Source organism: Lepus europaeus, chromosome 19 (assembly GCF_033115175.1).
Source record: "Lepus europaeus isolate LE1 chromosome 19, mLepTim1.pri, whole genome shotgun sequence".
NCBI classification, from domain to species: Eukaryota; Metazoa; Chordata; class Mammalia; order Lagomorpha; family Leporidae; genus Lepus; species Lepus europaeus.
The window spans coordinates 50160966-50233054 of record NC_084845.1 but is presented as its reverse complement, the minus strand read 5'-3'; positions in this window follow the sequence as shown (position 1 = coordinate 50233054).

Genomic DNA, 72089 nt, shown 5'->3' with positions numbered 1-72089 from the left:
TTTTCACACAATCCTGGTGAAGAACTCATAGATACAGGGACACCACCCACTGAGTAGAGTTAGCCTGATGAGAATTGTTCACTCTCCTGATGTTCTGGAAACTGCAGTGTCAATAAGAAGGAGGATGAAGTTCCTGCTTTATTTTGGAGAGGAGGAATAAAATATGAGCAACTAAAGTCACGATTGTGCAGTCAACATGCAGTAGTAAAAGCAGCAGTGACCTTGGAGTCAGGTGCATTTGGTTTAAACTGTGGAATCACGCCTTACTAACTAAACTAGCCAGACGTAGGGATGCATTCATTCACAGCCTCAAGAATAAAATGAAAAAGAAGCCCTTTTTGCTTTATCATTCTAGAGCAGTAGTTACTGACATCATCTAAAAACCATAAAATTCACATGCAAGATATTATATAACTTTTCTTGATGTTGCCAATATTGTAATTTTTATAATATTTATTTATTTATTTGAAAGGCAAAGTTACAGATAGGCAGAGGGAGAGAGAGAGAAAAAGAGAGAGAGAGAGTCTTTCATCAGCTGGTTCACTCCCCAGATGGCAGTATTGGCTGGAGCTATGCTGATCCAAAGCCAGGAGCCAGGAGACTCTTCTGGGTCTCCCACATGGGTGCAGGGACCCAATATTTGGGTCATCTTCCACTGCTTTCCCAGGCCATAGCAGTGAGCAGCTGGGACACAAACTGGCTCTCACATGGGATGCTGGCGCTACAGGCAGCGGCTTTATCCACCATGCTTCAGTGCCAGCCTCATGTCATTATTTTGAGACCATTGATTACTTAACAGAGAATTAATTAACCGATAACTGAGTCAACAAAACCTTTTGAGGTAGTAAAGAGTGACCATGAAATACCAAAAGGGACACTGAAAAGTAATATAAATATAGGATGTAGTGAATGAATTGAAAACGCATATTCTTTCCTTGGTGATTTTCCAAAATCAAGAACACTCTGTTCATGGTCTCACAGTCCCTTCATGGCTATAAAGTACCTTACCATTTTGTATTCTGTTATTTTCCTACTCTGTGAATAGTATGGGGCAAAATATAAATACTTGTATCCCAAGATATGAACAAGAATAATATTTTCATAGTTTTATATGGAGAAATAGATGTAATGGAATCAAAAGATAAATCTAAAGCCACATACTTTGTTTTGAAGAGTAGCTAGAATTCAATCCAAGAGTTAGGACAATTTATTTTTACACCTGAGCCAAATCTATTCCCTCTACAGAATGTGGCCTCTTGCCAAACGTAGGTCATTTGATGCTCCATTGAATCCCAAAGGTTTTTTAATATGACAGTTTCTCTTACTCCAAAACAGATAGGAACTCATGTGTGAGCCTTCTATGTGCTACTGACACATTAAAATTCCCCCAGGCTTCAGTAACCTTTATATCATTAAAAGGGGAAAATAATGCAGGCATCACAGTTAAGCAGGGGACTCATCAGCTCCAACTGGAGCAAAACAGTGATTTCTAGTTTAAATGTTCACTGCATATTTTGAACGTTCGGAAATACTCTAGTCGGGGTATATCATAGCTCTCTAATAGGCTATCATTCTCTGGTTTCAGAGAAATAATGAAAAGAGCAAACCAGAACGTCACCTATAGCCCAAAGTGCTTAGAGACTATAGAAATTATAAGGTAGTTTATAATTTATTAGGTAGTGACAATTTATTAGATACTCAGGGGATATAGGTACAACAGTGTCAGTAACATCATCAATGTTTAAAGGTCTCACTGTTTTGAAGTCGAGATTTCTTCCTTGTGAGCGCAAGGCCTACATTTCAATAATACAAAGATATTCCAATGTGAGATGCATTTTTTTTTATTTTCAAGAGTAGGAAGAATGATTGTGTGTGATTCTCTGTCAATTGGTGACCATTTCATGAGCTGGAAGGCACTGAAGGGCCACAGAATTTAGCATAGGAAAAGCCTGCACGGATACTTATCAGTCCCATAAAGGACACCCATTAGTCTGAAGGGGAATATGCAACACTCCGTTTTTATCCAGCAGTGTATTTTTTTTAATATTTGTTTTCTTTTTTTATGTTTATGTTTTTATTTATTTACTTTTTATTTTTGACAGGCAGAGTGGACAGTGAGAGAAAGAGAGACAGAGAGAAAGGTCTTCCTTTGCCGTTGGTTCACCCTCCAATGGCCACCGCGGTAGGCGCACCGCGCTGATCCAATGGCAGGAGCCAGGTGCTTATCCTGGTCTCCCATGTGGTGCAGGGCCCAAGCACTTGGGCCATCCTCCACTGCACTCCTGGGCCACAGCAGAGAGCTGGCCTGGAAGGGGGCAACTGGGACAGAGTCCGGTGCCCTGACCGGGACTAGAACCTGGTGTGCTGGCGCCGCTAGGTGGAGGATTAGCCTATTGAGCCATGGCGCCGGCCTCCAGCAGTGTATTTTTTAAATGCTTACGCTTTTGCTTTGATAGCAGTGTGGGATAGAGTCAGATCTATTTGGCCTTTTCCTCCTAGATATGTGAGTTTTGTAGACAAGTACTTAGTCTCACAACACCAAAAATCATACCAAACCTTACTGCATTTTATAGTTGTATGTATCACTCCTAAAACTCTTGGCTAACCCAGCACTTCTGTCACAAGTAGTTTCAAGGAGGCCTTGGCTCACATCCTGTTGAAGCAACATGAACTGCACATTGCCTTGGCTAGTGTTGTAGATATTTCTGTTTCATGCGCTAGGGCTTCTTTGATGTACACAGTTGATACTGCCATAGAAAAATGCCCTGCCATCATTCATGTGCAACCTGGAAGTGCAGGCTCATGGAGCCACCTTCGACAAATGGGCAAAAAGATCTGATGGATAAAAATTTCCCTCTGGGGGCCGGAGCTGCGGCATAATGGTTAAAGTGACTGCCTGTGGTGCTGGCATCCCATATGGGTTCCCATTCAAGTCCCAGCTGCCCCTCTTCCCATCCAGCTCTCTGTTATGGCCTGGGAATGCAGTGGAAGATGGCCCAAGCCCTTGAACCTGTGTGGGAGACCTGAAGAATGTTCCTAGCTCCTGGCTTTGGATGGGCACAGATCCTGCCGTCGCGGCCAACTGGGGAGTGAACCAGTGGATGGAAGACCTCTCTCTCTCTCTCTCTCTCTCTCTCTCTCTCTCTCTGTCTCTGCCTCTCATTCCCTCTCTGTGTAACTATGACTTTCAAATAAATACATAAATCTTTAATAAAAAAATTTTCCTCTGATATGCCTCAGGCAATACATTTTGACATCTAATTAAAAATTTCCCAGTGACATCATTGACCAATTTCATCATCTATACCTTTGTCAGCTTTTACTTTTTTCTCTGTACTATATTTCTATTTCCTGTAATTGTGTTACCAAATAAACTGTCTTCATGTAAACTCTTTTTGCAGGCCCCAGAGGAAATCACTTGCTTCAAATTCTTTTCTAAAAAGTTGTTTGCTTGTTTGTATTGAAAGGCAGAGTTAGAGAGAGATAGATGTTCTATCCAAATATTCACTCCCCAAATTGTCCCAATAGTGCCAACAACTAGGGCTGGGCCCAGTTGAAGCCAGGAGCCTGGAACTCCATCCACATCTCCCATGTGACAGATAGGGGTCCAAGCACTTGGGACAACTTCTACTGCTTTCTCAGGCACATTAGCAGGAAGTTGGATCAGAAGCAGGGTAACTGGGAATTAAGCTGGCTCACATATGGGATGCTGACATCACAGGCAATGGCTTTAACCCTGACATCACACTGTTGGCTCCTACTTTAAACTCTGTTCCTTAAATTTTTGTTGTTGTTGTTATCTAGGAGTTTGTTAGAACTGCTAAACTGCAGGGAACATTCCAGACCTACAGAATCTCAGTCTGAAACTGAACAAAACCAAAGTTTCCTGCTAAACCTTGTAGAACACTTCCTAAAAATTGAAATGTCACAACAATTTAGAAGAGTTGGAAGATGCAAATATGTTGAAGGCCAAGCAAATTACTGGACAATGTGAAGTGTATTTAGTGTGGAACAATAGAGACTGCTGGAGACTTTGACTTGGAAAACATGCTTACTGTGTTATTTGAAGGCTAAGGGAGCCACATGAGCATTGAAAATTGGTGCCATTCAGCAATCCAGGTCCTGTTTCTTGTAAAATTTTCTGTAGATACTGGACCTAGAGGCTAAAAGAGAATTTTTATAACTTTAGAAGCAATTTACAGACACAGTAAAGACATCTAAACATTGAACATATCCTTTAAACTCCTACTTCACCTCCTCTTCTCCAGACATTTAAAATATCGTGCTTATGAAGCATGAACTAGTGTATAATCTCCAGCAATAAGCAATCTGGTGATTTTGTGTAGATACCCTGCCAAATCTCAATCTCCTTCTATTCTATATTTACCCATCTGTCTACTCCCACATGCTTTCAGTTGTCAGTTCTCTTTCCATGTTGTCTCATTATTCTTAATGGTCATGAAGGTACAATTCAGTTTCCCACTGTTGACCTGCTCCTATGATCTTTACTCTGTAAAATAATCTACCGTTTACTTCTTTCAACTTCCTTTGAGTAGATTCACCACCATAAAATCTACTGACACCAATGATGGCAATCACCCTCAGACATTCTAGATGTAGGTTTCCTTAAAGCTCCAGGGTTATTACTATGGCTGTTTTTAATGTTCATAACTCTACATTTTCTTATAAAAAAAAACTGACCTAATTCAGGGGTGAGTGTTTGTTGCCATAGGTAAACTACATTTTAATTTATTCACATTTCATTTCAGAATTCCTGGGTTTGAGTCCTGGTCATGCTTGCCTTTCTAGCTTCTTCTAATGTACACCTTGGGAGGCAGCAGGTGGTGTCCAAAGTACTTGGGTCCCTACAAACCACAGAGGAGACCTAAATTAAGCTTCTGGCTCCTGACTTTGGTCCAGCCAGACCTGGATGTTGCTGGCATTTGGAGAGTGAATCAGCAAATGGGAGATCTCTCTTTCTTTCCCCTACCCTGTCTCTCTGCCTTTCATATAATAAATGAATAATAAATATTAAAATTCTGCAATTCAAAATGTAAAATATTGAGTTATAAAAATTCTAATGTAAAAACTCTAATAAGTAAATACACCATTATACTATAAAATATACTAAAAATGGTGTCCATGTGGAAAAGGTACAATAAAAATGCTTTTCTTAAATTTTTTTTTTTCCTTTAGGAGGGGAAAACAAACCCTGAATCAGGTTATCATCAAAGATCCTTTTATTTTGACTCCTTATGACTGTGTGATTCACAACACTTTATTCTTTTCAGCAATTTTCTTGGTTCCCTTTGATAGAAAAATGACATGCACCATGGTGGGATTAGTTTCCCTCTTCCTTTCTATTATGAATTTTGTTGCTTAAATGTAAGCAGATTCTGCACTGAGCTATGTGATTTGAAGATGGCTAATATGAATCAGGAAGTCAATACTTAGTGAAATAATTTAGAAAAACAATAAATTTTTGCATTTGAAGATTAACTTGGTTGTTTGTCTCTTCTTATAAAATTACTTTTGTTCAAGGCCTACTGTGCAGAGGAGTCCTTAGGGAAATAAAGTGGTGCATTTTTCATTGTCTTCAAATCTATTTTCTGCTTGAATGGAGTCAGCATTAAATTTAAAGCAAGAAAATCACTCATTGATGGGAATCTCAGTGGAAGAATCATTGTAGAAAAGTCTACTTTCTTCCAGGTGTTGATTTTTTAAGTCATTCAAGTGCACCTATTCCTGACTGCGTAAACTCCTGGAACTTTATTTCACAGCCTTGATCACCCAACCTATACTCCATCAGGAAATACATTCTTTAAAGAATCCAAATATTCCTTTTGAGAGGCATGATAGTCATAAAATATAAAAACAAGTCCCGATCTTTTAGATCCAATAGAACTAAACTTAAATCTTTGTCTTTGTACTTATTAGCCTTGTGAACTTGGATAAGATACCAAGCCTCACTGAAAATTTTCTGACACCTATATCCTGTGCTTTTTCTATTAGCATTTCCCAACATGTCTACAGCTATATTTTCATTGATACAGAATTTTTTTTAATATAATTTTTCCTTTTTTAGAAACAAAGTTTATTTATTTATTTATTTGAAGGGCAGAGCTACAGATGGAGACAGAAAGAGAGAGAGAGAAAGAGAGAGAGAGAGAGAGAGAGAGATCCTCCATCCACTTGTTCAGAGCTTAAATAGCTGCAAGAACCAGGTTCCAGTGAAATTGGAAACATGAGCCAGGAAATCCATCCGGGTCTCCTAGGTGAGTGTCATGGGCCCATGGCAAGAAACTAGGTTGGAAGTGCAGCTGCTAGAATTCGAACTGGCATTCTGATATGGGACGCCAGTGTTGCAAAAAGCAGCTTAACCTACTGTGCCTCAATGATGGCCCTAAATAAAATATTGCCTTCAATTCCCAGTACTATAGGATGCATGCTCAGAGTTCATGACCTGTGTCCTCTCATTGCATTCTTTGCCCATCAAGTTCTAAAACTCATAGTCTTTGTTATTAATTAGTTGGTGATCTACATAAATTCAAAGTGTTTTCTATGTCTCCTTTCCTGTAAATAAAAAAAAATCAATCATAATCCTTGCAAACTAGTAACTGTTTAATAATTATGAATATCTCTCCCTTTCAGTCAATATAATCATGCTATATATTTCATAAATGTAGGATGGTTGAAAAAAGAATGATCTCTAGATTAATTCTAGCTTTGGAGTGTTCTGCTTAGAAGACAGATGAGAGTAATCATTCAAAAAGTCTAACAAATTCATGTTAAAGAAAGAGCTGTAAATAATCTAATTGTCACCAAATAGTGTCCCAGGTTGATTTTCAGTTTTTTCCTACATTTCAATGTGTTCATTTTTCAGAGTAATATGTGTTACTATGGCATATGGCACTTCCATGTCATTAATAGCAGCGTTTAGTTGGCCTTGTTCACTTCTCAAAAATCTGCAATTTTTTTTTTTTTTGCTTCAATTCAAAACAAACTTGTTTCAAGACTACAATACAGGGAGCATGCTACAGGAAGAATGGAGAAAACATGTATGGTGTGCAAACAATTTTGCGCCTGAAATAGTTTTCCATGGACAAGTATTCAAGTTAGCATTCTGCTTTTGAATGCTTTCCAGCCAACTGGGTGATTCAATTGCAAAAAAAAAAAAAAAAGAAAGTCCCAGGGAAATATAATTTGTCTTCTTGATTAACTCAATACTCTGATTAACAAAGTTCCTTGGGAGACAATGAATGTTAAATTTTAAAAAATAAGAAAGGCAAATTCAAGGAGAGGGATAACATGATTGAGATATATTCAATTATTCAAGCAAGATTTAATAAGCAATTAGTGTGTGCATGGTATGGGATTGTAGAGGTCTGTGCTATGATAAATGAAATTTTGTAAACAAGAGAAGAAAACAGGAAAAGCCTACAAATAATGAACAGTTATTCATGAGTTGAGAAATCTACATGAAGTAAATATATGCTTTGCAATGCCTGATGGCAAGGGGAAGAGTAGGAGAAAAGAACATTCACAGCAGGTCCCTTTCAGAAGTGAAATTTGAGGTTAAAACTGAAGGATGACACTTCTGCTTTCACAAAGATGAAATAACGGGGACCAAATTTATCTTTGACTTGAAATAATGGAAGATACTAATAAAACAGCTTTTTAAGACGTTTTCAAGATTTTAGTTGGTCCAGCATTGTGGCATAGTAGGCTAAGCCTCTGCCTGCAGTGCCAGCATCCCACATGGGTGCAGGTTTGTGTCCTGGCTGCTCCACATCTGATCCAGCTCTCTGCTATGGCCTGGGAGAGCAGTGGAAGATGACCAAAGTCCCTGGGACCCTGCATCTACATGGAACACCTAGAAGAACATCCTGGTTTCTGGCTTCGGATCTACCCAGCTCCAGCCATTAAGGCCATTTGGGGAGTGAACCACAGGATGGAAGCTCTGTCTTTTTCTCTCCCTCTGTCTGTAAATCTACTTCTCAAGTAAACAAAAGAAAAAATCTTAAAAAAAGAAGACTTTAGTCATCAGTCAGAAAGGCATCAGGCCTAAGAGATGTCAAGCAGACAAGGTAAGCCATTCTATAGTCCTAATTTATTGTCTTAGGAACGTTTCTAGGATGCAAAGTAAGCAGCAAAACTCCAGCTGTTCACAGTTGTCTCCCAAATTGCAGAGATAGGACTGAGAATGTGGGGTACATGGGTGGATGGAGTTCACAGAACAGAAGGAGGTAAGGAGAAGAGAACTGCCGCAGAGAAGACTATACCTGTTTGGCTCTGTGTGTATTCATGAAAGGAAGACCAGAGAAAGATTTATGCCCCAGAAAAATGAAAAGTAACAATGCAGGCACTTACACAGCTCTGGAAAATAACTGACAACTCCATGATTCATGAGGCATTGGGTATAATACACTGGGGGAATGACTCCAGCATGAGCACTAATTTAATCCCTCATAAGAAATCATACATGTAAGACTTGTAAGGCCCAAACTTGTTCCAAACCATATCAAAGAGAATGCTCTCTTTTTTTTTTTTTTTTTTGAAATGCCTTCATATATTATTGTATGTTTCTTACGCATTATGTGATACTATTTCACTTTAGGGTAGATTTTGAGAGATTATGATGGATACTATAAATTTTAAAGTAATATTAAAATAACAAGGCAAAAGTTTGAATCTAGTAAGTAAAAAATGCAGGTAAAATGGAATCACAGAAAATTATTAAGTCAAAACGTGGCAAACAATGAGGATCAAAGTAATAAGAAACTGATGGGACAAATATGAAACATGTAATGAGATGATGTATATGAAACTAATCATGTAACTACCCAAATTAAGTGCAAACAGTAAATATACCATTAGGTTACAAAATGCAATATCAAACCACCTGCTAGCTGAAAATAATGCTATTTATAAAGACAGTTTAAAATTAAAAGAATGGAAAAAATCTAATGCCAACATTTATCTAAAATTGGGTATTAGTAGAAATTAATACTGCATAATAATAATATTTGATAGTAGATTTCAGAACAAAGATATTATCATTGACAAGGAAGACACTTTTATCCTTAAAAGAAACAAATTCTTAAGAGTACATAAGAACCTGAAACACTTATGTACTTAATAATAGAGCCTTTAAATGTAGATATCCTTGTGTGGGCATTTGTCACAGCAGTTAAATTAACACTTAGGAAGTACACATCCCATATGAGAATGCCTCTGTTTAAATTTTTTTAAAGATCTATTTATGCCGGCGCCGCGGCTCAGTAGGCTAATCCTCCGCCTTGCAGCGCCGGCACACCGGGTTCTAGTCCCGGTTGGGGCGCCGGATTCTGTCCCGGATGCCCCTCTTCCAGGCCAGCTCTCTGCTGTGGCCAGGGAGTGCAGTGGAGGATGGCCCGAGTCCGTGGGCCCTGCACCCCATGGGAGACCAGGAGAAGCACCTGGCTCCTGCCATCGGAATGGCGCGGTGCGCCGGCTGCAGCGCGCCTACCGCGGTGGCCATTGGAGGGTGAACCAATGGCAAAAAGGAAGACCTTTCTCTCTGTCTCTCTCTACTGTCCACTCTGCCTGTCAAAAATTAAAAAAAAAAAAAGATCTATTTATTTATCTACTTATTTATTTGAAAAGCAGAGTAAAATAGAGAAGAGACACAGGCAAAGAGACAAAGACAGAGATAGGGACAGAGAGAGATCTTCCATCCACTGGTTCATCCCCCAAATGACCACAGCATCAAGGTCTGGAACATGCTGAAATCAGGTGTCAGGCCCTCCATCCAGGTCACCCACATAGATGTCAAGGACTCAAGTACTTGAGCCATCTTCCACCACCTTCCTGGGTATATTAGCTGCTAGCTGGACTGGAAGAAGACTCTGACATTACAATATGAGACCAGTCTGGCACTGGTGGCTTAATCTGCTTCATTGTGACACTCTCAATTTGTGTGCATTTGATTCCCTTCTCTGCTTCTGATTCCATCTTTCTACTAATGTGTACCCTGGAGTACAGCAGATGGTTCAAGGACTTGTGCCCCTGTGACTCATATGGGAGACCAGACTGAGTTCCCCACTTGGTTTCAGCTGGATCCAGCCCCAGCTGCTGTGTTCATTCAGAAAGTGAACAAGCACAGAGAGGATCTGTTTCTGTCTCTCTCTACTTTTGCCTCCTTGCCTTTCGAATAACATGAAAATAAATAAATATAAATATTTTTTAAAAAATACAGATATTTCTTGACTTATGCTAAGGTTATGTTTCAATAATACATTATAAACTGCAAACATTTTAAATCAATAACACATTAATATACCTAACCTATAAGACACCATAACTTAGCAAAAATATTCTATAAACTATCACTTATTTACCCTCAATATCTTGTGGCTGATTGGGAGCTAGGGTTTCCTTAGTCCAGCATTTTGAGAGTGTACCATACACATATCACTAGTCTGGGAAAAGATCAAAATTCAAAATGTGAAGCACAGATTCTACTAAACATGTTCTACTAAACATATATTGCTGTTGCACCATGCCAAGTAAAAAATTATTTTGAGATACTGTAAGTCAAGACACTTGTAAATAAATTTAAAACTAAAGAAAATTGCATAGAGAAATAAAGAAAGTCACAGTTACAATCAAAGATTCCTATACCAATCTCAATGGTTGATTGTGCAGAAAGAAAATCAGGCAAGAAGTCTTGAAGACTACCAACAATTACCTTGACCTGACTGAAATTTACAAGACAGTCCCCACTAATATACGAGGAGGCTGTGCCTGTCAAACTCCATGATAAACTGATGCATGTGAAAGCAAGTCAGGCCTAAGAGTAGAATTTTGGATTGTTCTAGTCTCTCCCATCCTTTGTTATCACATGCTTGTACTCCACGGTAGTCTCCAAGTTGGCCTCCCTGGACTTTTCCTCTTTGAATTCTACTGCTTATCTCTCTTTGAACTATCTCTCACCCTCCTTGGTTTCTGAATTCTCCCTGGCCCACATTCCCCAATAGAATTTTTCTAGAGCCACACAATGGAAATTCCATTTATCTATTCCACTCATGAGTCAGACTATATACCCCATACACAATCAAAAGTAAATTTCCAGTCCTACCAAATACTTACATCCTTGGTAAAGTTATATTCATCATTGATCCCAAGATCTTCCTTTTACAGGTTGACACTATTCATTACCACTAGAAATTACCACTTATCAAGAAATCTGCATTCTAGATAAGAGTGTGTGTGTTTAAGGCATTTAGTGGAATAGTTAAGAAATCATTTGAGATGCCCACATCTCATATTGGAGTGCCAGGGTCTAAATTCTGGCTCTATCCCCAATTCCAGCTTCTTCATAATGCATACCCTGGGAGGCAGCAGATCAAGTTGCTGGGCCCCTCATACCCTGTTATCCTGGTTTCTAGCTTCAGTCTAGACTTCAGCTGGCTGTTGGAGACATTCAGGCATGGGGGGAATCTCTCTGTCTCTCTGTGTCTTTTGGATAAATAAAATACATTTAACATTTTAAATTCAAAATTCTGAAAATTAAGGAAAAAAGAATACTTGTGAGAATTAATTGAGATACTATAAGGATCACACCTGCAGGATATATGTGTACAAAATTTCATGCGTTCTATATGCACATATGGACAAAGGCATAAAGAGCATGAGGAGCTAAAATACATGAGACCTTTCATTGATTTTGTGGTACAGTTATTCTCGCTATTGTCCTAAAGATTTTGACAACACAGCAAGATGTGATTTTGTGCCATTCAGGTGACAGCAGAGTACTAGTGGCCTGTAGTAGGAAGAGGTTAGAGATGTTGCTACAGTGAAGGGTCAGACCCCCACAGCAAATTATCCACTCAAAAGATCATCATGCAGCTACGGAGCAATCCTGCTTCAGTGAGTACGTAAAGCAAAGACATGAAAGATTTTATCTCATATTTGTACAGCTTCTCTCAAATGATGGAAAGTTTTGAGAGAGAGAGAGAAAGAGAGAGGGAGAGAAAGCAGAAGCACATATTCTGATACTTTTTTTTCTGCTAATATTTTTCTGTGGACATTTCTCTATTTTTGTCAGAGTTAGTGGTCAGCAGGGTCCAATAAAGCAGCCACATCTTATACAGAAACTCTGACTACTGTTGTAATAAAACTAGAACACTGTGGCTAGCATGCTGACATTATTCCTGATTAATTTCCAGCCTGTTTTTAAATTATCTTTTTCTTGGAAGATACTTAAATTATGTCTTGGAGTTTTTTCTGCATGTCTGCTTCCTTTAGTAATTAAAAAATGGTCTGATTTGGTATAGAAACAGGCAGCTGTCTCAATCTTCACTTCCATTCTTAAAGACACCTGCAGGATCATAACTTATAATTCTGATTGAAAGGATCATCCATTTTCTGTGTAGCCCAATTTTATCCAAATTAAAAAAGAAAATGAAGTATCACCTTGAAAATGCACCACAAAGTCTCATATCCCACATCTAGACAAGCAACAATTTCTAGTTGGGCAAGACAGATATCAGATTGTCATTGATAACTCTGGATCATAAATCCTGTACACAGTAGCCTTCAAGAGGTGCCTGATCTTTTGTCATGAGCCAAGGCACTGTCCTCCTATCAAGAATTCAGTCATGTGTGACAGCACAAATGCATCGCAGTTCAAAGGCTCAAAGACAACTGACAGTGTTAGTATCGCATTTTTAGGACCACAAATGCCATATGAATAGCATATAGGACATCAATATGAATCATGGTTGAAGAGGATCCTGAAAAAATAAACACGTATTTTGTTCAGGGAAGACACTTTGAACTGCTATTTTTAAATATGTTATAGCAGAAGTAGGGATTAGGTACAAAACTAATTAGCCCTATGGTAGCCACCAAAATTATTTTCTGAGCCAAGCTAATTAATATTTGGGTGATTCTTTAGGATGCTGTATTTGACTACCCATTGCTCTTGGGGTAAAAATCCAAAATCCTTTATATGGTCAGCAAAGCTAGGTCTCTTTCATTGGATCTCATCCTCCACAGATGAGCCATAATGTAAGCTCCTCTTATCAGCAAAATTTTTCATGTAATAAACTTCCATTCATTCTTCACATTCTAGTCTATAATCTACCTCCTCAGGGACCCCTGAATGCAGAAGACACCACTTTCTTCTTCGTGACCTACCGCACTTTCCTTTATCAATTAATTATTGTAGCTCTTTGCTAAGTCTCCTACAATATTGTGGATTCTATTCTACAGAAACTTAGGGGAATACAACAATTATTGCTCATCAGTTTATCCCCAGTGTGTGTATGCAGTACCTGTTTTATACTGAGTTCTTAGCAAACAAATATGGAATAAATGAAGGCAAAAAATGTATGAGCCAGCACATCCTATGTGTTATCTCAGGCCATTATAGGCACAGGGAAATATGGTAAAATTTATAAGCTGTACTTTTGTTGAAGTAGCTTACAATCTAGTACGGACTCTGATATTTGAGCATGCATAGAAAAATAAACAAAAATGATTTAGTGATGCTATTTAAGTACCTATGTTTAAAGATATTTGTCTATACCTAGGGCAAGGTGTGCAGTATTTTCTGCAGGGTTCCATTTACTTAGCACATTCTAGTGAAGCCATTTTCCTTCTGCGGTGCTTGTCTTCCAAACAGAAAATAAATTGTTTTCATGTGTATCTTTTGTATTTCTCTCCCATATGTTTGACACTTCTCTCTCTGCCCCTTCTCATTCCCATATTCCATTGGATTTCTCCCTTATGGAAAACTTCTTGAAAATCATCTCCCTAACAACCAAAACTCTGATACACTTCGCTCTTCCCTGGAATGCTTAGGCTCTTGTTCTGCTTTTATTTTTTCATAGCAGTGATTATTGTTTTTCAATATTGCATGCTTATTTGTTCATTTCCATTTCCATCCTCTAGGGCAATTGTCGTTGGGAGAGAAGGGGTTTTGTGTTTTTTTAGCTTGTTCTCCCTGTTATTTCAAGAAGGGATAGGCACCTAGAAAATATACACTCATATCTTCTGAATGAGCATATTAATTGAGAAGGAATGACTGCATAGGTACAGAAGAATATTGACATTCTGAAATTTAAATTTGATCTCACAAGATCAGAAGAGTCTCCTATTCAACAAGAGGGAAACACATCTGAGGCAGAAGGTATGGTCTGTGTGTTGAGTCCCGAGGTGACAAGAATTACAGGGTATTGGGAATTCTACTTTCCTGAAACATTGTATGTGTCTTAGTCAGGCACCAGAGATAAGTCTATGAAAATGGAAAAATGAGGGTAAGACGGATTTTGGAATGACCCCACAGGCAGTGAATATGTCTTCTCTTCTCTGAATGTCAGGAAGTCATAGAAGACATTAAAACTGCTAAATAAAATGATGCATTTTTCACATTAGAAAGATTGATTCAGCAGTGGGAATGAAATGAAATGGAAGAGAAAGTGGCTGCTGATGAAGAAAGCACCTAGAAGACTATTGCCCAAATCTAGGAAGTATTTCTAAGCTATCTCCTATAAAAATCCAGTTTTATTTTCCATAAAATGTGGAACTAACAATATTTGGTGCTATAATTAACCTTAAGTTATCTACTCCTGACTAGTCTATTCTAAAAATTTTAATGTATGCAAGAGTTTTATGTTGCTTTTCTCATTTGCATTGTTTTCCTTTTTATTGTAAATCAAAAATTTATAATTACAAAATATATGGGGTATCAAGTGATGTGATGTTGTGTGCCAAGTTTATAAATGTAGGGCAATGCAAAGAAATGAAGGAATAAAAAAAAATCAGAGAAATTCTTTTAAGCCTGTTCCTTTTAATATGAATGTTATCAAAGGTTAAGCTATATGCATGCATTCATAAATAGAGGATAAAGAGAGGCCAAAGTTATACACATAGAGAAGCTAAGTCAGAAGGTAAACAGGCCAACAGAAGGTCAGTATTATCATATGAGACTCAGGGATTATAGGATGGTCTATATGGAAGAAAAATTGTTATTAATGTTAGGAGTACTGGTAGGTATCAGAGTGACAAAGACAGTCACAAGGGTAAAGATGTTGATATAAATACTTCAACATGAATGGACCTCGAGGACTTTATGCCAAGTGGAATTAACTAAACACAGAAAGATAAATACTGCATGATCTCACATATACAAGTATGCAGAATCTAAAAAAATACTAAACTCATGGTAACATAAATGGTGTTACAGAAAATGGTGGTTTTCTCTTTTTTAAGCTTTTATTTAATGATTACAAATTTCATAGGTACAACTTTAGGAATATAGTGGTTCTTCCCCTCATACCCACCTTCCCACCCCCATTCCCATCCCACCTCCTACTCCTTCTCCCACCCCATTCTTCATTAAGATTCTCTTTAAATTAACTTTATATACAGAAGACAAGCTCTGTACTAAGTAAAGATTTCAACAGTTTGCACCCACACACACACACACACAACATAGAAAGTTCTGTTTGAGAACAAGTTTTGCAGTTAATTCTCATAGTATAACTCATTAAGAACAGAGTTCCTACATGGGGAGTAAGTGCACAGTGACTTCTGTTGTTAATTTAACAATTAACACTCTTATTTATGATGTCAGTGATCACCCGAGGGTCCTGTATTGAGTTGCCAAAGCTATGGAAGTCTTCTGTGCCCACAAACTCGGTCAGTGAAAATGGTGATTTTCTAAGGGTTGGTAAATAGGACAAAAAGGGAAGAACTACTTGTCAAAGGGTACAATTTGCAGTTTACATGACATGCAAGATCCGTAGAATTAATATACAGCACAGTAAATACAGCTAAGAGAAATGTATACCTGAAATATGCTAAGAGAGTAGCTCTCAAGGGCTCTCACTGCACATACACGGGAGTGCACACACACACACACACACTGGTGATACCTTGGTCAGTTGTTGGATATGTGAGCTTGACTCTCCTTGATCGTGGTAATAATTTCTCAGTGAACACAAATATCCAACCATCATATTATACACATCAAATATCTGCAGCTCACAATGAATGTGAAGTAGGCAGGCATACAGGTTAAAATTGATCAGATTTGTGAACTGGAAGACCACGCCTTCACCACGCCCCTGTGTGGCCTCATTCCCCTACCTGATGCCTTTGCCATGCCCCTGTGTGGCCTCATTCCCCTACCTGGCCACACCGGGGTACCCACCAACCAATCAGGTTAATTAACCACTCCCCTTTGGAGTGGGTTAAAAGCCTAGGGCACAGTGTGCCTGGCCTGCTCTTTTTCCTGGCCTAGATGCTCATCCACATGGCTGGTTCCTGGTGCTTGGTATGAACCCCCATTCACCTTCCCCCACTAAACAAAACTCACTCTCTTATGCACCTTCCTTACTAAATAAAAGCTTAAAACGTACCATGCTGCCTCGTTTATCTGTGCCGGTAGTTAGAATTCTTCTCTAAATATTAGGCAAGAACCCTCTCGGGCTTATTAATAGCGAGGATTTAGTAATAAGCCCGTGTTGAAATCGTAAGGCACCCCAAATTCCGGTAGTGCATGTGGCACCCCGGGTAGCATCTCTAGGGAACTTTAAGGGGTCACATTTCAGTGTGAATTTTAGGGGGTCTTGTCTGATTTCAAATGCATATAACAAAACAACACATTTCATGACTTAAAGGTGTTTTTTATTTGTTAATTATACCTCAATAAAGCTGAGTACATAATGCATTGAGCCAAATTCAGCTCTGTCCAGGCATAGTTCCAATACTGACCCTTAGTAGCAGCATAACACTGCAGCTTTTCTTTTATCTTCGTAGAATTTATTTCCATTGCTCCTTTTAAAAGGTTTTCAGGTCTGCATTATAGCACAGAAAGTTAAGCCATTACTTGTGAAATTTGCATCTGATAGGAGTTCCAGAATCCTGGCTTCAGCCTTATAGTGGCAGTACCAGGCATTTGGGGAGTGAACCAGCAGATGGAATCTCTCTCTCTCTCTCTCTCTCTCTCTCTCTCTCTATCTCTCTCTCTCTCTCTCCCTCGCCTTTCTCTCTCTGTCCCCGCTCTCTTTCAAATTCTTCCTTTCAAATACATTAAAAAATTAAAAAAAAAAAAACAAAGAAATAAATGAAAGCCATTGGTTTCAATGTGCTAGTGCTATTAAAAGCAGGGGCCCTCTAGTTCCTATGATACTTTGAAGTAGCAATAAAGATGTGGAATCCACATTCAGTATTTCAAAACTGGAAATGAATTTCACATTTTTGATGAAAATCCACAGCATCAGGATTCTTTTCTGATGTCTGAACATATGATTCACTGTATTTTCTGCAGTGTTGAGGTCTATGATTAGTGATTACATATTTTGTGCTTATTAATATGGAGACATTACGGCTGTTTGGAGATGATTGCATATATAAACAAATATTTGACAAACACAGCCCAAGACAGAAACACACATAACAAAGAGATGACTCAGAAAAAGGCTCAGAGTTTGGGGGCCAAATGATGAATAGGCATCATTCAGCTCTTTTACTGGTTCCCTTGTTAAATCTTTTTAGAGAAGAAAAACAAGAGATTTCACTTGACAACATCAAAAAAGCACCTGCTATAATAAGATTTTCGTAGCTTATCTGTAGGGACTTTTTTGTTATGAAATGTTAATTTGTGATATGGAAAATGACAACTGACAATCTTTGGACTGCTTGGTCATCGTATTGTTTTCTCTGAAGATTTTCAGGCTCTATTCTGGGATTATAGAAACTCTGCATGGATTTTAATTTGTCTATTATACATAAGATCAAATATGCTTTTTCTGAAACTTCTCATTTTTCCCTAGTGGTGAAGAATACATGCTTTCTCATTCTAGTTATTTGGGAAGAAAGTCCAAGAAATGTAGAGCATGAAGATATGCTGGTGTAAGGGAAAGTAAGTTTTTAATGTTTTTTTTTTTTTAAGATTTATTTATTTGAAAGACGGAGTTACTGAGAGGCAAAGACAGAGGGAGAGAGAGAGAGGTCTTCCATCAGCTAGTTCACTCCTCAGATGGCCGCAATGGCCGGAGCTGAACGATCCAAAACCAGGAGCCAGGAACCTCTTCCAGGTCTCCCATTCGAGTTCAGGGGCTGAAGGACTTGGGCCTTCAACAGCTTTCCCAGGCCAACGCAGAGAGCTGGATCAGTTAGAGCTGCTGGGACTCTAACCAGCACACATATGGGATGCCAGCATTGCAGGTGGTGGCTTTACCCATTATGCTACAGCACCGGCCTCATAAATTTTTAATATTTACCTAAGGTATTGGATGATACTCTTTTAGGAACAAGCACAAGCTGAGAAACTGGAAAATATAGAGAATCATTAATTAGGAACAGAACATGTTCTGATGCCTTCTTGAAGGGGGTGGCATGTTGTTGAAGATTCAAGATCAGTGCATATTAGACTTTGCTGGGATGCTTTGGCTAATGCCTTTTCTTCACACCTCATTTGTTGCTAGGAAACTCTTTCAGTGTCAGCAGAGTCCCACTGAATGATGTGCTATGCATTTATTCTATTAAAATGGAACTAGCTCCAGGACCTTGTGATTTCAGAAGTTTCCTACAGCGTTTGCTCCATGACTTGGGCGTATCTAACCAGTTACCTTTGCTCATTTTGTAGCTTTTTGCATGATCCCTAACTCTACATCCTTTATGCATGTGAGTCCAGTTTCTCATATTTGTGAACTTGGTTTGATTGACTCTGCTTGGATTTATGAGTGTCTTCTTCTTACCCTCTCCTGCAAAAAAGAAGGAAGGAGAATATTTACTTTCCCTTTCAAAAATTTGAAGTTTACCCTCTGTTCTCCATTTTGTTCCAGTTGAATCAGTTTTGATCAGATAATATGGAACTTGTCTGAGTTTTGAATAATAATCTCAAACTATTTTAGGGCTATACACTTCTTGTTAACATGTTCTGGTGGAGAGAGAGTTAGATATCAGATCTTGATTCTGAAACTGATTTACTCCATCAGTTTTTTTTTTTCATTAATTATCCACATGACACTGAAGCATCATTGGTTTTTACTTACTTATTTATAATTTAACCTCTTTTATAATATACAGTGCAGAGGAAGTAAGAAAAGGAACATACTTTTGAATAAAAGAGCTGATCATGGTATTTTTTATATTTCACAATACAAATGAAAACTGCACTTCTTTCATTTCTTGTGCACATCTGTCCTCTTAATCGATTGTGTTTTTGGTGGGACAGAGGAGAGTCTTCGTTGCAATTTCCTAGCCTCACATGAAGAGGCTTCCCTCTAGGGGCCAGTGTTATAGCGTAGCAGGTTAAGCCGCCGCCTGCAATGCCAGTATCCTACATATGGGGAGTGAACCAGCATATGGAAGATTCTCTCTCTCTCTCCTCCCACACTTCTCCTTCTCTCTCTGTAACCCTGCCTTTCAAATAAATACATAGATTTAAAAAAAAAATGCTTCCCTTGATCCTTCGCTGGTTGGTCAAGTCATTTCTGGATAAAGGGGCACCATCATGGATCAAGTGGGAGATTTCAACACTACAGCCCAGACTTCAGTGTCACAGGCAGCCTCACACCAGGAGCAGTCCCACTGGTTTCATCCCATATAGGATGCTGGCATCATACCAGGGCAACAACGGCTCAAGAGGTGGAGGGAAGTGGGACCATCACTTCTGCAGGAGGAAAGACAGAGAATGGAGTAGGAGTTATCGTTCCTTTTTAAAACATTGGAAATTGCATAAAAATTAATCAACTCTTAAAAAAATATCATGTAGGATCTCGGTCCTTAATGTGCTGTACATTGTGATTTAATGCTGTAACTAGTACTCCATCAGTATTTTTCACTTGGTGTTGCTATGTGAGGGTAAACTGTTGAAATTTTACTTAATATATACTAAACTGATCTTCTGTATATAAAGAAAATTGAAGATGAATCTTGATGTGAATGGAAGGGGAGAGGGAGCAGGAAAGGGGAGGGTTGTGGGTGGGAGGGAAGTTATGGGGGGGGGGGGTAGCCATTGTAATCCATAAGCTGTACTTCGGAAATTTATATTCATTAAATAAAAGTTTAAAAAAAAGAATTATAAACTTAGAACAGCGATAATGACCAAAAAAAAGAAAATCGCCCTCATTTTGTCAAGCAACCTTTGTCTTTGTGGTTTCTAACATTGCAGTGTGTCTTTCTCACTAGTGGAGAATCAAGGGTGGGATTTCTGTTGCAGTTGTCACAATAAAACGTGGGTGTGTTGCAGTGTGGGCCATCAGACACTTCAGTCAACACCAGCTAGAAAGGACACCAGAATATCAATATTAAGCAAATTTCTATCACTTTGACACTGCAAAAGAGACAATGAGACATGGTTTTGTTGGGAAAAGTCAATAAAAATGTGAACCAATTGCTTATTATAGTCCATGACATATAGTAGATATTGATTAAATGTTTGTTCTCACTTTTCCTAATTCAGAAATGCCAAATAAGGGAAAAAATACCAGAAAATCGACGTGACTACTCAGAGCTTTTGGCATTCTTCATTTAAAATATCAGAGTAAATGAAAACTACCTAAGATAACAAACTATCTTGTTGGAGTCTGACTTTTGTGTCTTAAGATGGCATGTCCAGAATATTATATATTTGAGACCATTGGACTACCTCTAAAGTTAACATGGCTTGAATGATTGGCTAAGGGAAGCATACATGTACTATCAAGCATACAGCACTTGCATGTTATTTCCCTCATTTCAAAGGATTCATTTGACTAGAAGTAATCAGTTCAATGTCTTGTAAAGCAGAACCCAGAATATGGAAGGTACTTACATTTGGTGCACACAGATTCAATTCAATAAGTTGTCATCAGTTCACAATGAATGTCTTCAGTACCTTAAGAAAAGAGTATTGTCAATTGCATTAGGGGTTGCCTTCAGAAGATGGCTGCAGTTTCATACTAAGGGCAAAGACCTACAATGAACAAGCAGGGGAAATCAGTGATGATGACTGACAGAGAACACAAAGTATTTCACAGGAATTTCAGTATTTATCTAGAGTCTAATATAGAGAGTACAAAAAATAATGCATATGAGAGAAATTGATGTTTTGAGATTTGATTGTAGTTCTTAGCCCTTGCCTATATGCCTGAGGAACGGTGGTTTTTCTGCTTACTGCTAATTGAATTCTTTATTTAGTAGAGAATTAAGCGTGTGCTTATAAAGTAAATTGAAAGTGTGCCATTACAAAAATTTAAAAAAAAAAGACAGGAAGGAGGAGGGGGGTGGGATAGGGGAAGGGTAGAGTGGGAAGTATCAAAACTGTTCTTAAAACTGTTTCTATGAAAGGCATGAAATGTGTTCCCCTTATATAAATAAAAATCAACTAATTTTAAAAAATAAATATTAATGTGCAAATAAATATAATAAAAATCAATGAATAAAAGTTGAAAAATGGAAAACATAAAAAGAAGAAAAAAGTGTCTGCCCTTTATCTGGAAATGGAATCTCATTGTTCATCCCCCACAGTGTTGTGTGTGTTGTTTCCTACTTACTCGAAATAGAAATCAGGTGTTCTCATTTCTTATCCTCCCACATGTCATTAACCTGCAGTCACAAATGGACAGATAAAAAATTCAAAATCACAAAGGCCGTTTATATCTCTGCTTAAAGTCCTAGAAACCAATGACACAAATGTATTGAAGACATGTGTTAGCAGGATGATAGAAAATTTACAAACTTTGCAGAATTGAGCCAGCAAATTTTATTAGAATTGGGCAATAGAAACACGACTTGTTTCTAAAGCTATAAATTTGCTGAGATTCTCATTCTTAGCATTGTATAGATCATTTGTTAAAATACAGCTGGCTGTCATGTACCCTATTCTTATTGACCCAATTGATAGGGACAGGGCCGAAGCATCTCACCCAGTCCCAAGGAAGCAAATAGTCATTTATCAACTCTGCAGTGAACATTAATTCACATTCCACCCTCCTTCTGAATTGTCTTGCGCAGAGTAAGGAATTAAATCAAAAGAAGAGAGTCAATACGAGTATTTAGTTTATATAAAGTACTAATGACTACACTAGATGCCGTAATGTTAAGCCAGTATTATTTGTAAGATATTATTTGGCTTGTGTTATAAATATCCTCTCCATGGTTGGATATTGAGAGAAAGGCTGAAGTAGTGACACTCTTAGGGGTAGTTTTGTTGTTTAATTCCCAGAACTTCAACAGCAAGTACACATACAAATGTGCGCATGCGCGCGCACACACACACACACACACAAATATGTTTTTGCTTTCCATCCACATTTTAGCCCTTCAGTATCTTAGCCTTAATACTTGATTTGCTGTGGAATTGTTATGTGCATTTCTCCCTTGAGGCTCTAAAAACAACATCTCATTGGATCAAATTGACTAATGCCCCAGGATAGCTGAAGTGTCAATGCCATTACAGCACTCTGATTTTTAGTTTCTACTGAACATTGGGACCCTGGAGATTTTCCTAAATTTCTTGTAACTTCAACTACACAATATGATGTGTTAGGCATTTTTGTTGTGCTTATTGGGAGCTTATAATTATTTTTCAGAAATATATTCTGCCATACTGCTGAAAATGAAATAAAATTGTTTTACTAGTACTGACAAACATAATCCTATTATTTAATCATCCCAAATTTGGTATTTTGTATTACCAAATAGAGACATTTTCATGAATCAAATTTCCTGGAAAATATATTACTCTTTTTTAAAAATGATTTATTTATTTATTTGAAAGTCAGAGTTGTAGAAAGAGAGAAGAGAGACAGGGGAGAGCTCTTCCATCTGCTGTTTCACTCCCTTAATGGTCACAATGGTTAGGGCTGGTCTAGACTGAAGCCAGAAGACAGAATCTTCTTCCAGATCTGCCATGAGGGAGCAGGGGCCCAAGGACTTGGATCATCTTCCATTGGTTTTCTAGGCACATTAGCAGGGAGCTGGATTGGAAGTGGAGCAGCCAGGACTTGAACCACTACCCATATAGATGCCAGCGCTGCAGGCTGGGGCTTAACCAAATGTACCACAGTGCCTACTCGTTCATTATTGTTTTAAATCAATGAACTTCTATCACAAAGGATATTACCTGTTCCTGGGCAAATGATTTTTAATTTCACAGTAAAAAATCACATAACAGATCACCAAATGATTTTCCAATGCCACTCTGGTCCTAGCTTCTTTGTTGTTTTCACTGGGACTTGCTCCATGCACTGGTGATACAAATAGCTATTATTTCCCATTCTGATATGTCTGCCCTTTATTTTGAAAACATTGCCACTCTTCCTCATGATGTGGGAAAGCTTAAGAAGGTAATTTTAAATTCATGAAGTGGAAACCACATCTACTTTGCCCTGTGTTGCCATGTTCACCTGTCAATCAAGGGACCCATTACCTGGAAACACTTCCTCTTACCTGGGACATGGGGGTGGTACCATATAAACAATTACATTTTTCTAAGCTCATAAAAAGCCAGGTAGGACAGAAGTTCTCACTATCCTCCTGGTGGACTCAGGATGAGCAGAGAAAGGTATGATAATTGCCATTCTTTGGCTCACTCTCCCTAAATAAAGCCCACGAGTGCTTGTGCATTTTTCTCACTTTGTAGATAAAAATTATCACATTGTATGTCATGTTCATGCCTGTACACAGTATTTAGCTCTAAGTAAAATGCAAAAGTCTGGAATTTTAATTCTGACCCAATCTAACCCACAACACTCATACATGAAAAATCAAATCTGTTAGGTGATATGTTTTATAAACAGGCTTTTAGATCCCTAAGCCTAACCTAACTATCCCTCTTTCATCTTTGGAAGATACTGCATGTTGTTAATTGACATAATATCATAATATTTCACACTATGAATTGCTCATCAGCCAATATTCTACAAGCAATCTCTTAATAACTTGAGAGAAAGGGGGGAGGGGGAGAGAGAGAGAGGGAGAGAGAGAGAGAGAGAGAGAGATCTTCCATCCACTGGTTCACTCCTCAAATGCCTGCAATGGTCAAAGCTAGGAGCTCGAAACTCCATCCTGGTCTCCCATGTAGGTGGTGGGGCACAGCTACTTGGACCATCTTCTGCTGCCTTCCCAGGCATATCACCAGGGAGCTGGGTCAAAAGCAGCAAATTCAGAACTCTAGCTAGTGCTCTGATCCAGTACCAAAGGCAATGACTTAACCTACCATGCTATAACACAGGCCCACGAGATAAATAATTTAAGCTGATGCATATAAATGACTACCTTTTACTTTTTTGGAAGGTTTATTTTACTAAGTTGAAAGGCAGAGTTACAGAGAGAAATGGAGAGACAGAGAGAGAGGAAAAGTAAGAAATCTTTCATCTGCTGATTCACTACCCAATCAGCCTGGTAGCAATGCTTGGGCCCGGCCAGACCAAATCTAGGAGCCTGGAACTACATCCTGGTCTCCAATGTGGGTGGCAGGAGCCCAAGCACTGTTTATGCTACCACAGCTGCTTTAGCAAGGGACTGGATTAGAAACAGAGCAGCCGAAACTCATATGGGATGCATCACTGACAGTGGCTTAATGTGCCATTCTACAGTGCCGTTCCCTATCATTAAATTTTTAAACTATGTGTTTCTTTACATTTTAAACTTTATTTTCTTTTTAAAATTTGTTTGAGAGACAGAGGAAGAGAGAGAGAGGAGAGAGAGAGAGAGAGAGAGAGAGAGAGAGAGAGATAATAAGCTTCCCTCTAGTGCTGCACACTTCAAATGCCTGCAACAGCTGGAGCTGGAAATCCCACTGACTATTATGCTCATTGTTCAGCTTTCTAGGTATGGTACTCTTTAGCTAAAGTTGTAAAATAGACTTTATTGTACTCAGTGTGTCTTAAAAAGGCACAGATTAGGAGTTTGAACACTGTTCCATTTAAGGAGAGAAAAGATTCACAAAGTCATCCATCTCTCATATTCTTTTGCACAGGCCTTGGATGCCTGAAATCAGCCTCGCTCTTTAGAACATTTCTATCTGAACTTTAAAGGAAGCTGCACATTGGGGGCTAAATTACTATTCTTCACAATTTTTAACAAAGGAAAACTCATCAAACAATTTAAAAGATGGCTTTGATTAATTAAGAACTATTATTTTTAAGTATATGATTACAAGTTGGCTTTTAAATACATGAATTATTGAAATGTAGTTATTTTGTGCACGTGTATGTGTGTGTGCGTCCATCTTTTAGTCTCAATCTGCCACGTACTAGTTATAACTAGTAACTAGATTGGTTTCTGCAGCTCTTTTTCCCCATTTCCTCATCTGTAGAATGACCATGGTCACAGTGAATGAGAGACACAGCACATTATCATAGTAAGGATTGAAGAGTTAATGAAATAAAAAGGATACCAAGCACATACCCTACCAGACGATGCAGCTCACAGGGAAGAGACAGCCTGATTATCTGGGGACAAATGTTCTAGTTTTGAATGTGCTGCTAACTTCCTTTTTATCTGTCCCGCCTTGGATATCAACTGACAAGTGTGCCCTGGATGTCCATGGAAGATTTGTTCCCTTCTCCTCATTCCTGGAGCTCTCAGCTGTGAGGCACCATGGTTTGTGCATTAGCTCTAGCCTCCAAGGGATATAACTTCTCACTGAACTCCATTACACATATTCAAAGCACGTTTCTTTTACATGCCATGCACAATTTTCAAGAGCTTATTGAAAAATCTACTCATCTAAAATTGGGAAATATGTTAAAAAAATAAAACCATAGGGAGAATGTCTGATGAGAAAAATAACATCAAAAAAAAGTGAGGAGAATTCAAAGAAGGAGGCTGATTTAGAGGCCGGTGAGGCAACCAATATAGGGCAGGACATAGCATGGTGGGGGTACAGATGGAGGTCTTCAGGGTTACAAAGAAGTGCTAGGATTTGTTCTGTCCCCTTGGAATGCATAGTAAATCATATTAGGATAATTGTTAAAGAGGCACCAGTCTTAGTCCACTTTCTGTTGCTGTCAGAGGATGCTGGAAACTGGGTAACTTATAAAGAAACATGTTTATCATGGCTCATGGTTCTAGAAGCTGGGAAGTCCAGTAGCATTGAACTGACCTCTGCTGGGCTTTCCACTGCTTTGACTCATGGTGGAAAGTGGGAATGTGTGAAAGAGACAAAATATGAGGTGGATTTGTCTTCTAACAACTGCTCCAGGGGCTGGCATTGTGGTGCAGCGGCTAAAGCTGCTGCTTGCAATGCCAGCATCTCATATGTGTGTGTTCAAGTACCAGCTGCTCCACTTGCAAACCACCTTCCTGCTAATGTGCCTGGGAAATCAGCAGAATATGGCCCAAGTGCTTGAGCTCCTGTACCCATGTGGGAGACCCAAAAGAAACTCCTGGCTCCTGGCTCCTGGCTTCAGTCTGCCCAGCCCTGGCCATTGCAACCATATGGGGAGTGAACCAGCAGATGGAAGATCTCATCTCTCCTCTTCTTTCACTAACTCTGCCTTTAAAATGAATCAAATCAAATACTGTAAAAAGCATTTATTTATTTATTTGAAAGTCAGGTTTACAGAGCAGAGAGAGAGAGAGTCTTCCATCTACTGGTTCACTCTCCAGATGTCCACAACTACCCGGGCTGGGCCAGGGCGAAGCCAGGAGCTTCATCCAGGTCTCCCATGTGGATTAGGGGCCCAAGTACTTAGGCCATCTTCTGCTGTTTTCCCAGACCTAAGCAGGAAGCTGAGTCAAAAATGGAACAGCCGGGACTTGAACCAAAACCCATATGGGATACCATCACTGCAGGTGGTGGCTTTACCTGCTACACCACTGTACCAACCTCATAAAACAAAATTTCTTTTTTAAAATCTGTTCCAGCAATAACTGGCTCTGGAAAGCAAGGCCTTAACCCATTCATGAGGGCTCTGCCATCATAACCAAACAAGTATGCTGGTCCCCACTTTCCCATAAGCCACAGTGGAGACCAAGCCTCAATATAAACGGTGGTAGGGACAACTTTACCTGCTATGCCACAACGCCGGTCCCTAAATATAGTCTTTTACCTGTTTCTTACAGACACACTTTATGCTAAACTTATTATCCTCCAATATTACAGAGGAAGGAAACAGGTATAGGAAAATATGGTATCTCTTGATAATAGTGAGGAGAATCACATTTAAAACTTTCAGCTTTAAAAAAAATAATTGGTTTTACAGAGGGCTTGTTGCACTTACATTGACTAAATCTCCCTAATCCTAGTTAATTGGGACACAAGGACTCTGGAATTGCTGTTGATCTCTCCCAAGTCCAGGTAAACAGGCCCACTTTAGACACAGTGCCCAGCACTGTCCCCTCAGTGATCTGAGGCTGGGGATACAAGCCCTAAGTGTCTCTTGCTTCCTTAAGCATTATGACAATAGCCTTGCAGATTAAAAAAGCTACACAGAAAACAAGAGTGTTACCATATTACAGTGATTTTCATTGTACTAGAATTGTATATACTATCTCAGGACAATACAAATAATTAAAAATAATGTGCACAAAACTGACCTGACCGGTAATGAGATAATAATTTTCCTAGCTGTGTGTTTGGACATTGAGTTTGCAATTTTACCCTCCAATAGTTCTGAGTATTCTTTCACATCTATCGATTGCTGACAACGGTCACCATTAACAAAAAGATATTCCAGAGGCCAAAACCTCAGTGCTTCTTGCAAAAGAGAGGAAATTTAGGCATCATAAAGAAACACCTAAATATCTACAATCTCAGTAGCATGTTTTCCACAAAATTTTACAGAAGATGAAATCATGGAGTATTTTTTGTCTTGACTGTAAACTCTTAAGTACTTGATATCGTTAGGGTCTAATGAAGAAATAATGCAAAGGGAAATCGTAGAAAATTATTGTTGAGGCACTGTTTGATTCCCTGAAACACCTATTGATGAGCAAGGACCAATACATTTTCACTATGTCCAATTTTACTAATGCATCCTTTTTATCTACTAAATGATACCATTCATTCATCCGTCCATGCATGCATCTATTCAAAGTTTGACAAGCACTTTCCAGGTACCTACTACATGCCTGACCTGGTTCTATGCCCAAGGGACACAGAGATGACAAGCACAGTTCATAGCCTTTATATATGGAGACAGAACACAAGGGCCTGGTTTAAACATGAAATGACAGATGGGGTCATTGAAGTGGAGGAAGGCCCCTGCTCTAGTCCAGAGCAGACTCGGATCCCTTGTGCAGCTGCTTCTACTGGAGCTTTCCTTTCAGGGGGTGGGGAAGAGGGAACGCTCATGGATTTGGTCCTGTGTTCAAGGGAAGGGGCGATCCTAAACATGTCTTTATCTTGATCCATAATTGTACTCCAGCTCAGCTTCCTCTAAATTTTATGAAATGTTAGTGTGGGGAATGACATGAGCACAATGATTAAGAATTTGAAACTATTGGATTAGATGTTTACCTTAGCAGTTAACAGATCACAACCTACATCAAGTTGGGTTCTATTCCGGACTCTGGCTCCTGGCTCTGGAATTCTGACATTGCAGACCCTGGGAGACAGCAATGGTGGCTCAAGTGAGAGTCTCTGACAGCCACCTGGGAGGCCTGATTGGATTTCTGCTTCCTGACTGGTCCTGACCCATTTCTGGATCCTGTATTGATTTGGGGAGTGAATGAATGGATGACTGGATGACAGTGTGCTTTCTTTTCTCTCTCTCTCTCTTGCTCTCTTTCTTTTTCTCTCAGCCACCCTGTCTCTTGATCTCTCAAATAAAATGATAGAAAAAGGTTATCTTGCCTTTCTCATATGTCATCTCCATACATTCTATGTTGAGACAATTGTAACAAGAAAAGAGGAATTCAAAGATCAATGCACAACTTGTCTCTGTGTCATTCATGGAAAAATATCTGCTAGAAATTTTGCTAAAATACACTGTCTTCATTATGTACCAATTATCATATTCTGACACAACCCTGAAATGAGTTTTTTCTACCTTTGAAAGCAGGGGAGGATAAAATAATGGGAAATCTAGTGTTTTTCCCTCCCTTTGGTCTTGAGGAGTTTAAAAAAATAGGGGGATAAATGTGAATGTTCAATGAGAATCACTATCAGAGACCATCTGCAACAGGTTTTAGTTCAGCTTCCCCCCAGATTTAGCATATTATTTCTTCTTAAACTCTGTTCATTTTCTTAATATGTTAATTTTGAAACTGAGACAAGACTTAAATTTACTTAAATCAAATAAACCTTGTGTTCTTTTATCAACATCTGTTTGGAGGAAATGATTTTAAATAAGGAGACTTGCAAGCATAAATTGGAGCAGAAAATACTGTTTCAGATGTTTCTTGTATTTCTAACTTAAATTTCAAAGCACCTTCAAATATTGATGACATGAAACTGTTATTTTTACTCTCCCAGGACAAAGAGGGAAATGTTTATCTTATGGGGAATTTGCCATACTGAGCACTTTTTTTGTCTCTCTCAACAAGAGTGTTCCTTCATTGGTTTAATAGCTGAACAAATGGCACTTTCAATCTTGTGTAATTTAGTCTAAGTATCTGTCATTTCCAAGGATTAATGCCAGATGGACCCTTGGAACATTTCTGGGAATTCATTGCTAAAACAAAGAGCAAGTGCACATAAACACCTGGTCACAGGTGACAGAACCATGAAGAATAAGATCAGCATCTGTGCAACAGGATCCTACCCACCTGGCCCTGTACCAAGGTGCAAGATCAAGGCTGCCTCTTACAGTAAAATGCAGCCAAACAGGAGACAGAGGTGGGATTACCTGTCCTCTTAAATGACTGTCAATTCATTTCATTGAGCAGTTACCATTTGCAGGGCACTGGGCTAAACATAGCCTCACATCAAGGTTCATGGCTTGCCCCCATTTTACAGGTGAGGAAGCAGACATCAAGAGGTAAAGAACTTAACAGATTCAGATGTAAAAGTAATGGATGGGAGGATGTTCATCCAAAGCCCTTTCAAATCTGTGCAGTCTACTGCATCTTGCAAGACTATACAACTTTATCACGTCAGCGCAGAAGAGAATATTGTTCATAAATCAGCCTCCTCTCCCATGCCAGCAGAATCCCCTCTGCGGCATAAGCAAGTGGTCAAATGCCTCAACTGCTTCTCAGGACTATTTCCTCTTTCCAAACATTACGTATCACAGGAACGTTTCCACTCCTTCATTCAGGACTATCAGGCAGACCTTCACAAATATGGACCACAGTACAGCTTTCCCTTTCTAAACCCCTTGATGGCTCTCCAAAGTGTACAGTGTAAATTGTAGAATGCTTCAGAATTTTACAAAAAAAAAAAAAAAGGCCACTCCCATCCCTTGTTATTTCCCATTTTAGGATGCAATGGTAATATCAGAGTACAGTTTCTAAATTCCATGAAGTTTTGTGTCTCTGTTATTAGCAATATCATTTTTTTCAATCTAAATATGGCTGTGTAGATTTTGTCATCTGTTAAAAAGCTTCTCATATGTCAAGACCTTTTCCAATGATTAACTTACATAAGAAGTCCTATCAGATTCTCCTATTGAAACCTATGCTACACAAATATTCCTCTGAATAACTTACATGTACAGAATGATGGTTCAGGAACACACACATTGGCTCATGACAGTTTAGATACAGTGATATGCCCTAAGTAGGCAATGACTCCTTATCATAAACTGTTACAATGCTAAGCATTGATTTCATGTTTCAAACATCCCCAAATCCCTGTACTATTCAGCATTACAAAATTACAGAATGTAAAGGGTTTTCTCTTAATGAGGATTGTATGTCATTCTGAGTTATTAAATAATCAAATAATTTTAAATGATTTAAGAAATGTATTCTTTAATGAATGGTTTAAATATACAAAAATTACAAAAGTAATATTGTGCTAAGAAAATATCTGAAGAGATATCACAGATGCTACAGATTTTAATCAAAGTTGACAGCAATAAAGATAAATGGGCAAAGCGTTGTAAAAGAACCAATTTTAAAAAAGCAGAGATGATGGGAAAGGACATTTAGCTCAATAATTAAGACACTGGTTGAGACATCCATGTCCCACATCAGAGTGTCTGCACTGAATTCCATGCTCCAGCTCCTAACCGCAGCCCAGTAAGTGCATCTGATTTCTTGCCATCTCAGGGGAGATTTGGATTGAGCTCTTATATTTTTATATATTTTTTCTTTTTTTGTTTTCTATTTTTTTTAAAATTCTATTTCCCACAAACTTTCTTTTTTTTCCTTTTATTTATTTAACAGGTAGAGTTATAGCCAGTGAGAGAGAGAGAGACAGAGAGAAAGGTCTTCCTTCCATTGGTTCACTCCCCAAATGGCCACTGCGGCCAGTGCTGCGCCAATCCGAAGCCAGGAGCCAGGAGCTTCTTCTCGGTATCCCATGCGGGTGCAGGACCCAAGTGCTTGGGCCATCCTCCACTGCCCTCCTGGGCCACAGCAGAGAGCTGGACTGGAAGAGGAGCAATCGGGACTAGAACCCAGCGCCCATGTGGGATGCCGGCGCCACAGGCTGAGGATTAGCCAAGTGAGCCAGGGCGCCGGCCCCCAGATTGAGTTCTTAACTCTTGGCTCTGCCCTAGTCCATACTTGGTCACTGGGGGCAATTGGGGAAAGAATGTAGAGATGGAAGCTCTCTTGTCTATTTGTTTCTCTGCTTCAAAAATACATACATAAATAAATAAATATTAAAACAAAAAGAGTGATACTAGTGAAATATCATGTCACTAATCAGCCAGGAGTCTGGGTGCAGTCAACAAGTCACACTCATCGAGGAGCCTGAGAAGGGGCGTTTGTATTCTCAATGTGGACACTGCAATGAGAGCTCCCAGGGATGAGAGGGAAACACGTGCAGTGAGTACTCTGAGATTTCTACTGACTACAAAACACATGAGAAGTCAAAATGCAATTCATGGCCAGTGCTGTGGCTGAATAGGCTAATTCTCTGCCTTGCAGCACTGGCACACCGGGTTCTGGTCCCGGTCGGGGCACCGGATTCTGTCCCGGTTGCTCCTCTTCCAGGCCAGCTCTCTGCTGTGGCCCGGAAGTGCAGTGGAGGATGGCCCAAGTGCTTGGGCCTTGCACCCCATGGGAGACCAGGATAAGTGCCTGGCTCCTGCCTTCGGATCAGCGCGGTGCACCGGCCACAGTGCGCCGGCCATGATGGCCATTGGAGGGTGAACCAACGGCAAAAGGAAGACTTTTCTCTCTGTCTCTCTCTCTCACTGTCTACTCTGCCTGTCAAAAAACAAATAAACAAACAAAAACAAAATGCAATTCATGTTGAAAATAAGAGCTTCCAGAATGGCTTAGTTATGCCAGGTTTGGGTAATATATAGAATCCATAATCCACATTTTGTCTTTATTTCCTCCCTTTTTTCACTTTTTTCTTTCTCTGACAAAAAGATGAAGACGTTTTACGTGTGTTTATATGATTTCTTATAGAACACATACATTTTCCAAGTGATGTTTACTTGCTTTGTTTAAATGCAGTTGTTGCTAGCAACAACTTTTTGAAGCTTTCCATGTATCTAATGGTGTAGGTCAGTGTTGCGCTTGGTCTCTGCTATGACAGTGTGTGGCTGCAGGCACATGCAGGGCCAGCAACAAAGCCACGCTGCATGCACTTTTGACGACAGGGCCTGAAGCTGTGGGGTTCAAGTACATGACTCCAGAATCTAGCTGTAACCAACACATGTGTGGCAGAGTGGGCTGGTGACAGGTGTCACATGTGTGACAGCTGTGGCCACTGGAACTGACATTGAACACATACTTAGCTGTAGGGGTCAGCTGAGGGGTCAGAGATGGGGCTGGATCTTGCATGCATACATGCATTCTGCTTCAGGCCACAGGGGCTAGGCTGGAGGTGTGCAGACAGCTGACTGAATGGCCCAGCTTTGGTTCCAAAGTGGTGGAAGATGAGAGCAAGGCAGCAGTGAGGTCTTGGTCTATTTGCAGGCTTCGACTCGGTGGCCTAGCCAGGCTCTGCAGCCAGCAAGACCTGGGAGAGCTCCAGAGAGGTGGAATAAAGGGAAATTTCTCAGTTGCAATCTGCTAAAGCATAAACCTGCAGGCCTTAAGTGTCAAAAACCGTGATGGTCTTCAGAAACTATGCTGTTTCCCCAGTGCTGAAAGTCGCTGCAGAGCAAAAGGCAGGATCAGAGATGGAGAGCACGCGCCGGGCCCTCAGCAGGAAAGGCTTCAAGAGGTTCCTATCAGCCCGCAGAGTTTTTGCAGTCCTCAGCAGTGGCGGCTGCTGGGGCCGTATGGCACCTGCTAAGCGACTGATCTTCATAATCACCTCTTTGTCTTTTTTTTTTTTTTTTTTTTTTTTACCAGCCATCTCCAGATGTTTCAGCTCAGCCAGTTCCCCCAGGCCACGAGTATGGGATGACATTGAAGTGGGTCCTTCTGGCAGTGCCCCAGAAGGCTGGGAAGCTTCTCACTCCCCTGTGTCCTTACCCTTGCCTGCAGAACTCCTGGGTCAGGAAGTTCCCACCCAGCAATGAACTGTACCAGCCCTGGGCACAGGGTGATGCAGGCAAGATGAAACTTCTTCCTGTTCTTATGTGCAGTTTTTTGAGTTTTTTTTTTCCGCCCTCTACTATGCTGTCTCAGCTTCTTAAATGGATTCCTGAATTGACTAGTGTTATTTTTATTTAATTATTGTAATGTGATTGTTGATTCTTGTCAACTAAACACCCTGGACCATTAGGTGAAGGTATCCTTTTTGAGGGGTAGGAGGTAGTGACACAGACTAGGGTCACCTAGTCTACTGTCTTGATAATATAATACTTGTTTGTTTATTTTTTATTTAAGAAGATAATTACTATTGCAAAATAGTAGGTTTTATTTGTTTGCTTGCTTTGCTTTCTTGTGCATTTTTTCTTCATGAACTCAAAGAGCTACATAGTAATTATGAAAATGAGATCATAGATTTGATGAGCCTGTAGTGCTTCATGGGTTATGGGTTGTGGGTTAATTAACTTTATACTTAAGGCTGGCTCATCTTTCTGGTAGAAATCATCAAGAACCATTCATTTAGTTTTAGAAAAATCTCCTCAGTTAGATTTATGAATCTAAGGTCACTATCCCAAAATGTACAGTGTTCAAGAAAGGTTTTTAAAAAATAATTAAAAAAAGAAAGAACCATCCCAACCAAACAACAAAATATAATACACTTATGTGACAAATAATCATTATGTCAACCTGTGTAGAATATGGCATCCAGATGTGTAGCTGTGCCTCTGAAGGTATTTTTTTACATGTGATTACCATTTAAATCAGACTTTGAATAAAACAGATCATCCTCCATAACGTGAGTAGTTATCTAGTGATAAGACTTAAAAGCAAAGACTAAGGTTTCCACTTTAATATTTTACCATCAGACTGCCTTCAGATCTGAGATTGCGACATCAGCTCCCTGAATCTTCTGCCTGCCCTAAATAACATCTGAACAATCTAAAAATCTCCCTCTTTCTCTTTCTTCCATATGTATGTTTCTCATCTTACCTTACCTTGTCTTATCTATCATCTATCTGTATCTATATGTCTGTCCACCTTCCTGCTATCTATTTATCATCTACCTGTCTGTGTCTTTATCTCCATTTCTGCCTCCCTCCTCTCAATCTATGTATAGCTTTTTGGTTATTTTCCCTGCATAGCTTGGACCTGTAACACAGCTCAGTAAAATAAACCATACCTAGAAAGATTTCTAGAGATAGAAAATGCAAAACTATTATTGTTGTAACGATAGTGATAATGACTCCATATGTACTCTGTTAATTAAATTTAGATTATTGTAGTTTAAACAAGTATTGCTGGGAGTTGTGACAGTTTTGATTTTAGGATTTTTCTTATTTTTAAAAGCATAGTAAATTTTTCAAAATAAAAACTTCAATATCTTCATGATGCATGCCTATGGTGATCATAAATCAATCTATTTTCAGATAATCTGCTTAAGGATTAGAAGGATCAGTCAATACTCTAATTAATCAGCCCTTGAGCTTTAAATTCATCTAAGATCAGCTTTATTGCAATGGGGGTATTTTTTATCTCTAAAAAAGATAAGCAAGAAAAGAATTTACAAAAATGAGACTGGATTTTGATTTGTGTTCAGAGTCATTACTATTTAGGATTGCATTTTTTAAATGGAAATTGGTATTTGGTATAAAATGTTCACATACATTTGATCTGATTTTTAAGACTGATCGTATTTTAATATTCTTTCTCTTTTTCAGTTTGTTACATACAGTACTTCCATAAATTATTTCTAAAAGAAGCTGATTCCGTTTTTATCCTTCTATTATTTTGTACAGTAAGAGTATAATTTTATTGTTCATTTTCCAATGAACATACCACACAATAGGCTTCTTTCTGGGAGGATGAATCTTGTTATGCAGATGCCTGGTCATCTATGGCCAATGGCCTGATGCTGGGTGTTTGATTCTACCTCAGCATTGGAAACAGGAGCAAGGATTATTTCTGAGTACTTCTCAGATAAGCTGAGAAGCATAACCACACATTAATTCAATCAAATCAGGGCTCAAATCCACAACATGTGTCTTTCATACCAGTTATGCTGCAAACAAGAAGATCTATGTAACAATGAAGTAGTTTCATTTTCCAACAACACATTTAGGCCATGAAGGGATGTTTGGCATTTTATTAATAATCTCTGCAGAGCCACTGCAATAGAACAAATCACACAAGAACCTGGAGGAACTACAAGAAGCAACACAATTATGAGCTCCCCCCACCCCCACCAGAGGAGATTTCCTTTCACAACACAAATGTAAATGTTGCCTCAGTTAGTTTCAGTAACTGAATAAGGCACAAAACATTTCATTGGGTAATCACCTGACTTTTAACAACTTGGGTGGTTGACCTAACATTCTGATTGAAATACTGACTTTTATTTCTGGGTTCTGATAAGGTAGAGTTAAACGAAAGAGACAAACATATCATCAAGGGAATTATTCTAATGTACACATTCCATATATGGAAGAGTCTTGGGAAAGTGCGCCTGATAATTGGAGAAAAGTATTCTTCAGTGCTGGGGTATCACCGGTGCAGAGCTTCACAAGCCTGACCATCCCCAGTTCCACAGAGAATGCAGAGTGCAGAGCGTAAGCCAGAGAAAGCATGTGTGAGTCCTCTGAAGTAGAAACTTGATGTCTCAGACACAACTAGCTGCTGCTTCTACACAAAGTAGACTCACGGGTGCTAGAAAAGGATGGGACATGGATGGATAGGATTATTTCTCCTGGCATTCAATGTATGTTTATTTCATAGCAGTTTTAATTAATTGTTCAAGGAAGGCATGATGAAGCCATTCTGTAAGTGGAGGCCAAAGACACAAAAGCAGGTATTCGGTCGTCTCTAATTGTTTATGACTGTCAAGAAAAAGCAACCCACTTGGGAAAATGCTCCACTAAGTGTAGGTAATGTTTTGTTCTCAGGGATTTCATTTACCATGATTAATTTTCAGGAAAGTTAATTGTGAAGGTTCTGTTATCTTTATATTGTAAGTAAGAGGTGAATCTGGGTATGTTTAAATATTTTATTTATAGTTACAACACATCCAGAATTCAAACGTATGCCTATTTTATCCAGTGACCATCCTCTCCCCATTGCATGATAATATCTTTTTAAATGGTCCATCAATGAATCATATAATATAAATGGAATATTTATGCTTTTCTAACAATGTATCAGCATTGTTAGGTGTTATAAATGACAAAGCTTGGCATAAAAGACAGTTTTGCACTTAATGATGCTAAAGGTGCATATTTATTAGAGTTCTTCTGTTTTTAAAATTTTTATTGATTTGTTTTTATTTGAACAGGAAACAGAGACACATAGAGACCAATCAGCTGGTTGACTGCCAAATGCCTATAACAGATGGGAATGGACCAATTGAAAGTCAGGAGCTTAGAATATTAACTAGGGTCTCTCACATGGGTGGTAGGCACCCAAGTAAATGAGCCATCACTTGCTGCCTCCAAGGGTGCCCATAAGCAGGCATCTGGAATTGGGGCCTGAACTCCAAACTAAGTACCCCAACATGAGATGTGGACATCCTTAGTGGCATCTCAGTTGGGGCATGAAATATCTGTCCTGCATTTTGAGATCTTTTTGTTACATTTGTATCAGTATCATTTCAAAGTAGTGTAGGAGGAGATCTACATTTCTTAACATTTATGGATCTTCTTTCCTAAAAAGCACATTAAAAATAAGACTTTTCTAACCTTTTGAAATTAAATATATTTAAGTATCTAATTATATCAATAAAATAATTTTTTTACAAATATAAAGAGTGACCTCTTCTTTCCTGGACAAAGTATTTAATTGCCAATACTGGGCCGGTGCCATGGCTAACTAAGCTAGTCTTCCGCCTGTATTGCCAGCACCCCAGGTTCTAGTCCCAGTTGGGGCGCCAGTTTCTGTCCCAGTTGCTCCTCTTCCAGTCCAGCTCTCTGCTGTGGCCCGGGAAGGCAGTGGAGGATGGCCCAAGTCCTTGGACCCTGCACCCCCATGGAAGACCAGGAGGAAGCACCTGGCTCCTGGCTTCGGATTGGCACAGTGCGCCGGCCATAGCAGCCATCTGGGGGGGGTGAACCAATGGAAGGAAGACCTTTCTTTCTGTCTCTCTCTCTCACTTTCTAACTTTACTTGTCAAAAAAAAAAATGCCAGTATGGAGAAGTCTCTCCAAGATGGTGGGATAGAGAGGGAGTGCACTGGTAGTCCAGGAAAAGTTAGTTAAATAAAAGTGGCAATACTGTAGTTTCAGGGAAGAGTTAGGGGAAAAACTGCAGAGGAAAATCTTCTGGAACTAGTGAGACATGGTGGAACTACTCGGGACCCAGCCACCGAGTCTACACTGACAGGGAAATGGCAGGAAAAGCCTAGAGGGAACAAGGCTTGAAGCCCCATGAGGGAAAGTTCACCAGGCTAACTAGAGGAGAGAAATTAAACTAAACTAAACTAAACTAAGAGGGACCAGTATGGACATCATTCTCTCTCTCCACTCACCTTACAAAGGCAAGCAAGACAAAGGAGGAATCAAAATGAAATGAAGAAACTAGTAGAACATGAAATTGTGATAGTGACGAGAAATCAAAATGAAATGAAGAATTCAATAGATCAAATGACAAACACATTTGAAAGCCTTAAAAACAGAATGGGCAAAGCAGAAGAGAGAATATCAGACATAGAAGTCAGAGAACAGGAAAAGTATACAGTCAAACCAAAGAAAAGAGGAAATTAGAAATCTAAAAAATATTGTTGGGAATCTACAGGATACGATTAGAAAAACCAACATTCGGATTCTAGGAGATCCTGAAGACATGGAGAGAGAAAGGTTTAGAAGGCCTTTTTAGTGAGATTCTAGCAGAAAAATTCCCGGGTTTGGAGAACAGACATCCAAGTACAGGAAGCTCATAGAACCCCTAATAAATATGACCAAAAGAGATCCTCATCATGACACGTTGTCATCAAACTCACCACACTGAAACATAAATAAGAGTCTAAAATGTGCAAGAGAGAAATGTCAGATTACTCTTAGAGGATCTCCAACTAGACTCACAGCAGACTTCTCACTAGAAATCCTACAGGGTAGGAGGGAATGGCAAGACATAGCCCAGGTACTAAGAGAGAAAAACTGCCAGCCCAGAATATTATATCCAGCAAAGCTCTCATTTGTGAATGAAGGTGAAATAAAGACTTTTCATAGCAAACAGAAATTGAAAGAATTTGTTACCACTCATCCAGCCCTGCAAAAGATACTTAAAGATGTGTTACACAGAGAAACACAGAAACACGGCCATCAATATGAAAGAAGGTAAAGGAAGAAAACCTCCCAGTAAAAGATCAAAGGAAGCTCAAGGAATATATTAGAAGTATCTTTTGGAAAATGGCAGGGCAAAGTTACTGTTTATCAACAGTCACATTGAACTCTCCAGGTAAAAGAAACAGACTGACTGAATGGATTAAGGAACAAAACCCATCTACTTGCTGCTTAAAAGAAACACATCTTTCCAACAAAGATGCATGCAGACTGAAAGGGAAAGGTTGAAAAAGATATACCATGCCAACAGAAACCAAAAAAAAAAAAAAAAAAAAAAAAAAAAAAAAAAAAAGCTGGCATAGCCATCTTAATATCAGACAAAATAAACTTCAACACAAAAACTGTTAAGAGAGACAAAGAGAGGCATTGTATAATGATTAAGGGTTCAATTCAACAGGAAGATGTAACTATTATAAATGTAGATGCACCTAATTACAGGGCACCAGTTTATTTAAAAGATATGTTAAGGGACTTAAAGGGAGAATTAGACTCCAATACAATAGTACTGGGCTTCTTCAACACTCCACTTTCAGAAATAGACAGATCAGCTGGACAGAAGATCAACAAGGAAACAGCAGATTTAATGGGCACTATAGCCCAAATGGGTCTAATAGATATCTACAGAACTTTCAATCCTACATTTAAAGAATTTACATTCTTCTCAGCAGTGCATGGAACCTACTCTAGGATTGACCACATACTAGGCCATAAAGCAAGTCTCAGCAAATTCAAAAGAATTAGAATCATACAATGCAGCTTCTCAGACCACAGTTGAATGAAGTTGGAAATTAGCAACTCAGGAATCCCTAGAGAGTATGAAAACACATGGAGACTGAACAACATTATCCTGAATGAACACTGGGTCATAGAAGAAATCAAAAGAGAAATAAAAAAACTTTCTGGATGTAAATGAGGATTACAACACAACATATCAAAACTTACGGCATACAGCAAAAGCAGTGTTGAAAGGAAAGTTTATAGCAATAGGTGCCTACATCAAGAAATTGGAAAGGCACCAAATAAATGAGCTTTCAATGCATCTCAAGGATCTAGAAAATCTGCAGCAAACCAGACCCAAAACTAGTAGGAGAAGAGAAATAATTAAAATCAGAGAAGAAATCAACAGAATTGAATAAAAAGAAAACATTACAAAAAATCAGCCAAACGAGGAGCTGGTTTTTTGAAAAAATAAACAAAATTGACACCCCATTGGCCCAACTAACTAAAAAAAGAAGAGAAAAGACCCAAATCAATAGGATCAGAGATGAAATGGGAAACGTAACAACAGACACCACAGAAATAAAAAGAATCATCAGAAATTACTACAAATAGGCTGGCGCCATGGCTCAACAGGCTAATCCTCCACCTAGCAGAGCCGGCAAACCGGGTTCTAGTCTCTGTTGGGGCAATGGATTCTGTTCCAGTTGCCCCTCTTGCAGGCCAGCTCTCTGCAGTGGCCCAGGAGTGCAGTGGAGGATGGCCCAAGTGCTTGTGCCCTGCACCCCATGGGAGAACAGGAGAAACCCATGGCTCCTGCCTTTGGATCAGCGCAGTGCGCTGGCCACAGCACACTGGCCGTGGTGGCCATTGGAGGGTGAACCAACGGCAAAAGCAAGACCTTTCTCTCTGTCTCTCTCTCTCTCTCTCTCACTGTCCACTCTGCCTGTAAAAAAAAAAAAAAAAAAAAAAAAAAAAAAAAAAAAAAAAAAAAAAAAAACAGAAATTACTACAAAGAATTCTATTCCAGCAAACAGGGAAATCTATCAGAAATGGATAGATTCCTGGACATATGCAACCTACCTAAATTGAACCAGGAAGACATAGAAAACCTAAACAGACCCATAACTGAGACAGAAATTGAAGCAGTAATAAAGGCCCTCCCAACAAAGAAAAGCCCAGGACCAGATGGCTTCACAGCTGAATTCTACCAGACATTTAGAGAAGAACTAACTCCAATTCTTCTCAAACTATTCAGAACAATCAGAAAAGAGGGAATCCTCCCAAATTCTTTCTATGAAGCCAACATCACCTTAATCCCTAAGTCAGAGAAAGATGCAGCATTGAAAGAGAATTACAGACTAATATCCCTGATGAACATAGATGCAAAAATCCTCAATAAAATTCTGGCCAATAGAATACAACAACGCATCAGAAAGATCATCCATGCAGACCAAGTGGGATTTATCCCTGGTATGCAGGAATGGTTCAGTGTTCACAAATCAATCAGTGTGATACACCACATTAACAAACTGCAGAAGAAAAACCATATGATTATCTCAATAGATGTGGAGAAAGCATTCTATAAAATTCAACACCTTTTCATGATGAAAACTCTAAGCAAACTGGGTATAGAAGGAACATTCCTCAATACAATCAAAGCAATTTATGAAAAACCCACGGCCAACATCCTATTGAATGAGGAAAAGTTGGAAGCATTTCCCTTGAGATCTGGTACCAGACAGGAATGCCCACTCTCAACAATGTTATTCAACATAGTTCTGGAAGTTTTAGCCAGTGTCATCAGGCAAGAAAAAGAAATTAAAGGGATACAAATTGGGAAGGAAGAACTCAAACTATCCCTCTTTGCAGATAATATGATTCTTTATTTAGGGGATCCAAAGAACTCTACTAAGAGACTATTGGAACTCATCAAAGAGTTTGGCAAAGTAGCAGGATATAAAATCAATGCACAAAAATCTACAGCCTTTTTATACACAGGCAATGCCACGGCTGAGAAAGAACTGCTAAGATCAATCCCATTCACAATGGCCACAAAAACAATCAAATTCCTTGGCATAAACTTAACCAAGGACATTAAAGATTTCTACAATGAGAATTACAAAATATGGATTGGAAGAAACAATATCAAAATGTCCATTCTCCCAAAAGCAATTTATAGATTCATTGCAACACCAATCAAAATACCAAAGACATTCTTCTCAGATCTGGAAAAAATGATGCTGAAATTCATATGGAGACACAGGAGACCTCGAATAGCCAAAGCAATCTTGTACAACAAAAACAAAGCCGGAGGCATCACAATACCAGATTTCAGTACATACTACAGGGAATTTGTAATCAAAACAGCATGGTACTGGTACAGAAATAGATGGATAGACCAATGGAACAGAATAGAAACACCAGAAATCAACCCAAATCTACAGCCAACTTATATTTGATCAAGGATCTAAAACCAATTCCTGGAGCAAGGACAGTCTATTCAATAAATGGTGCTGGGAAAATTGAATTGCCATGTGCAGAAGCATGAAGCAAGACCCCTACCTTACACCTTACACAAAAATCCACTCAGCATGGATTAAAGACCTAAATCTACGACCCGACACCATCAAATTATTACAGAACTTTGGAGAAACCCTGCAAGATATAGGCACAGACAAAGACTTCTTGGAAAAGATCCCGGAGGCACAGGCAGTCAAAGCCAAAATTAGCATTTGGGATTGCATCAAACTGAGAAGTTTCTGTACTGCAAAAGAAACAGTCAAGAAAGTGAAGAGGCAACCGACAGAATGGGAAAAAAATATTTGCAAACTATGCAACAGATAAAGGATTAATAATCAGAATCTACAAAGAGATCAAGAAACTCCACAACAATGAAATAAACAACCCACTTAAGAGATGGGCCAAGGACCTCAATAGACATTTTTCAAAAGAGGAAATCCAAATGGCTAAGAGACACATGAAAAAATGTTCAAGATCACTAGCAATCAGGGAAATGCAAATCAAAACCACAATGAGGTTTCACCTAACCCCAGTCAGAATGGCTCACATTCAGAAATCTGCCAACAACAGATGTTGGTGAGGATGTAAGGAAAAAGGGACACTAACCCACTTATGTGGGAATGCACACTGGTAAAACCACTATGGAAGTCAGTCTGGAGATTGCTCATAAACCTGAATATAACCCTACATACAACCCAGCCATGCCACTCCTTGAAATTTACCCAAAGGAAATTAAATTGGCAAACAAAAAAGCGGTCTACACTTTAATGTTTATTGCAGCTCGATTCACAATAGCTAAGACCTGGAACCAACCCAAATGCCCATCAACAGTAGACTGGATAAAGAAATTATGGGACAAGTACTCCATAGAATACTGCAGTAAAGAACAATGAAATCCGGTCATTTGCAACAAGATGGAGGAATCTGGAAAACATCATACTGAGTGAAACAAGCCAGTTCCAAAGGGACAAATATCATGGTTTCCCTGATCAGTGACAACTGACCAAGCAGCAAAAAGGACACTATGAGAAATAGTGACTTGAACAGCCTTTGTTCTGACTGTTGATGTACAACTTAATACTTTATCCCTTTTATTTTTTTTTTCTGTTGTTCTACTTAATACTGGTGGTGAACTCTTTAATTAACACATAATTATTCTTAGGTGTTTAAATTTAACTGAAAAGTGATCCCTGTTAAGTATGAGTGGGAATAAGAGAGGGAGGAGATGTACAATTTATGACATTCTCAATCAGACTTGCCCCAAATGGTAGAGTTAGAAACGTGCTAGGGGATTCCAATTCAATCCCATCAAGGTGACATGTACCAAGGCGATCTCACTAGTCCAAGTGATCAATTTCAGTTCACAATTGATCATAATGATAGGACTAAGTGTCAAAGGGATCACATAAACAAGACTAGCATCTGCTAATACTAACTGATAGAATTAAAAAGGAGAGAACATTCAACATGAGAAGCGGGATACACAGCAGTCTCATAGAATGGCAGATGTCCTAAACAGCACTCTGGCCTCAGAATCAGCCGTTAAGGCATTTCTATCTGGCTGAAAAGCCCATGAGAGTATTTTAAGCATGGAGAACCAAGACAACTGGCAAAAACAAAAACAAAAACAAAAAAACCTAGATGAAAGATCTCTGCGAGTGAGATCCCAGTGGAAAGAATGGGTCATCAAAGAAGATGGTACCTTTTTCTGAAAGGAGGAGAGAACTTCCACTTTGACTATGACTTTGTTTAAATAAGATTGAGTCAGCGAGCTCAAAAGGCTTCCATAGCCTTGGCAGCTCCTGACTATAGCCTACGGTGATTACTGATGCCATAAACTAGGGTGTCAAATTGTTAAGTCAACAACAGGAGTCACTGTGCACTTACTCCCCATGTAGGATCTCTGCCCTTAATGTGTTGTATAATGTGAATTAATGCTATAACTAGTACTTAAATAGTATTTTACACATTGTGTTTCTGTGTGGGTGCAAACTGTTGAAATCTTTACTTAATATATACTAAATTGATTTTCTGTATATAAAGATAATTGAAAATAAATCTTGATGTGAATGGAATGTGAGAGAGCGGGAGATTGGAGGGTTGTGGGTAGGAGGGAAGTTATGGGGTGGGGGGAATGCCACTGTAAACCATAAGCTGTACTTTGGAAATTTATATTTGTTAAATAAAAGTTAAAAAAAAAATTGCCAATACTGGATACTTGTCATCTCTCTCTTTCCATGTCATAGTAGATCCGAAGGCATTTATGTATGATTAAATCATGAAATGATAGGAAGAATGTGTGTACACAAACCCACCCTTGACTTTTGTTTTATATGTAGCATGGGTATGTTAAATATAATTCAGTTGTGTTAAGCAATGAAGATTATGAAACTTGGTTTCGTAAGCACAATCCAGCGGCTCTTGACTGAAGCTAAAATGAATAAATATATTTCTTAAATATTATTCTTTCCTCCATAATGTAGAGTAGCACATTAAATATCTTATAAGCACAGAAACATAGAAGTAAGAAAATGCTTCTATGCTCATTATTGCCTTTTATCCTCCCTATAACTTACTGCTTTGTCGTATCATTGTGAAGAAAAAGATCTTCAGGTTCATGGAGGTAAAGGAATTTATTCTGTGCAGCACAGTAATTATCTGGAGTCTGGAGGGGAATGCATACTCTAGCTTTTAGCCTAGGATTTCTTTCTCTTTTGCCCTGCTCTTGATGCCAAATGCAATAAATGTGTTTCAGATCTAATGGACTCTTTTAGTGGAATTTTCAGTTGCATTTGACATTATTGATGTTGCCTTCCTCAAAGTTCTGTATTCTCTTGACTTGTGTGACACCACTTTTTCTTTATTCGCTCTTTTATCCTTCTTTGCTTCCTTCATGGTCTTGACTAACTCTGTGTGACTCTTAAATATTAATATTTTATGTGTTCTCAGTTAATTTCTTTCCTTTTTCTAACTTCTCCAACGGGGTGATCTCATTCCACTCTTATGATTATAATTTTCATTGTGCCAATGGTTTCCTAATCTATAGGCAGGTACAAAGTCATTTTGAAATTCAAAGCTCTATAAATAGTATCACAGAAAAATATACTTTTGGGCATCCCAAGGCAATTCAAATCCAAAATAATCATACCCAAATCATCATCATATCCATTAAATTATCATACAAAAATAAATGCATCTTTCTTCCCAATTTGCAGTTTATACATTATTTTGTATTTTAGGTAAATATCACAATTATTTACCTAGTCACTTAATTCAGAACTCCTTGGACATTACAAAATGCCATCTCTTATCTTCACTGCAACACATCTAACAAATATCAGAATATATTGATTTTAGCATCTGGATAATGTAGGTATCTATGCTCACGTCTTTCCTCCTGCCAACCCAGATTACTTTTTTTCAACTTTTTGTTTGCTTGCTTGATACGTACCATTGATATTTGTATAGGATATCACCAGGCAATATGTCTGCCATCTTCACCAATTCTTCTTTCACAATAAATCACACTGAAAGCAGTGTGCTGTCTCTATCACCTATTTTAATCAACTTTATTAAAGTATAATTTATATATAAACACATTTTAAAATACATCATCTACTAAGACTTAACAAATCAACACATCCAGGGTATTAGTCAATTCAGACTTTCGTAACACAAATGCCAGATGCTGGCTGGATTAAACAACATAATTTATTTTCTTGCAGTTTTGGAGGTTCCAAGTCCAAGATAAAAGTTCTGTCTACCTTGGTTTCTGGTGAAGGCTCTCTTCCTTGTTTTTCCTCTGTGTTCTCACAAGATGGTGTGGTAGGCAGAGAGAAAACTCTGATGTCTCTTCTTTACAAACATTAATGCTATGGGACCAATGTCACAACCTTATGACTTCATTTACTTTTGGTTGCTTCCTCAGAGTCTCTACTTTCATATGCAGTCCACTCCGAGGGTCAAACCATGAACATGAATTTTGAGGGAATCGAATTAAGTGCATAGCACTCATGTTTTCTCTACCTCAATGCAGATAAATGCAATTTTCTTAACCATGAAAAATTAATTGTATGTCCCTTCTTTTTCAACAAATTACCCTCTCAAAAAACAAACAAATTTTAAAAATCTAGTAAAATACTAATCTGTTTTTCTTCAGTATATTACATTGTCTTTTCTTGAGTTCATATAAGTGGATCATATAATATTTGCTCTTTTGTTGTTTTTTCTTTTAATTTTCAAAATATTTCTGGTATTTATTAATTTTGAGTTGCATATCAGCAGTTATTTAATTTTCATTTCTGGCTAGCATATCATGTATGTTTGTATCATGGTTTATTTAGCTATGTTTATTGATAGATATTTGGGTTGATTCCAATTTGGGATATTGGTAAGTACATATTTTCATATACAGTCTTTGAGTGGATGTGGGTTTTGATTTCTTTTTAGGTAAATAGCTAAGAATATATTTATACTTTCGATTATGGGCTGATCAACTTGATCTTCTTGTGAAGATATGCATTTCCAAAACTCTCGCTTTTGGAAGAGTGAACCCTCTGCCTAATCTGAAAATCTTATCAAGTCTTAACTCTAGGAGAGATTACATCTGATTTCTCTTTTGTGATCTTTGCTCCAAAAGCACAATCTTTATTATATCCCATAGGGTACATTGTTGTGAACAGATAATAAGGAAAATCATCTGTCCTGGCAAGGTCCAAACTGCCAGTCCCTGCCACTACCCTTCACCAAGTTCTGTCTGATCTCTCCCATTTTCTGCCTTCAACTCCATGGATGCTACACTCTGATAAGCCTCAGACAAGCCTGCTCTGCATGGTTACAAGCCAGTCTCAGGCACCCCATATAGACTTGGGGACCTTCCATAATGCTTCATTGTCTTACTTAATCCAGACTTCTATACAAATATCATAGATTAGGTGGCTTATACATAGCATACTTATTCCTCACAGTTCTGGAGGCTGGCATGTCCAAGGTCAAAGGACCAGTGGATCCAATGTCCAGTGAGGGCGTTTTTCTGGTTGTAGACTTTTGATGTGTCCTTCTATCTTCATATGGAAGAAAAGAAAAAAAAAGAGTTTTCTGAGGTCTATTTTACAAGCACACTGAATCTATTCATGAAGGTTCCATTCTTCATAAATTATCTCCCAAAGGCCCTACTATGAGTTAGGATTTTAATATATGAAATTTAGAGGATGCTGTGGTGTGCATGTTGGTGTCCATCTGAAATTCATGCTATAACCTAATACTCAATGTGATAGCATTAAAATGATTTTCATGAGCAATCTGCCTTCATGAAAGAGATTAGTAGCACCCTTACAAAAGAGGTTGAAGGGAGGATCCTTGTTACCCATTCCATTATGTGAGGATACATAGAAGGTGACATCTATGAGGAACAGATCTCCACCAGACACTGAATTTCCTGCCACCTTGATCTTAGACTTCCCAACCTCCAGAATCGTGGGAAATAAGTTTCAGTTGTTTGTATGTTACCCAGTCTAAAATATTTCTGTGATAGCAACTCAAACAGACTAAAACAGGGGCCACAGTCAGTTGATAACATTCTCCTCTTAAATTCAGCTCCCCTATCTCAGTTTTTACTTCCTTAGCTGGAATCAAAGCTTTATGCTGCTCAGACTATGGATTCTGGGCAATGGGACTTACCCTGCTTTCAGAGAATGAGTGGTCACGCTGTGTATTGTCTGGCCGTGAAGTGTGTCATCTCATGCATCTTGTCTAGTTTAGTGGTTTTCACACTGGGAGTGACAGCCAGGATATGGTACTACCAGCCTGTGATTTGCAATCTTTTGTTTTATAATATAATTTTAACTATCTAGTATCCATGCTAAAAATGCCTGAAATTGTATAGTTATTCATTATATTAATAATGCCTTAATATATCAATAACAATTAATATATGTATATTAATATAGAATATATTTATATTAATTTATATCAATATATAAAATAAAATAATATATAATTTTATATATATAAAACAATCAGTTTGGCACATTTGTGTTTTTCAAAGCATCATAGACCTGATTCCTAAAGTTTACTCTTTAACCTCTCCTAAATACCTTGTCATTCATGAAATTATTAATTCCTTATAGACACCATGGTTCTGGTATCCCTATCCATAACAAAAAGCATAGCTTGTTATTTGACCCTCCCTCCAATTTATCCATGTAAAAACTGTTAGTATCCCCCAGATTATCCTGACATCATTAGATAGAATAGATTTTGACAACAGGGCATGGGAGGGAACACAACAGTTGAATGGACAATAGTTTTCTGAATCTTTGGAAGTGAAAGAAATACTATTTTAAATCTTTTAAATAGTAAATGATCAGATGTCAATATTATCTGACAGATAAACAAATAATGCCAACTTCTGCTCTGTTCAAGAATACAAATTTGACTATTCTTTGATTGTAATCAATCAAGTCTAAGAAGGAACGTTTCTTTAATGTTTCTTTCTGTTTTTTTAGCATTTTATTTCAGAATAACTTTGAATTTACAAAACAAAAATTGTGAAGTAGTAATACAAAAAATCACATATATCTCTAACCCAATTTTCCTTATTAATGTCTCATATTAGTTGTTTTCCTCCAAACTCTGTTTATCCCACCCCTCCCAGCCTCTAGTAATCAACATTTTGTGTTCAGATTGAGATTTATTAAAAAATTAATTTTAGCTCCTACATCTAAGAGACATGTGGCATTCCTCTGTGTCTGGCCTATTTCACTCAACATGATGTTCCTCCAGTTCCATTAGTACAGCCACTGAGATATTTGTTTTAAATATTCTGATAAAATACTAGCACCAAATGGGAAGGAAGAAAGCAAAAAGGATAATCAAATATTCTAAAATTAATAAACTTATCGGCATATACTTACAAAGTCTTTAGCCTGTTATATAAAGTTTTATAAATCCAATTTGTCCATCAAATATTTATGAATTGTCTTTCCAACAGGTAGTAATTACTGGGGATACACAAAGATGACTGAGACACTTTCAAAATATTCCCTCATCATGTGCTAGGTAAAGATCTGTCTCCTCAAATGCAAATAACTAAAATGACAAACAATTTCATATATCTCTCATTAGCTTAGCAAAAATTTAGCAGAATGAGAAATGTTAGCCTTTTTTAAAAAAAAACATTTTATTTATTGATTTGAAAGAGAGAGCTACAGATAGAGAGAGGGACAGACAGAGAAAAAGGTCTTCCATCACTGGTTCACTTCCTAAATGGCCACAATGGCGGGAGCTGGGCAGATCCGAAGCCCTGGAGCCAGAAGTTTCTTCCGGGTCTCCCATGTAAGTGCAGGGGCCCAAGCACTTAAACCACCTTCCACTGCTTTCCCAGGCCACAGCAGAGAACTGGATCAGAAGTGGAGCAGCCAGGACATGAACTGTTGCCCACATAGGATGCCGGTGCTGTAGGTGGAAGCTTAGCCCACGACACCACAGCACTGGTCCCAAAATGTTAGATTTTGTCATCAAGAAAGAGAATTACTTAAAATAATTTAAGAAGCCTTTTTACAATAGCATGACTTCCTCAAAATGAAAACACATAGCATTTGTTTATATGCTATCCTTTGAATCACTTTAGTATTAATATCATTTATATTTTCATATTATCTACATCGGGAAATCATGGGTTATAATCCTTATATTTTAGGAGAAAAATCTAGATTCTAAGAATACAGTAGTGAAGGACCCTTATGGGGGAGAGGGACAAGAAACTAGGCCTGGGCAAATATCAGGGGCTTCTTAAGAGGTTAGATGTTCCCCAGAGTCTAGCGGGCAGGACGTTCTCTGGGAAGGAAAAGTCAATCCCTTTCAGAGAACCTCTAGGCACGCCCAGAGCAGAACTGCCCCTCCCCTCCAGGAAACCTCTGGGCGCGCCCCAGAGCAGAGCTGCCCCTCCCTTCGGAGGGTCTCTAGGCGCACACTTATGATGTCACTGCGATCGGCCAATCCTGTAACACCTTAGCACTCTCCCTCAGCATTCTCCGGTATGCTAATTGTCCCTCCGAACCAACCAATCCCGTGCCACCTCTGCATTTTATACCAGCACTCTCCACCAGCATTCTTCGCCAGCATTCTCCCATATGCTAACGGTCCCTCTGAACTGACCAATCCTATGCATGCATTAGGAATATGCTAATTCGTTGCCTATATAACCTGTGTAAAACTGCCGCTCAGGGCTCCTCACTGCCTGAGGTGGGGGGCCCGTTTGCGCAAACGTACAATAAATACCTCATGCTTTTTGCATCAGCTGGTTTGGAGTCTGGATTTCTGGGCGTCCTCTCGAGCAAGTGGGCATCTCTTCTGAGAGGTCCAACATTTGGCGCCCAACGTGGGGCTTGAGGTCGCCCTCAGACCCATTCTCTGCGGACCAGTTGGAGGTATAATTAAGTGTTTTCTGTCTGTTGTTGTCTTCGTCTTGAGTATTCTGACTGGCCAGTATCTGACCTGACTCTGTGGGACCAGTGGGGGAGGCAGGCGTGCCCAGCAACCCCTGGCCCGTTACCCGGAGGACGCTCCGGGTTATGAGGGGAAACCCTCGGTCTGTTCCCCCGGAAGACGCACTCGGGGTGGTCTGGAGGTGGGTCGGAGACCAAGTCTCCCTCCTTCCCGGGGAGGGCTGGTCAGGCAGCCGCTCCCAAAAATAGTGCAATAGCGTTCGATTTGTCCTAGCCATGCGGTTTGTCTTGTTTACTGTATGTGTCTGTGTATTGGCTATTCTTTTTGTTTGGGCTGAAATCTTTGCACCCATGGGTCAACAAATAACCACCCCTTTAAGTCTCACTCTAGATCACTGGAAGGACGTTCGAGAACGCGCGCGCCACCTCTCAGTGGAGGTTAAAAGAAAACAATGGGCAAAATTCTGTTCCTCAGAGTGGCCGGCCTTCGAGGTCGGCTAGCCAAGGAACGGAACTTTTAACCTCGATATTATTTTACAGATTAAGGCGCGAGTCTTTCAGCCAGCCCACCTGGGATGATTGTCAGCAGCTTTTGCAGACCCTCCTCACTACTGAGGAAGAGCAGCGTGTCTACCTTGAGGCACGGAAAAACGTCCCTGGAGCAGATGGCCGACCGACCCTACTGCCAAACGAAATCGAGGAGGCGTTTCCCTCAACCCGTCCTGATTGGGACTACACCACCGTTACTGGTAGGGAGCGACTTCGTCTTTACCGCCAGATTCTCCTTGCGGGTCTCAGAGGGGCTGGAAAGCGCCCCACCAATTTGGCCAAGGTACGTGCAGTAGTGCAGGGGGCTGAGGAAACGCCGGCAGGCTTCCTAAAAAGATTAATGGAAGCCTACCGTATGTACACCCCGTTTGACCCCTGGCAGAGGACCGGCAGGGAGATGTAATCATGTCCTTTATAGGACAGTCAGCGCCGGACATCCGCAATAAATTGCAGCGGCTAGAGGGGCTTCAGGGGTATACCATGCAAGATTTAATGAAGGAGGCAGAAAGGATTTACAACAAAAAGGATCCACAAGGAGCAGGAGAAAAGGGAAGACAAAAGAGATAAAAGACGTAATCAAGAGCTTAGTAGAGTTTTGGCCACCGTAGTGCAGGATACAGAAAGGCTTCACCTCCTAATACTTTTACCTTAGTAGTTTGTATTTCAATATATAGGTTTGGAGGGGCCCACCAAATCTCCCATCGCAGGGGTGCGACAAAAGCCAGGAAAGTCATTGCCAGATTTTGTAGCTAGGGTCGAACACAGTCTCCATCGTAAGTTGCTGGCTGGGGACCTTCAGGACCAGTTTGTTAAAATGCTTGTTTGGGAAGGAATAAATGCTGATCATTGGGTGGCCTGCGCTGGCCTGAGGGAGGCTCATAAATCCCCAGAGGCAGTTAAAACTAAGGTGGAACTTTCAGGTGTGGTGGCAACCCCTAAAAGCCCAACACTGCCTCAACGCACTGCGCCTCCAATTCCGCCCATGTGGCCACCCCTTTATGGTTATTCACCTCCCTTGAATAGCCCGCCTCCATCTTGTAAACAGCGTGCCTACCCAACCCCACAGCCAGTCCTGCTAGACCCCGACGTGCACAGTCTTCCCTGTAAATGGGGGACCACGGCCTTTCTCTGCACTCTCTTCCAGTCAGTGTAGCCTGTTACACCCTTGCAGGCCACAGCCGGATACTCTAGGGGAGACTAGTCCTTGGACTGCTTTTTTCCTCTCCATTTACAATTCAATGCTGTCCTCACTAGGAGGGGGAAGAAAAAAAAAATGCCTTTGGCTACCACTGGCCTTACCTAAAAGAACAAAAACCTCAATCCATTAACCCTTTCCAACCTAATGAGTCTTTATTTGCAGTTAATAAGACTTTTTCTCCAGCACTACGGAAGTCTCTCATTCCCTGCCGCTTTGTTTCAGATGTGTTTCCCTGTCCTAAGCAATGGGCTCCTATGCTGATGACCAGCTCTTTTCTGTGCTGCTGTAGTTAACTTATCTAAGAGTTTGCACGTGTCTTGAAGGTTTCGTGTTTTAATGGATTTGTCTGTCTTTAATGTTTGAGTGATTACCTAACTCTGATCAGATCTACCCCACAGCTTTGGTTATACGTACTAGTTTTTGGCTGAGCGGTTGGACTCTCTAACAGTTTAAATTCTCAAATGGAGTCTAACAACTTTGGGACTTCCAGTAGGATCCCTGGAACTCTCAAAGGATGGGACTCTACATTTGTTAAAGTAACAACTGTTTGAGTCAATTCAAATTATGCAAAGTATATTAAAATGTTGTGAATAATGTCAGACCTGTGCTGTATTCATGTTTTTACTTTCCAGCTAGAGTGGTCTTATAAAAGTGAGAGTAAATTCTGTGTATACAAGCCCTTATATTGTTAACTAAAGTAAGCCAATACAGATTGGTTCAGAGAATTAAGTTAATGCCAAAGCCCTTCGGTTTGCTTGGTAGCTCACTTGCTTGGTTTTATGCTTTAAACTTGTTTCTCTTAACGATGAAGATCTTTTCAAAGTTGTAAACATGTACTAGTGTCCATGTTTGCTGTCCAGGAGGAGTTAATGGTGTGGTATTCATTAATAACTCAGTGTCTTATGTATTGTGTACTTTTCACATCTTAAATTCGATTAAGAGACTTTTTGAGTTTGTTAGCATGTATTCTCATAGATTGTCCATACATGACAATTCAAGACTATGTAAAAGTAACTACAGGTATAAAGTTTCAGAAGGTGTGAGCAAGTCATAAAAGGTTTTAAAAGGTTTACAACTTTAAAATTGTTTACAGAGTTTTCTTTAAGTTATGTGCTAATGCCAAAATTACATTAACCTAAAGTTAAAGTAAAAAATGTGTACTAATGTTGGCAAATATCTGGAAATGGTCTAAGTCGTAAATCTTGGAATCTGTTTTTGCAAAAACTGTAACATCTCTTTTTAACAGTGTCTGCTTAAAGGGTTACTCTGCCATTTCTAAAGTTAGGTCCTTTTTAGCTCTGTTAAATAGTTCTGAGTTATGTGCGGATTTTGTGTGCTAACTCTTATGTTCAAGGTGTTTATTTCTGGTTTCCAAGGTAATCTAGTGTGTACTCCAAGAAAGCCTCTTTTGGACGAGCATTAATGGACTCTTTCCCTACCTCTTCTCTCTTCTTGGACTGCTTCTTGCCCTGCTTTCAATCCTTGCTATTGGCCCATGCATAATGAATAGGCTTATACAGTTTATACAACAGCGCATAGAGGCAACTAGGGTAAGACAGGTTGAGGTTCATTACCAGAGGCTGCTAGCCACAGAGGGCTACGATCCCCTGAACTGGGGAAGCACCCCCGGTGCTCTCCACATTGCCAATGACGGGTAAGATTCCGGATAGACCGGAACAACCTAAGACAGGCGGTGGAGAAAGCTCACCACGCCCCCATAATTACAAGTCACGCGACACCCCAAGACGGGTAAAGCACCCAGCGTCCTGCACCAACCTAAGACAGGGCTCATGGCCAAGCTGCCTGGGTTACCAATGACGGGTAAGGGCAAGGACGGCTGGGGGCAACCTAAGACAGGGATCGCGTGCTAAAACAAAAAGGGGGAATCTGTGGGGCATGAGCACGGCCATAGCATGGCCAGGCCAGGCCCGGGGGCTCCGCATGTGCAGCTGCCCCCGGGTGCCCCCGCCCGAGCTGGAGCCAAGTAAGATGGCGCCCAGAGGAAGTAAGATGGGCGGAATCCAAAGTTGTTTACCACTAAAACTAACTGGCTGCGCAACATCAGGGGAGGTAACAAAACCAGTAACAAGTGTATAGACATAGGGCTAGTCCTATAGAAATCCCCCCATAAGGTAATTTTTTAAGTGATTAGTTGGTCCTTAGCCCTGCCCCAATGACTCTGCAGTTTTGTGTTATAAAAGGTACTTGTGTAGGAAATCCTCCCTTGTCCCACCGACACTTGTGCAATGTCACCCACAATGTTACTATACGAGACGGCTCATGTATTCTTAACAGGTTGCTCCAGTTTATCCGCGAGAGGCTTTTCCTTATCCAAACCCGGGTGCTGACTCAACAGTACCAGTGTCAAGCTTCAAAGATCTCCGAGGTCCAATAGATTTTAGGATTAAAATCTGTGCAAAAAGAAAAGGAGGGAATGAAGGACCCTTATGGGGGAGAGGGACAAGAAACTAGGCCTGGGCAAATATCAGGGGCTTCTTAAGAGGTTAGATGTTCCCCAGAGTCTAGCGGGCAGGACGTTCTCTGGGAAGGAAAAGTCAATCCCTTTCAGAGAACCTCTAGGCACGCCCAGAGCAGAACTGCCCCTCCCCTCCAGGAAACCTCTGGGCGCGCCCCAGAGCAGAGCTGCCCCTCCCTTCGGAGGGTCTCTAGGCGCACACTTATGATGTCACTGCGACCGGCCAATCCTGTAACACCTTAGCACTCTCCCTCAGCATTCTCCGGTATGCTAATTGTCCCTCCGAACCAACCAATCCCGTGCCACCTCTGCATTTTATACCAGCACTCTCCACCAGCATTCTTCGCCAGCATTCTCCCATATGCTAACGGTCCCTCTGAACTGACCAATCCTATGCATGCATTAGGAATATGCTAATTCGTTGCCTATATAACCTGTGTAAAACTGCCGCTCAGGGCTCCTCACTGCCTGAGGTGGGGGGCCCGTTTGCGCAAACGTACAATAAATACCTCATGCTTTTTGCATCAGCTGGTTTGGAGTCTGGATTTCTGGGCGTCCTCTCGAGCAAGTGGGCATCTCTTCTGAGAGGTCCAACAGTAGATGCTGTCAGTGCACAATCCCTCTGTCTTTAGCACTCATCATTTCTGTATATATCTATAATCTTCTCTTTGCAGAACTTGGGGCATTTGACAGAGCTTTCTCTTGTAATTAGAGCAGACGTGTCTCCACAGAGCAGATCAGAAATCAGAGGAACTGATGCCTACAAATTAGTCTTTGTGCAGTGATGAGCTGACGTGCAATGCCCCAGTGTCTGTACTGTTCTTGGGAGCACAGGGCTCTCTGAGAAATGTTCTTTGCGGTCTTGCTGAGGCCTCAAGTGACACGGAGCCCTGTCTGCCCATGACTGTTTTTCATTGATGTACTCGGTATTGACTCCTCATATATCTTCTCATTTCCCTACTGGAATCCCTTTGGATTCCTTCCCAAAATAAATCCAAACAAAATAAACAAAAACTTGCCTACAAATGACTGTCACAAAGCCAGTTTGTAGGGGAAATATTTTACCAAGGTCAGTAATTACTTCAAATTCAGGCAGCTAGAAGCTGGCATCCTGTCACAGGGGGTTAAACCACTGCCCACATCACCCCCTTTCTGTATTGGAATGCCAGCTCAAGTCTGCTAGCCCACGTCTGATTCATATTCCTGCTGATGCTCGAGACAGGAGTGGAAGATAACCCAAGTGCTTGGGACCCTGCCACCCATAATGAAGACCCAGATGGAGTTCTGACTTTGGCCTGGCCTAGTCTTGGTTGTTGCAGACATTTGGGGCATAAAGCAGTGAATAGAACATCTCTCTCTTTCTCTCTCTCCTTCTCAATGTCTACCCTTGCAATAAATAGATAAATCTTAAAGGGTTAAAAAGGAAAGAGCTTTTTATAAATAAGAAAAGGACATAGTTTGTAAGAATCCTGATGGCTAGTTTACTCTAGACTGGAATGGAAATGATGGAATGTTTTCAAGTAAGTTGAAGAAGGTGTGTGGAATTCACAAAAGGTTATGAGGTATCTGTGTCATGTTTCAGGAAGAATGTTGCCTCTGGGTCAATCAGACTAGACAGGTACAAATCCAAATTCGTACTATTCCTGGACAAGCAAAACAGCTCCAGGACCAGGCCAAGCAGGGCTGGGACTTCTGGCCTGACATCTGGTCATGGAAATCCTGCCTATTTCCTCTCCTTGACCCAATAACTTCTGTAATCTTGATGCTTCTCTTTGTACCAGTGTTTTTAATGCCCTTGTTTGTTTTGTCTCTAACAGACTAAAAGCTGTCACACGCCAAATGGTCATCAGACAAGGTTTCCAGCCCATTCCACTGGATGACCTGAGCAGCCCTCTGGACCGAGCAGGACAGTCTTTCCAAGGCCACTGTCACATACCATAAGAAAGATAGCAAGAGGAAATACCCAAATCCCCCTCGACGCCCACATGCCACCTTTGAAGAAGTTACAGAAAACAGATCTCCATCCATAATCCCAAAGAAGAATTTTGGGTATTGCCTCTTGATGGGGGAATGTTAGGTAGGAAGTCAGTTATGAGCTTATGTGTGTGCAACATAAAGGCCCAAAGAGAAGACATTTATGTCCAGCATATGCTGCATCTCAAGGTCATCCCTATGGTGTTTCAGGGGCAGCCCGGTATTCACATCCTGCCCTGCCCTGCCCTCTTCTACCTGATAACCTGCCAGGTGGAGGTCCCCACCCCTTCTGCCTGATAATCTTCCACAATCTCCCAGGTACAGCCCAGTATCTGCATTTCAAACACCCTGCTTCCTTCCTCCTGTCTGATAACATTTGCATCCATAAAGTCTTTTGTTTCAGACCTTCAAGAGAGAAGTTTTTCTATTTACATCCAAAAAGCCCTTTGTTCCAAGAGGAGCAGAGGTGGGGGAGCACCCCCACCCAGCCTCAACTGGACTGCGTGCTCAGCCCTCTGCCTCTCTGCTGAGCCGCCCACCTGGCCTGTTCAGGTGTAATCTCTCCACTTAACATGTAACCTCGCTCCTTCCCCCCCGCCCCCAGTCTCTCGGGCTCTGTCTGGAGAGGTGCCCATCCGTTCTTACAGATGTCCCTTCCCTAATAAACCTTGCTATTTTACCTACAAAAAGAAAGAAAGAAAGAATAAATTAACTGCAGCTACTAAACAATGGAGTTCAGGCAAGCACACAAGTTCCAAACCCAATGACGTTGTAGTTTTCAGCCATAACCACTGCACTAAGGGGAAAAGAAAAAACAAATAAAAAGTCTTCCTATGGCATTTTTCCCCTTCCCTCTACAAATAACATACACCTTTAGCCCATAGAACTTGACTTGCAATTAAGCCATTTCCCTCTAACATGTCTGGTCAATGGATAATGTTGAGTGATAATGTAATTCTGTGGAAAGAACAGGATTTGGAGGGAAAGATCTGAGTTTACATCCTTCTTCTACCTCGTACTTGCTATGAATATTAATTTACTGCTCCACGTTTCAGGAGACTCTTCTTTCAAAAATGAGGTTAATAATGATAGTATCTAAGTCACAGCATCTTTAATGAAATAAAATACTACACATAAACTTCTGGGCATGACCTTGTTGTCACTAAATATGTGGTATCTTCTGTTACAGTGATTTCTTCTTGAGAGTAATACTTCTTCATTTGATTTCATGTTAGTGACAAATGGATACCTGGACTAAAATAAAGAGCTGGATTTATTGATATCTTTAAGTAAATGGACAAACTTAAGACTTCTCATATGAAGAAAGATGCTCTAGTTATTTTAATGCACAGGTAAAGAGTTCCAGTAGAGAAACATTCCTCTCGCAGGCTTTGGGAAATCCAGATGCAGAACTGTCATTTCTCAGGCTCAAAGGCACTTAGAGAGCAAACAGCCCTATCTGTTTCTACCAGTTGGTTTCCCACTGATATTTTCCCTGGCCCCTGATGACAGCATAAGAAAGTAGAGCTTATCTGGAAAGCATTAAATTGCTTTTGTTTAAAAACAGAATAATAATGTGACTCTGTCAAGGTAGGATTGTTTATTTCTAAGAGTCCACGATGGGCTTCTACCATGAATAGCCAAGACTTATAAACTCTGGCAACACCTCTACAATAGCTGTCAGCTATTAGGAGATTTCCAAGTAGCAGGTCTGTTATATTTTATATAACTTTTCACAACCTTGAGCAATGTGCGTAGAAAAAAAAAGATTCTAGTTTTTTAAGGAAACTTTTCCAGGTCAAATAGCAAGTCCAGATATGAAAGTTTGTTTTAAGCCTACACTGTAGGATGCCAAAAAAAGTACTATGATAAAAGATATGGGGAAGTAAAAAGTAAAAGATACAGAGAAATGAAACTTGTTGGAGAATTCTGAGAAGTCTTAAGTTTGGATTTGGAGTCTGAGTGCCTGGCACACAGCTAACTGCTTTATATACATTAAAGGAACATATCATTATGCTCTTTGAATTGTATCTATGAAATACATGAAATTTGTCCTCTTTTTTTTAAAGATTTATTTTATTTATTTGAAAGACAGAGTTACAGAGAGAGGTAAAGACAGAGAAAAAGGTCTTCCATCCTCTGGTTCACTCCCCAGATGGCCGCAATGGCCGGAGCTGTGCCGATCCAAAGCCAGGAGCCAGGAGCTGCTTCCGGGTCTCTGACGCAGATGGAGGGGCCCAAGGACTTGCGCCATCTTCTACTGCTTTCCCAGGCCATAGCAGAGAGCTGGATTGGAAGAGGAGCAGCCAGGACTAGAATCGGTGCCCACATGGTATGCTGGCACTTCAGGCCAGGGCATTAACCCATTGCACCACAGCGCCGGCCCCAAATCTCTTTATATTAATTATTTTAAAATGTTAGAAAGTACAGAGTTCATTGTAGACTGAATACCCCTCATTTGAAATACTTTGGAGGAGAAGTATTTTGGATTTGGGAAGTTTTCTGATCTTAGGATATTTTCATACACATAATGAGAAATCTTGGGAATAGGACATAAGTCTAAACATGAAATCCATTTATGTTTCATATTCACCTTATACTCATAGCGTGAAGATAATTGTACTCAATATTTTACTTTTTAAAAGATTTATTTATTTATTTAAAAGAGTTATGGAGCAAGATGGAGAGAGATGCCCCAGATGGCCACAATGGCCAGGAGTGGACCAGGCCAAAGTCAGGAGCCGAGAGTTTCATCCATGTCTCCTACAAGGGTAGCAAGGGCCCAAGCACTTGGGCCATCTTCTGCTTCTTTCCCAGGCCATCAGTAGGGAGCTGGATTGGAAATGGAGCAGCCTGGACACAAAGCAGCGCCCATATGTGTTGCCAGCATCACAAGTGTTGATTTTAACCATTATGCCATAATGTTACCCCCATTTACTCAATATTAAAAGAAAATAATCAAATTTGTGTTGCCAACATTATGGCACAGGTTAAGCTGCTGCCTGAAGGTAGCATACCACATAAATTCTAGTCCAGTCCTGGCTGTTCCACTTCTGATCTATTTCCCTCGTAATGTGCCTAAGAAAGTAGCAGAGAATAGCCTAAGAACATGTCTCTGCTACCCCGATTCAGTTCCAGGCTGCTTTTTGCAGCCTGGCCCAGTCTGGGCCTTTGTGTCTATTTAGGGAGTGAACCCTAATGATCTCTCTCTCACTCTCTCTCTCTCTCCCCGTCTCTCTCTCTCCCTCCCTCCCTTCCTCTTTCTCTGTAACTATGGTGTTCAAATATATAAATAAATCATTAAAAACATACTTTTTTTAAAAAGTGCATGAAACAGTTTATAGATTTCTACCTGTAGCATCATGTGAAATGTGGAATTTCTACCTGTAGCCTCATTTTGGAATTTGAAGCAAAATTGATTCTCAGATTAAGGATGCTCCATCTGTGTATGGAAGGAAAGACAAAGGGAATGAGGGATTTCTAAGCAAAAGGAACAACATGTACTACAATTTAGACTTTGAACATGAATAGTGATATTTCCAGACCACACTTTATAAGGCACTGAAGTTAGCACTGGGGAATTTTGATGGTTGCTTTATAGAAATAACTGAATACACTGAAGTTGTAATTTACTTGAAAGCATCCTTGTGGTTCTCAACAGGCTTCACAATTTCTAAAAAGCTTAAATAACAGTATGTACATCTTGATGGTGTGAAAATATTAAATGTTTTCTTTTTAAAAAAATATGGCATCATGTCTGTTAGAGGAGAGACTGCAGAACTGACTCTCTAAGTCAGTGGAAAATTGTTCTGTTAGACCCGTATTCATTTGACCTACATATTATTTGCATCCCAAACTAAATCTCTGTCTTTCTTAATGTTCTCCCTCTCTCAGTCCATCCTGCTTCCCTTCCTTCCTTCATTCAACCATACCCTTTACCCTCAAAACAATGAACAGACCACACATTATATTTTTAGTATTTTTATGTCCATATTGTGTTGAAGTCTCAAAGATCCAGCTTTCTTTCAAGTTTAAAATATAGGTTTTCATACATTCTTTGAGAACATGATATGATGTCTGTCCACCTTTAATCATAGCTGGAACTAATACCTTTCAGCTCATCATCTTCTGTGGATTGTTTAGGAATTTGAGATAACCCTTACCTTGAACCTTACATTGCTATCAATTACTATAAAAATAAATTATCCATAAACTTAACATCTTAAAATGACAACCATTTTACTGTAGCTCATGATTTATGGAATTCTACAGAACAGAAGCCCTGATACTAATTCAGTAATGGAGGTAAAAAGCAGGGATATATCCATGTACATTTTTGTGACATGTCTTCAAAAAGTTCATGAACTATGTATAGTGTAAAAAAAACTATGCATGGTTTTCAGAAAATGTATCTACTAAAATAAACTTCTTTTAAAGTCCAGTTTTCATTAACTTTATGAGATTCCCTATATATATTTATATATACAAAGATATGTTTATATACAAACTTACATGTTTATGCACAAACATGTGTATATATGCATACATAGCATTAATATACATATACAACTAAATATTGCCAAACATTGCTTTAACAATCCAGATTATTATATAATAATATAGAGTAACCAAACATAGGCATATATGAACAAATCACACATGTAACAACATATATAAATACATGTATATGCACTGTATTGCTTAGCGCATATTTTTATAGTATTTAAAATATGATATAAATATTTTATGCATCCTGTCTGTGAAAACTTCTTTGCAGGAACCATGATAAAAGTATTATTCACATATACACTTGGTAACATACAACATTTGGTACAGAATTAGGGCAACAAATAATAAAAAACAAATAATAAAAACCCCAAAGGATATCATATCTCGTAGTGAAGTCAACAGAAAAATAGATGATCAACAAGTAGGAAAATTAAATAAATAGTGGAGCTATAAGAATTAATACTTTATGTACATTGTCCTCCCTTAGTAGATGTATACCTTTGGGCACTAAAATATTTATATTTCACAAAACAAATATTTTCTATCACATCTTAATCTGTATCTGTTTTTGTAAGCAACAGCACTAGGGATATGATGCCACCTGGTTTTCAACATGAGCTCGTATTCTTATATATCTGACTCGTAAAAATTTCATTGTAACTAAATATCTGAAAAAAAATGAAAAAATGGAAAACAACTTATACCTGTAAATCACCTGTAGAGAATTACTGGCTTACCCATATCATTTTATTAAATCAATTATGTAGCTTTAGGAAAGGGAGCATTTTTAATCTCTGTGCTGAATGTGGTAGGGGGAATCATGTCCTTCCCTCTAAAGATATGCACAGGTAATCCACAGAACCTATGAATATGTTATCTTACATGGAAAAAAAAAAATGACTGTTAAATAGGATTAAGGGTTTAGACTATGATTTGGAGAAATTGTCCTGGAAGTGGTCCCTACATTCTTGGGTGAGTGGACCCAATCTAATTCCATAAGCTTTTAAAAGTTGGGAATATTTTTCTCAGCCATGGTAAGAGGGCTTGGGAGAACACCTGCAGCCAGAAGTACAGATGTTAGGAGAGAAGGCTAGAAGTTAATGACCTGGACACCCAAGCTGTGAGCCATAACAGATTGGTCAGAGAGAGGTTACATTGCTGAATTTGAAGACGGAACGAAGTAGTATCTATAGTTCAAGATATCTTCAAAGAACTCGTATTTTGTAAATGTAATGTCCAAGGCAAGGAAGGGCCTGCTGAGAAGTGATTATGTGGCCTGCACCGCGGCTCAATAGGCTAATCCTCCGCCTGTGGCGCTGGCACACTGGGTTCTAGTCCCGGTCGGGATGCCAGATTCTGTCCCTGTTGCTCCTCTTCGAGACCAGCTCTCTGCTATGGCCCGGGAGTGCAGTGGAGAATGGCCTAAGTGCTTGGGCCCTGCACCTGCATGAGAGACCAGGAGAAGAAGCACCTGGCTCCTGGCTTCGGGTCAGCTTGGTGCGCCGGCCGCGGCAGCCATCGGAGGATGAACCAATGGCAAAGGAAGACCTTTCTCTCTCTCTCTCTCTCTCTCTCTCACTGTCCACTCTGCCTGTCAAAAAAAAAAAAAAAGTGTTTATGCTACAAGGAATTTGGCCTTATGAATGGATTAAATGCCATTTTCAGAGTTGGCTTCTTATGAAAGATTTAGTCCAGTACTCGTATCTGTCTCTGCCTTAGTCTCTATTTCTGTCTCTGTCTTTTTCTCTCTCTTCTCCCTCATTTGCTCTCCTGCCCTCCTGCCTTCTGCCGTGGGATGACTCAGCAACAAGGTCGTCAGCAAATTCATCTGCTCAATTTTGGACTTTCCAGCCTCCTGAACCTTGAGCCAAATAGGTTTCTATTCATCATAAATCACTCATTCTTGGATATTTTGTTATAGGAGCATAAAATGAATATAGGTGACAAGAACCATGGAATGCAAGGAGCTTTCTATATAGAATAGATCAGGAAGCAAGCTCTCTCTCAGGGCCTCCCTCTTAAATCTGTGTATGTGAAATACATGAAATGTGTTCACCTTATATAAATAAAAATAATAAAAAATAAATGAAGATCAGCAGATACCTTGATTTTCACCTGGGAAGTTCTGCATCGCACTTTTGACTTAACAAATAAAAAGATAGCAAATAGATACTGTTTTGTCACATTAGGTTTGTGGTAATTTGTAATAGCAGCAATAGAAAAAGAATCTACTGACAATGAGAAATAGGGTCAGAGAAGGACACACTCACACACACACAACCTGGATGTAGACACAGGGAAATCTGACTGTAGGCCCTATTATCTCTCCATTACACTAACCTGTATTGGGAGACTATAATTTTTCTAGAAGCCTCTCTTTTGTGGATCAAGGACAAATTTTATAGCAGCAGAAATCATAATTTCTGGAGCTGACATAAAAATAACTTCAGAGTAAAGATACAATATAATAACATCAGATTTTATGGAGGTGAGTATAAGAAACATCGTTTAAAAAGGCATGCCTGTGTCTTTTCTAAATTTGCAGTGGAATCTATTACCTATTATGCTAAGTGATGCCAGTAGTATTAAGACCTGACTGATAAATAACACCTGGCTATCTATCCACTGATAGGAGATACCTTGCTAGTGAAATGAACTTTAATATTAACACAAAACAGCAATTTTATAACATAGCATTTCACATTATCTTTGTTTATCCAAAAAATGAAGAACACCAATTATTATTTAAAAAATATGAGAACCTAGTAACAAAAGTTAAACAAACCAAATTCCAATAAACAAGTCTAATATCATAGGCTTGGTAAAAAACTATACCTCTGTTTTCATATTAGCATTTTTGTTCTATACCGGATTGCCTTGTTTTGTGGTTTATCTGATTTTGCATAACACATTGACACATTTAGGGGGTTGTATGGCCAGATTTCAAGCAATTCTATCATATATCATAACAAATTATTTATGTACTGTTTTAATATATATACATAAACAGTATACTATTGAAAATAAATTTTGTATGACATCTTAGCATACGGGTCTGTCAATAAGCACTTATACCTCCCATGCCCCTCTACCACACAATCTTACATTTAGACCTTATATGTTAATGTATATCGAGGGTTACAGATAGCTTTATTTCCTTTGGCAACTCTGTTATGAATATGCCATTTTGAAAAATATTCAGAAAGTTGCTGTAAGATTTGTGGAAATGTATGTGCAAATTAAGGGATGCCAGATCATAGTGGGGAGAATTGCTGGAAATTTATTTCTCATTTGCAACTTTATACTAAGTGTACACGCAATTCAACAAGTGTGTGCACAATCTTCTGTATCCTATAGGTTTCAGTAGATGAGGAGTGAAGTTTATTTCTGGAAGTGATTCTACAGATGAGGGGTGAGGAATTAGAAAGGGTAAAATAAGGAAGAAGAAAAAGCTGATGCAAGGATCATGGTTATAGTCCTGTGAGCGTCTATGTTTCTGAGAATATCTAAGGATTCACGTAGAATGTACCTTGCAGTTACTAATCCAGGGAACAAAAGAAGGAAGCATTTATCCACTCAACTCTTCAATCCTATCCAAGAGGCACTGACCATGGGTGTTATTCCCTTTGCTCTTTCGTTCTGCATTGCACAGTAAGGGTACCTGCAGAGATCCCTTTTTACAGCCCCAGAGAAACCCCAGATGCTAAGAGAGAGAATTACATATCAGGAAAACAAGCTGTTCCAAAGGTACACGGGTAAAGCTTGTTTATTCAACAATGACTGAAATAGAAGGTGGGGCATGAGAGGTGGCAGAAATGTGTATACGCAGGTAGAACATCAGTCTGGAAACCCAGTCTTTTTCTGAAAAGGATTTGCCAACATATTAAAGTACACATGTATGCAGCCTCGGATGTGTATGCACATGAACATATAACTTCTGTGAATGATTTCCATGATTTAAAGAAGAAATAAGCCAACATTTTAGACAATGCATTAATTAAAATGTGTAGTCACATCAGTATTTTCTAGCGTTATCAGGTAAAATCAAAAGCACACACAGATGGATGAACACATACATAAGAGCCATTATCTGAGTCAGAAATTTCAGTCCTCTATGGTAGGAGTCTGTTAAGGGCCAAGGCACAAATATTTTAACTTTCAGGTTATGAAGTTTTTTCACTATTACTCAGTTGTGTCTTTGAAGGACAGAAGAGGCCACAAAAAATATGTGAATAAAAAGGTGTGGCAATAAAACTTTGTTTACAAAAGCAAGCTATAATTTTTTTAGCTTTAATCCAAATAATAGAAGAAAATACTCTATGTATTATGAGATTTGTAAAAATTAAGGACACTTGGGTCCGGCGCTATGGTGTAGCGGGTTAAAGATGCCGCATGCAGAGCCGGCATCCCATTTGGGTGCCTACTCTAGTCCTAGCTGCTCCTCTTCCGATCCAGCTCTCTGCTATGGCCTGAGATAAAGATAAAGATAAAGATAAAGATTTTATTATTTATTGGAGAGAGAGAGTTATAGACAGTGAGAGGGCGAGACAGAGATAAAGGTCTTCACTCCCCAAATGGCCACAATGGCTGGAGCTGCTCTGAATCGAAGCCAGGAGCCAGGAGCTTCTTCCAGTCTCCCACGTGGGTGCAGGGGCCCGAGGACTTGGACCATCTTCTGCTGCTTTCCCGGGTCACAGCAGAGAGCTGGATAGGACTTGGAGCAGCCGGGACTCAAACAGGTGCCCTTATATGATGCCAGCTCTGCAGGCAGCGGCTTTACTCACTACACCACATTGCCGGCCTCAAAGTATCCGGTTCTAAAAAGTGAACATAGAATGAGTGAAAGCATAGGCTGAGCACAAAGGAAAGGGCATTGGGATTGGAATCAGGAAAAATTGGTTTATAATCCTTCCTCTCCTACCTCATTGTTATAACCTTAGGCAGAACACTTAAATTGTGATTCAATGCTGTCATTTCTATAGTGGAGACAGTATTTGTAAGTTCACAAAATTGTCGTGCACCAGCTCTGTGCCTGCCACATAATAGACATCCAACGTACACCAGTTAAATCCCAGCCAGATAGATGGTACAGGTGGTGATCATTCCATCATTCCCGACACTGAAGCTGATTATTGTGCCCACACAATCCTCATGGATCTTAAATAATTAAGAACTTTTGTCAAAAACCATTTATCAACTGTATGAATCAATGGTAGTTGGGGCTGGCACTGAGGTGTAGTAGGTTAAACCTCTGCCTCCGTTTCCAGTATCCCATATGGGCGCTGGTTTGAGTCCCTGCTGCTCCACCACTGACCCAGCTCCCTGTTAATGCACCTGGGAAAGCAGCAGGAGATGGCTCAAGTCCTCGGACCTCCGCAGACTAGCTCTTGCCTTCAGATCAGCCCAGCTCCAGCCATTGGGGCCATTCAGGGAGTGAACCAGTGGATGGAAGACCTCTCTGTTTCCTCCTCTCTCTCTCTCTCTCTGTAACTCTGCCTCTCAAATAAATAAATAAATAAATAAATCTTTAACAACAACAACAAAAGAATCAATGGTAATGCCTCAGGGGTGGGACCCTACCAGTCCTCACTGAGAGATACCTGCGCTGGAATTCAAATACCCCAGAATGACCAAGTAAAATCATGTTTCTCAGAAACATGGAGTCCTGTGATTCTGAATCACAATTTTGCCTGCTGTTAGCACATTGAATTAATAATACTACATTTCCTAACTTTAAATAACATGAGGCAGAAGTTATCTTAAGAGCTTTCAAAGCAGAAATCATAGCAAGCAATTTCTTTTTGCAGGTAAGAGCATGGCATTTCCCCTCCTCAAAGATTATCCCCTAATGGATCAGCTGCCCTAAGAGATAGGTAACTACGTGATTCACTCGAAATGGACTCACGTCCTAAAAAAGGAAGCCTTTCCAGGAATGCATCACTAAACGATGGGGAGGCCTCATCAATTTGCTCAATACAGTCAGCTTAGTGGGTTAGGCACGACTTCTCTTAGAATGTGTTTTGCTGCAATATCATGGAGTGAGAATTCAAAGTTCCATCATTCACTTACCAAGGATCAATAAGCTTCATTTAAAAAACTCTTCCATCATCGTCAGGGAAGGGAATCTCCCGGCAGTTGCTGGCTTCTTGGCTGCTGTTCTGGAGAACCCACTATTTCAGGGAATAGTGTGTACGACGCTGTCAGAAGTGAATGGAATTCAGCATGAAATCATTCTCTTCACAACATCATTGCTTTGGGGACATATCTCTAAAGACATTAGAGGTTACTGAGTGCCTCTTAGGATGCTACTGATGTGAAATCTGGCAAAAATATAGAGAAAAAGTGGAGGATCTGGTGTTATTTTGATTTATCTAGGTCAATAAAATATTTCAAGCTGGCATTGTGGTTCAGCAGATTGAAATGTTCATAAGACAGATGAATGAAAACAGGTTGCTGGATTCCAAGTCATTTGATCTGTAGGTAAGACCAAGTTAGCATTGAGGCCTACTGTGTGGGGACCACTTAGAAAACAGGTGTCCTGAGCAATGATGCTGACAGAATAAGATATTCAAATGAGTAGGATGTTTAGAAAACAAGGGAGAATTGTTCTGCAGGAATCATTGTAAAGTGGGAAATTGACCAGCTGTGTTCAGACTGCATTTTTTCTTGGCATGTGTTTACCTGTTTGTTTTTGTTCCTCCATGTGTCTTCAGGTGAGAGGACATTGCAGAGACAGTGTAGAAGGACAAGTAGAAAGACACAAGATGAAATGAAATTTCTGTGCTGTAAAAGGACAACCATGTAATAAGGAAATGCATCTGAATCATGCAAACAGTGCACTTGTCATCACCTTGGAGAAATGATATTTTGATCATTGAAAATCCTGAGATTTGGTATTTGTTCTCCAATCCTGGATAAGTAAATTTTGTTTCCATATGAATGCATGTCATGGCATGAGATACTATCAACCAGTAATTTTAGCAAGAATATCTACTTCAGTTCAGGGTTGAGTTTTACCTATTTTTTGTCTTATTTGTATTTTCTCTTTTTCTGTGTATATGTGTGTGTGTGTCTTATTTTGATCTCTTTTATTTCTTGTTTGTTTTTCCAATGATCACTACATTAAGTCCAAATTAAGTACATGACATGCTTCATAAAAGGTTGTATTTTAATTATAATAAAAACACATCATATTTGGATGCATAAAGATCTGCAATATTTCATTGTTAGACATCTCAACATCATGTGAAACATTTTCACCATAAAATAAAAGTTAAAACAAAAATGTTACCAATGACTTTATGCAAACAAAAGATTTGGAAGGTGCCTGTTGAATTACCTATCCTCCATCATCTTCATCATCATCATCATCATCCTCATCATCATCTCCATCATCCACCTTTTTCCTCATACAGTACATGAGAAAAGAAAAAGTAAAACCCTTTATAGTTTTAAAATAACCTAAGATCCACTTATTTTGTTTTTTGGTTGGTAGATTGTATTACATATTCATAGTACATATATTTATAATGTACAATGTGACATTTCAATTCATGGATATATTGGTTAAGGCCCACATCTTCCCAGCCTCATTGCGCTTGGGAAATTATGTTTTTTCAAACTTAGTTTTTGGTGTTAAAGTTATTTTGAAGGCTTATTTGTGTGAACAGCACATTTATAACATTCATTTTGGTAAGAATGTCTTCTATGAGAGATTTTTGGTTTATTATTGCTTTTAGGACATAACAACAAACCTTCATATCAGCAGTGACATGAACATGGCTCAAGAGAACAAGATAGAAAGTAAAATCATGTTATACTGAAAGCTAACATTTGTTTATTTATTTATTTATTGCACTGAACTCAAAATCATGACATTAATTAAATTAATCCTCTGGACACTATGTAGGCTCCTCAGTATATAAAGATGGTCTTGCATTGTGCCAGAGCCTGTATAAAGACCATGTGCTTTTTGTTGTATAATAGCATTATCACTAATTGTTTTTTCCTGAGGATACTTTATTCATTTGCTCTATAATTATTGGGTAAAATTATTTGCATCATCTTAATGTGTGTAGGCAGGAATATACATATAGTATATATTAATATGGTATATATACATATATATATATATATGCCTTTTAAAATCCATCCTAGAATATTAGTAGTTATTTCTGGCACATGACGTATTTTACCTTTTTCAAGAAGCAGTGAAAACAGGAAAATACGAATTATATGAGATGTCTACTTTTCAGATAACCAAAAATATCAATGGCTTTTCTTTCCTTTCTGCCCATCATTTTTTAAAAAATATATAAAACTATTAAGTACTAGGAAATGGTTGTTTAGCCCAGCACTTAAGATACCTATGTTGGGGGCCGGCGCTGTGGCTCACTTGGTTAATCCGCCTTGTGGTGCCAGCATCCCATATGGGCGCTGGGTTCTAGTCCCAATTGCTCCTCTTCCATCCCAGCTCTCTGCTGTGGCCCAGGAAGGCAGTGGAGGATGGCCCAAGTGCCTGGGCACCTGCACCCGCATGGGAGACCAGGAAGAAGCACCTGGCTCCTGGCTTCAGGTCGGCGCAGTGCCGGCCATAGCGGCCATTTGGGGGGTGAACCAACAGAAGGAAGACCTTTCTCTCTTTCTCTCCCTCTTACTGTCTATAACTCTACCTGTCAAATAAAAAAAAAATTTAAAAAAGATACCTATGTCCCAAATCAGCAGAGTAGTTGAATTTGAATCCCAGATTTGACTGCCTATTCCAGTTTTCCTCTAATGCATATTTTGGGAGGCAATTGTGATGGATGAAATAATTGAATTCCTGCCACCTAATTGGGAAACCTGGATTGCATTCCTGGTTCCCAGAAACACATGCCCATTATAGGAATTTTTCAGGGACACATTTCAACCCACAACAATGATGATGACTAACATAATAATATTAGCTTTTCTCAACAGAGCTGTGGATTCTCCAACCTTTAGTAGATGATGGACCAAATAATATGCCAGCCTACATCACACATATTTAGTAATCATAACAACTCTGTGAGTAATCTATTAATATCCTAAAAGAGAGGCCTACATGATTAAAACTTACCCAAAATCTTACTACTAAAAATGCCCTGGTTTCCAAATGGTGAAGACTTTTCCTCTTTGGGGACATTTGACGACATCTGGATATTTATTTGAAGAGCACAGTTACAGAGAAAGAAGGAGACAGAGAGAGAGGAATCTTCCTTCTGTTGGTTCACTCCTCAAATGGCTGCAATGGCTAGGGTGGGGCCAGACTGAAGCCAGGAGCCAGAAGCTTCTTCTGGGTCTTCTACATGTAAACAGGGCTAAAGGACTTGGGCCATCTTCCACTGCTTTCCCAGGTGCACTAGCAGAGAGTTGAATCAACAGTGGAACTGCTGGGACTTGAAAAGGCACCCACATGGGATACTGGTTTCGCAGTGGCAGCTTTAGCAGTTATACCACAACGCAGGACCTTAAACATGTTTTTGATTAATAAAATAAGTGGTCAAGGAGAACGATTGCTCTGAAAGGGTTTGTCAAGAGCCTTCACTTCCTTAAAAACACCATTGTGTTGTTTACTTCCTGTTTTCACTTTTGTAAGGTTACTTTACTATTTTGATGTAGAATTAATTTATTGTTCTGACATTATTTGACAAATGCAAGAATACTAATGTCACTCACCCATCAAACATATAAAGTCAGCCAATGAACATATCAGATATATTTCTAAAGACTTTTTCAGTGTTGATTCTGACATGGTTTTGGTTTCATTTTGAGCTTCTAAAAGATAACAATAGCAAAGAATATCTTCTAACTAGTTAAAATTATTTTGAACACCCTCATGTTATATTTCCATATACCTGAAATGTACCATTTCTTTTGTTTAGACCCACTTTATTTATTTTAAAGGCAGAGCAACACAAAGAAAGAAAGAGACAGAGACAGAGAGAGAGAGAGAGCAATCTTCCACCTTTTGGTTCACTTCCCAAATGTTTACAACAGTTGGATCTGGGCACAGTAGAAGTCAAGAGCTAGGAACTCATCCAGGTTTCCTACATGAGTGCAGAGACTCAAGTCCTTGGGCCATCTTCTTCTACCTTCTGAGATGCATTAGCAAGGAGCTGGATGAAAAGAAGAGCAGCTAGGACTCAAACCCCTGCTCTGATAGAGCATCTAGTATTGCAAGCAGTGCCTTAAACTGCTGCGCTATAACATTAGCCCACAATATATCATTTCTGTGTAGCAAAATAACCTGAGTATTAAGTAGTATCCAATTTTACTGACCTTTTTTTTCCATTTTTCCACTTTTATTTCTTCAGTCATAACACATAATTCAATTATTATTACTTAGTTGACTCCCCTCACCACTTTATAAGATAGAATTTTAGATTCAAGTTTAATGGAATAAGTAGTACACAAATAATGTTATTAACTTTGTCATATTATTTTTCTCAAGGGTTGCATCTACCTTACTCTCTGGGGATATGTGTATCTGTGCTTCACTCTCTTTCTAGTGTCAAGCAAGATGATTCAAAGTTAGAGAAAGCATATCTCATTTTCAGGGATATTTTCCTGAGTTACAGAAATCAGTTTTTCACATTAGCCATTTCCATTTTCACATCTGCATGTTAGATGTCTGCATTTTTCTGTTTGTAGAAAAGGAAATTTATGTGACTTCTATGCACCTTGTTCTTATTATGTGTTCCAACATTTTCCTGAAAAACTGTAATCCTTTCACACTGATTCTATGTGATTTGTCATTATAAATGCAATGCAGGTTACTGACCATAGACAATTTAATTTTCTCTCCCCTTAACCCC